At 42.1% G+C, this 72089-nt stretch overlaps 1 protein-coding gene across 2 annotated transcripts; it reads right to left on the reverse strand.

Annotated features, from left to right (window-relative positions):
• Positions 1–31774: 31774 nt before the first annotated feature.
• Positions 31775–47117, reverse strand: FGFR4 (fibroblast growth factor receptor 4). Of its 2 annotated transcripts, none has more exons than XM_075856622.1 (18): positions 46695–47117; positions 45156–45309; positions 42259–42510; positions 41837–41929; positions 41086–41252; positions 40482–40605; positions 39690–39880; positions 38060–38198; positions 37485–37678; positions 37144–37289; positions 36917–37038; positions 36152–36262; positions 35832–36022; positions 35548–35670; positions 35398–35468; positions 33619–33756; positions 33275–33380; positions 31775–32648 (listed from the first exon to the last, which is right to left on the reverse strand). In XM_075856622.1, exons 2-18 carry the CDS (start codon positions 45247–45249, stop codon positions 32487–32489), a joined length of 2424 nt encoding a protein of 807 aa, XP_075712737.1. In that variant the 5' UTR covers positions 45250–45309; positions 46695–47117; the 3' UTR covers positions 31775–32486. The 2 variants fall into 2 exon arrangements, with proteins under 2 accessions (XP_075712737.1, XP_075712736.1); XM_075856621.1 differs by having other exon boundaries at positions 42259–42513.
• Positions 47118–72089: the final 24972 nt, after the last annotated feature.

Genomic DNA, 72089 nt, shown 5'->3' on the forward strand with positions numbered 1-72089 from the left:
CAATTACTTTTTAGTACCATGCCCCACAAAAATGTATATATTTTTTCTCTTTTTGAGATCTTGATATTAATAAACTTGATAAAAACATAAAGTGGTGTGCTTGGAGTGACTAGTATCAATATTGTCGTTTGTTTTACCAACTAGACCTGACCATGTTATATGAATACATAACTTTTAGACAAGAAGGATGATGTCACCATTAAAATTTCAGATTTAAATGAACATTGTAGCATTATAAAAAAAATAATAGTAAAGTTATTGATACCAGAGTGTATAAAACTAATTTGTGTAAAACTAATGTATCAACTACAAAGTGTCAATATAATTCACATGTCTATGGTAGGAAACAAAAAAAGTGCTAGAAAAAGTAATGTTTACTAACCTTGTGTCGCTCAAAGGGTGAAGAGTCAAGTAAAGGTCATCACAAAGTGATGGTCACAGAAAAGCTTGTAGTGTAACGTTATCATGATGTATACTGGGAGGTCTGAAAAAAGGGGTTTTACACAGGACGAGGCTTAATATAACGCTCGTTGCCGATAATTGCCCTGTGTAAACAGGGGAACGATTAGGAGATGAACGAGAAAACGCTCAATTATCTGCTGGACGTATCATTTTAAAAAAAGTAAAGGATTATCATTGTCGGCAGCACGTCTCCCTGCTGCCAACATGATAATAATGTATGGGGACGAGTGATCGGAGTAACGACCTCTCGTCCCCATCCATAGCTCTGTGTGACAGAAGCAAGCGAGCGCCGATCAACGATGTCTCGTTGATCGGCGCTCGCTGCACTGGCCGAGTGTCGGCTCATGTAAAAGGGCCTTAAATGTTCAACAAACTTCTGACATGTCATAGTAACATGTCAGAAGTTTTGATTGGTGGGGTCCCGAGCACTGAGACCCCCACCAATCGCTAAAACGAAGCGGCATAAGCGCTCGTGTGAGTGCTCAGCCGCTTTGTTTCTGTTAGGCTTTTTCCAGAAGGCCGATGTAACGGAGTACGGGCTCATAGACTTTCTGTTGAGCCCATACTCCAATACATTGATTTCCGGAAAAAGCCGAACAGATATGAAGCGGCTGAGTGCTCACACGAGCACTTCTGCAGCTTCGTTTTAGCGATTGGTGGGGGTCTCAGTGCTCGGACCCCCACCAATACAAACTTCTGACATGTCACTATGACATGTCAGAAATTTGTTCAACGTTTAGTTACCCTTTTATTCTTTATAATTCTGTACGTATTCATCCAGAATTGTTTTTAGGCCTCATTCACACAGGCGTATATCACGTCCGTGTGCTGTCTGCTAAAATAACGTTATGAAACTCACTGCATGTCCTATTCTGGTCCATTTTTTATGACATTTTTGCCCATTGAAGTCAATGGGTCTGTGAAAATAGCGAACAGCACAGTGACGACAAGCGTGTGCTATTCGTGTTTCACGCATCAGTTGCTAAAGAAATCGGACAAGAAAAACAAATGTAAAACCAGGAAGTGAGAAATGCGGAAAAGAAAAACAGATGCCACACGGAAACCACACTGACACCATATGGACAATCATATGCATGAAACGCAGTCCGTTATTTATGCACGCAAATCGGACACTCTCGTGTCAATGAGGCCTATGAGTGTGGCCGCATGCTGGAAACTCATGAGAGATGAAGGGAAAGGACTTTTAAGCCTTTTTCACATGAGCGTATTGGTAAATGTCCATAGTACTGATCCGTAATACGGACGATATTGCATCAGTATGTCGTCAGTATTTCATCAGTATTACAGATCCGTATTACTGAAGTGCTGTCTTCTAGGAAAAAAAATTGAACTACATAAAAAGACAGCCGCTTTAAAAAAATGGTTGCTATACAGACCAAATACATCCATATTTTAATCACTCTCCATAAATTTCAAAGGGCGTTGTAGTACATGCTGCGCTTTTAAACTACGCACGTATTATATAGGCCCATGTAAATAGCCTCATTGAATAACAGCTCTGTATTACGGTCTGCAAAACTCAGTTGGAATATGGATGTAAAATACTCTCATCTGAAAGAGGCCTAAAGGGGGTTTTACAATAGAACGCTCGTTGCTGATAATTGCCCTGTGTAAACAGGCAGCGATCAGCAGATGAACGAGCAAACGCTTGTTCATCTGCTGATCGTATAGTTTTAAAAAAGTTAAATATTATCTTTGTCGGCAGCACATCTCCCTTTGTAAACAGGAAGACGCGCTGCCAATGTGATAATAATTTATGGAGTAACGACCGCTCGTCCCCATCAATAGCTCCGTGTGACAGAAGCAAACGATCGCTGATCAACGATGTCTCGTTGGTTTGCGCTAGCTGCATCGGCTGATTATCGGTAATAGTGCCTTAAGAATGAAATTCAAAAGGTCTTTTTCCATGAAAAATTGTGTGGACACCTTCATTATACTGGATATAATCTAGACCTAGACAAAGAGCCCGTAGTTTCCAGACTTCAATCATGTGAAATTATATTTATTAATTAAAGTATTTATAAATTAAAACTGCCACACCACAAAAATGTATACTACCCCAGATAAGTATACAATACAAAATAGTGCTGCATTGCACGTGATAGGCCGCTTTCAGACGAGCATAATATGGATACTTTTTGCACTCGTATTACTAATGTATTGCTATGCTTCTATGATCCTCTAACTCCGGTTCTCATGAACTGTGATAGGTCCAGGTGTTGCATTCGTAATACAGGCGCAAAAAAAGCAGCCGTATTACGTTAATCTGAAAGCAGCCTAAGGGCATGTGCACACGTAGTGTTTTCAGGCGTATTTTGGGGCGTTTAAGCCTCGAAAAACGCCTAAAAAAACCAGAAGCAGAACGCCTACAAAAATCTGCCCATTGATTTCAATGGGAAATACAGCGTTTTGTTCTGGTGGGGCATTTTTTTATGTCTCATTTTCAAAAACCGCTGTGTAAAAAGACGCCCACGAAAAAGAAGTGCATGTCACTTCTTGAGCCATTTTTGGAGCCGTTTTTCATTGACTCTATAGAAAAACAGCTCCAATAACGACCGTAAAAAAATGCAGTGAAAAACGCGAGTTGCTTAAAAAACTTATGAAAATCAGGAGCTGTTTTCTCTTGAAAACCGCTCTGTATTTTCAGACGTTTTTTAGTAAGCGTGTGAACATATCCTTAGTTACTCAAGGTTACTCATATAAATTTCTATTCAATTCTTATCATTTTAAAGGGACCTTTGATTTGGAGTTGTCCAGGGTTAGGGTATGCTCACACGCAGTAGAAAACAGCTCCTGATTTTCAGACGTTTTTGTAACTACTCGCGTTTTTTGCGGCGTATTTTACGGACATTATTGGAGCTGTTTTTCAATGGAGTCAATGAAAAACGGCTCCAAACACGTTCCAAGAAGTGACATGCACTTCTTTTTCACGGGCGTCTTTTTACACGCCGTCTTTTGACAGCGACGCGTAAAATAACACCTCGTGGGAACAGAACATCGTAAAACCCATTGAAAGCAATTGGCAGATGTTTGTAGGCGTAATGGAGCCGTTTTTTCAGAGATAATTTGAGGCGTAAAACGCCCGAATTACGTCTGAAACAGTGCGTGTGAACATACCCTTAAAAGAAGAAGCTTCACTCCTGTGCATAGGCTGTGTCCCATTTACTTGAATGCAGCTGAGCTGCATACCAGGAGTGGTGCTGTTTCCAAAAAAAAATAAAATGTTTTCCTATAAACCGACATGGATCTATAGAAACATGGTTTATTGGTATACTTTTCATATCCTTTAACCCCTTAATGACCGAGCCTGAAAAGGTCTTATTGACCAGCTACATTTTTCAGTTTTTACCTCTCTGCCTTTCAGCAGCCATAACTTTTTTTTTTTTCATTGACATAGCCGTATGAGGCCCCATGCGCACGACTGTATTTTTTTCCCTCCTGTAAATGTTTTTTTTTGTAAATTCTATGTTTATGATTTTTAAACAACAACAACAACATATAAAGACAACGAAAATGTACTCACCGTAGGCAGCACAACACATATGGGTTTTAGTCCCCTAGGTACAATTAAGCAGAGACAGGTTAATTAGCCATAAGCAATTAAGGACTTCCCCTATAAGTATGTACCGGTAACTGGGCCCCAGCATATTTTTACGAAGCAATAGTCATAAGTTCTGCCAGGGAGGGAAGCTTGTGCTGCCTACGGACTCCAGAAAATTGACAAAGGTTGACGTGGATGCCCACGTAGCAGCTCTGCAGATTTGATCCAGGGGAATATGCCCGACTTCTGCCCATGAGGTAGCTGTAGAGCAGGTGAAATGTGCCCTAATCTGCAAAGGAGATTAAAGGTCACTGAGATGATAGCATTTTTCAATAGTTGACCTAATCCACCTGGCTATGGTGGCTTTACTTGCTTTTTGCCCCTTATTAGGACCGGCATGTTGAAGGAACAGATTTTCTGCTTTTCTAAAAGCCTTTGTCCTTTGAATATAGGTGAGAACTTCTATTCTCATGTCCAGTGTATGCCAATTTTCCTGATCTTCACCTTGGGGATGAGGGAAAAGAACTGGCAATAATATCTCTTGATTTATATTCCCAAAGGAAGGAACTTTAGGCAAGAACCCAGGCATGGTACGTAGTAGAAGACAATCTCCCAGGTCCCTCAAATAGGGTTCTTTGAAGGAGAGGGCCTGAAGCTCACTTATGCTTCTAGCCTACGTGATTGCCACCAGGAAGAAGGCCTTGAAGGAGAGAAATCTGATGGACGACTCTTGCATGGGTTCAAACGGTGGCTTTGTTAGAGCCGACACCACTATTGAAAGGTCCCAGGAAGGAGAGGGTACCTGAGAGACTGGGCTAAGGTTTCTTAAAGCCTTGAAGAAGGTCTTCACCAACTGTTTGTTGGAGTAACGATTTTGCAATTGGGCATTGATTGCCGAGAACTGCACCTTAAGGGTATTTAGCTTCAGCCCTTTATTGAAGCCCTCCTGAAGAAATTGCAGGATAGTATTCAGAGAAACTGTGTTTGCTGAATTCTTAGAGCACCAGGAGGTAAACAGGGTCCAAACTCTGTTGTATACTTTGACCATTGAGGGGCGTCTAGCTGACAGCAAAGTGTTAATGACTTCAGATGAGAGACCCATTTCTGTCAGATTCTCCCGGTCAATCTCCAGGCTGTGATATGTAGACCGTGAGGGTTCGGGTGATACACCACTTTCTGGTGTATAGAAGGTCCAGTGACACAGGTAGTTTCAAGAACCTGCCTTACGAGAGAGACAAGGCTAGGGAGAACCAGGACTGTAATGGCTTCCGCTTTTTCGCCCCAAACATTTCTCAATACTCTGGGTATTAAGGGGAGGGGAAGAAAGATGTAGATTAATTTTTCTCTCCAACTGACAGACAGGCCATCAAATGCTACTGCATGGCGGGTGTGGTATAGAAAACAGAAGCCGAGGACTTTGTTGTTGTCTTCCGATGCCATCACATCCAAGTCTGGCATTCCCCATGCGGTAGCAGAGCTGTTGAAAACCTGAGGGTTGAGACTCTACTCCCCAGGATGGAGGATATTGCAGCTGAGGAAATCTGCAGTGTGGTTCAAGGAGCCCTAGATGTGAACTGCTGAAATTCGTAACGAATGTTGTTCTGCCCAACTCATAAGTCGTCCGCATTCAGTCGACATTGAGGCACTCCTCGTTCGTTCGTTCGTTCGTTCGTTCGTTCGTTCGTTCGTTCGTTCCTTCTTGCTTGTTTATATAGAAAACAGTTGCTAGGTTGTCCGACTGGACTAGTATCTGGGTATTTCCCAGATGAGATTGAAAGGACATTAGCGACAATCTCACTGCTTTGAGTTCCTTTATGTTGGAGGATAGTGACATTTCCTTCTGACTCCATCTGTTCTGAACCCATAGGTGATCTACATGGGCACCCCAGCCCCAGAAGGAGGCATCCGTTGTGAGGACTTTCTGTGGTGGGGGAACAAGGGATTTGCCAGACCGGAGAGTGTCTGGGATTAACCACCAGTTGAGGTCTTGAAGGATGAAGTTTGAGACTTTGAAGAGAGCATTCAGATTTCTGAAATTTTTGTCCCAGGATCTAAGGATGTCGAGCTGTAATGATCTCATGTGGGCTTTGGCCCAGGGGACCGCATCTATGGATGAGGTCATTAGACCTAGGATTTTCATGGCTCCTCGAACGGATATATTCGGATGGCAAATAAGGCGTTCCATTGAACCCGAATTGCAGTAATCCTCTCTGGAGACAACTTGACTGTCATCGACCGGGAATTCACCATGAATCCTAAGAATTTCAGATTTTGTGATGGTGAGAGCTGTGACTTTCTGAAGTTCACCTGGTACCCGTGAAAGTGAAGAAACTCCAATGTGGTTTGGAGATGCTCCTGGAGAAGGGATTTTGATGGCACTTTTATTAGCCAGTCGTCCAAGTAAGGGACCACACAAATCCCTTTCAGCCTTAGCTCTGCGGTTAGGACCACTACGATTTTCGTGAACACACGGGGTGCCGACGAAATCCCAAAGGGTAGGCAGGTAAACTGGAAGTGCTGTATTCCGCCCTGCCTCTGGACTGCCAGTCGGAGGAACTTTTTGTGCATGGCCAGAATAGGGACATGCAAATATGCGTCCGTAAGGTCGATTGTTGCCAGAACATCGTTCCTTTCCAGAAGGTTCATCACCGACCGCATAGTCTCCATCTTGAAGGTTCTCCTCACCAGATATTGATTGAGGAAGGTCAGGCCTATTACCAGTCTCCAACTGCCATTTGATTTGGGCACCGGGAACACTCTGAAGTAAACTCCTTGCCCTCTTTCTGAGACTGGAACATCTTCCAGGGCTGCTTTCTGGAGAAAGACCTGTAGAAGTTGATGGACTATCGGATTGTGATGCCTGTTGAGGACAAAATGGTCTGGGGGGAGATTTCTGAACTCCATCGAGTACTCTCTCCTGATGGTCGTCATCACCCAGTCGTCGGATGATGTCACCGGCCACCGAGAAGAGAATCTCTGAAGCCTTGCTCCTACTTGTAGGATTGGCTCTGCGTCATAAACGGTTTGGGTTTTGACCGGGGTTTTTCTTCTGAAAGGAGGAAGGGTTTTCCCGCTTAGTTTTAAATTGAACTTTGGGGACCTTCTTCTCTGATCCCGAAAGTAACGCCTGGTATCCTTCCTTTTAGGTTCAGGAAACCTAGCCCCTTTGCCTTCCCCTAAGGAATTCTAGTTATCCATTAGTTGGGGACCAAACAGAGATTCCGGTTGGAAAGGGAGGCCACAAAAATTATTTTTGGAGAGATTATTCCCTGTCCATAATTTAAGCCAATGAGCCCTCCTGGCCGCATTCGAAAGGGACAAGGCCTTAGATGCACATCTGATGTTATCCAGCTGGGATTCACAGAGGAACTCCGAAGCTGACTTCATTACTGGGAGGGACTGGAGAATTTCTGTCCTTGGGATTCCATCCTCTAGATCCCTTGATAGGTGGCTTAGCCAGACCCGGAGTGCTCTAGTCACCGGTACTGAAGACGAGGAGGCTTTGTACGAGCCCACTGCTGAGGTATACACCTTCAGAAGTGAATCCGCTTTGCGGTCCATAGGGTCTTTCAGCAGGGCTGATTCATAGGATGGAAAAACGTCTTTCTTTGCCAGTTTAACCACTGGCAAATCCAGTTTTGGTACATTCCCCCAATCTTTTGAGCCAGTTTTATCCAGCCTGTAGAGGTTTTTAAACCGTGAGCCCAGTTCTGACTTCCTCTCAGGCTTATCCCAATCCCATTTCATCCATTCCGTTAGGACAGGATGGCTGGGAAAAATTTTCCCCTTGGTAATGGGAAAATAGAACAGTCTGTCCTTTTTACGTTTATGCTCAACCTCTTTCCCCGTCTCCAATGTATTCTTCACCATTCTGAGGAGATTATGGAGCTTATCCTTACTCAGAATATAACATTCTTCAGGGTCATCAGAGTCTGGGGAGTTAGAGACCACCTATGAATCTGAACCTCCTGCTGAGGAGGAATCCTTCTGGTATTGAGGAGGTGGAGAGGAAGAGCGTCTGGCCCTTTTAGCATGGTGTGATGATTTGACATCTTCAAAAACTACAGATAACTTTTGTTTGAACCATTGCATAAATCCCCTAGAATCCTCCCTGGGAGGGGAGGCGACTGGGGTGGAGCATGATACACATAGATCTGACACATTGTCATCAAGCAGAGGATGGAGGCATTCCCTGCAAAGCCTGTGCATGGATTTGTGGGTCCTTTTCCTACCTTCTCTTCTGGCAGACATCTAGAGAAGAGGCAGAAACAAACGCATGGTAGGAAATGTGCATAGCCATCAGCATAGAGACACATCAGGACCCATAAATGTAAATAGCCGTACTGACCTTAGAAAGCAGAGGGCTGTCCAGAGGCAGAGCGCGCAATCTTTCAAACAAGACACCGGCATTATGAGCCCGCTGTGCTAGCGCGTCACATCTGGGGGGCTGGGACAAGCTGACATCACTTCTACCCCCATCCATGTCTCTTTAACGCCGAGCAGCAATTCCGGGTACCGGGAGAGCGAGGGCGGTCGGTTTGGAAATCTACCTCGGACCTAGACGAACAGGGGATGCTCCAACAGGGGGTCCTCCTCCCCTTTTACTGTTACCAGGATAAGGTAAGTTGCCCGTCGCCGTGCACCAAGAAAATGGCCGCCATCTTGGTACACCTTCGTGACTGAGGGACAGAGACGCAGCCCTATATACAGCCTGGAATAAATATTTTCCTCAGTGGTTGGATAGGGAACTGTCTCCAAACTGATCCTAGAGAGAAAGAAAAAATACGCTGGGGCACGGTTACCGGTACATACTTATAGGGGAAGTCCTTAATTGCTTAATGCTTATTGCTAATTAACCTGTCTCTGCTTAATTGTACCTAGAGGCAAAAAATCCATATGTGTTGTGCTAACAAGGACGATCAGGAAAATGCAAGTTCCATCGGACAGAGTTATAGGCAAGTGCAAACAAAAATAACAGTCTTTCATATCCAATGACCAATAAATGGGAAAGTCCCAAAAAATAATAAGACCTGCATATACCAAGGAGTTCACATATAACACATAAAATACAAAACAGTGACATATAACATCAAAAAATTACAATCTTTTGTAATCTCTCAGAAATAAAAGAAAACAATATTACGAATTTTACCAATATTATCAGTCTCCAAAGTAAATTCTGGTACATCTCCATCATCTTGGTAGAAAATCTCTCCAAGGTTGCCAAGTACGAAGAAAAGAATCTCTCCTGAAAGTATTCCATCCCACTAATTCCTCCAACCTATGTATTTGATGCATCTTGGCCCACCAGTGCCCAATCGACGGAGGGTCAGTATCAACACTAACATCTTTAATGGCCCTTTCAACCTCAGTCCAAAAGTTTGCAATCCTAGAACAGGACCACCAAATATGTGAAAGTGACCCTGCAGCTTGGCCACATCTCCAACATAAATTTGTGGGTACAAGGTGCAAGTTATGTAGATACACCGGGGTGTGATACAATCGTGTAACTAGTTTATATGAATTTTCCTGGTATCTCACATAGCGTGAAAAACCATAACTATGAGACAACACAAGCGATACCTCCTTCTCAGACAATATAACATCTAATTCCCTCTCCCAATCCACCAAGAAAGGGGGTTTTAATGTGGGTAAGATAAAGAAGAAGACCCTTATATATGGTGGATAATGGTTTAGAAGGCATTGACTGCAAAAGCGTATAGTTTTCTAACCAAGTCGGATCTGGGCATTGGGAGAGCTTAGTGGAGTAAAACTTGCAACATGTCGAATTAAAATCATGTGTATGGAGGAAAGTCAAAGAGGTAGCATACAGACTGGTATCAGGTAGCAGCGCCAGCAGAGAATTCAAATCTGGGGTGGTTGGACATTTAACAACCTCATTAATTTTCAAAACATTAAGTAAATACCATAACGAGGAGTTAATATCTGTAGTCCCATCAGTATATACAGTATATACACTACCGTTCAAAAGTTTGGGGTCACCCAGACAATTTTGTGTTTTCCATGAAAACTCACACTTATATCAAATGACTTGCAAAATGACTAGAAAATATTGTCAAGACATTGACAAGGTTAGAAATAATGATTTTTATTTCAAATAATAATTTTCTCCTTCAAACTTTGCTTTCGTCAAAGAATGCTCCATTTGCAGCAATTACAGCATTGCAGACCTTTGGCATTCTAGCTGTTAATTTGCTGAGGTAATCGGGAGAAATTTCACCCCATGCTTCCAGAAGCCCCTCCCACAAGTTGGATTGGCTTGAAGGGCACTTCTTGCGTACCATACCGTCAAACTGCTCCCACAACAGCTCTATGGGGTTGAGATCTGGTGACTGCACTGGCCACTCCATTACAGATAGAATACCAGCTGCCTGCTTCTTCCCTAAATAGTTCTTGCATAATTTGGAGGTGTGCTTTGGGTCATTGTCCTGTTGTAGGATGAAATTGGCTCCAATCAAGCGCTGTCCACAGGGCATGGCATGGCGTTGCAATATGGAGCGATAGCCTTCCTTATTCAAAATCCCTTTTACCTGGTACAAATCTCCCACTTTACCAGCACCAAAGCAACCCCAGACCATCACATTACCTCCACCATGCTTGACATATGGCGTCAGGCACTCTTCCAGCATCTTTTCAGTTGTTCTGCGTCTCACACAAATGTTCTTCTGTGTGATCTAAACACCTCAAACTTCGATTGGTCTGTCCATAACACTTTTTTCCAATCCTCCTCTGTCCAATGTCTGTGTGCTTTTGCCCATATTAATCTTTTCCTTTTATTAGCCAGTCTCAGATATGGCTTTTTCTTTGCCACTCTGCCCTGAAGGCCAGCATCCTGGAGTCGCCTCTTCACTGTAGACGTTGACACTGGCATTTTGCGGGTACTATTTAATGAAGCTGCCAGTTGAGGACCTGTGAGGCGTCTATTTCTCAAACTAGAGACTCTAATGTACTTGTCTTGTTCCTCAGTTGTGCAGGGGGCCTCCCACATCTCTTTCTACTTTGGTTAGAGCCTGTTTGTGCTGTCCTCTGAAGGGAGTAGTACACACCGTTGTAGGAAAGCTTCTGTTTCTTGGCAATTTCTCGCAAGGTATAGCCTTAATTTCTAAGAACAAGAATAGACTGTCGAGTTTCACATGAAAGCTCTCTTTTTCTAGCCATTTTGAGAGTTTAATCGAATGCACAAATGTAATGCTCCAGATTCTCAACTAGCTCAAAGGAAGGTCAGTTTTATAGCTCCTCTAAACAGCAAAACTGTTTACAGCGGTGCTAACATAATTGCACAAGGGTTTTCAAGTGTTTTCTAATCATCCATTAGCCTTCTAACACAGTTAGCAAACACAATGTACCATTGAACACTGGAGTGATGGTTGCTGGAAATGGGCCTCTATACACCTATGTAGATATTGCAGTAAAAACCAGACATTTGCAGCTAGAATAGTCATTTAGCACATTAACAATGTATAGAGTGTATTTCTGATTAATTTAATGTTATCTTCATTGAAAAAAACGGTGCTTTTCTTGCAAAAATAAGAAAATTTCTAAGTGACCCTAAACTTTTGAACGGTAGTGTATATATAGGAAGCACCCCCAATTGGGCCAAAGAAGAGATTTGCCCCATGGCCAAAGGTCAGAGCCGGCGACTTCTGACACATTTTGAGCATACCCCTAGTTAAATTGCTGACCAGTATCCCCTTCAGGGGAGAGGATGTTTAACCCATAACAAAGGTAGCAGCTCTTCCGAGAGGACCTCCCGCTCAATATCTAGGTATATTGATTTAAGTGAAGGATTAGCCAACTGCGCCCAACGTAATAGTTGAATAGCTTCATAATAAGTTCTCAAATCTGGCAATGCTATACCCCCTTCTCATTTTTAAGTGTAAGAAATCTATATGCTATCCTGAAATGTTTCCCATTTCATAAGAATCGAATAAAAAGTTACATTTAAAATTAAAAAAGAAACTGGATGGGAGATCAATTGGTAGACTCTGCAAAATATACAGGATCCGAGGGAGCACATAAGTAGCCAACAAGTTCTTCCTGCCTATCCAGGATAAATAGGGAATTTTGAGTTGGGAAAGGAACTTTTTAATTTTCGACAAAAGGGGGGCAAAATTCAGGGAATAAAGTTTAGTGGATCATCACCCCCAAGTACTTGATGGAAGTAGGGGGCCATTTAAAAGGAGCAATGGTTTTAAGTCTCAAGAGTTGATCCTCACAGAGGACAACGCCTAGGGATTCCGACTTTTCATAATTAATTTTAAAATTAGCGATCAGCCCAAACCGATTAAATATATCTAATATCAAAGGAAATGCCTCAACAGGGTTTGTGATTATCAGTAACAAATCGTCTGCGAAAACCGCCAATTTATGCGTATGAGTACCAACTTGCAGACCCCATATGCCCTCAGTTTGTCTGAACTTAGAGAGAAGAGTTTCCATCATAAGAACAAACAAAGATGGTGACAAGGAGCAACCTTGTCTGGTCCCGTTAAATGTAGCAAAGGGCTCCGACAAGGTACCATTAATTTAAAGTCTGTCTGAGGGTGATCTATAAAGGGAGAAAATAGTCTCAATAAAAGGAGGAGGGAAGTTAAATTTAAGTAAAGTGGCCTTCATGTACTCCCAACAGACCCTGTCAAAGGCCTTCTCTGCATCAGTACCCAAAAAAGCATCGACCATTTTTGCTTCTTGACATGGTAGATAGAATGTAAGATTCTACGAATACTGGGTCTACCCTCTCTGCCCTTCACAAAACCCACCTGCTCATCTCCCACCAGTTGGGCAAAAAAGGTTGGATACGATTGGCCAAAAGTTTAGCCCACAATTTTAAATCACAGTCTAAGAGCGAAATAGGTCTATGACTCCCACACTGCTCAAGATTCTTACCCTCCTTAGGAAGTATGGTGATAAAAGCTTCTAAAGATTGGTTGGGAAGGGGGGATCCTGAGCACAAGGAATTACAGACCTCTGTGAATTTAGGAATTAAGAGATGTCTACATTTTTTATAGACGGAAATGGGTAGGCCATCTGGTCCCAGACTTTTACCCGATGGACTAGAGTCTAATGTCTTTTCCACTTCCTCTACCGTGAACGAGGACATAAGCTGGGAATGATCTAGACCGGATAATTTAGGTTTGAAAATGGAGGATAGGAAGTCCTCCACCCTCTCTCTCCTGTCCTGAGGTGAAATAGAGATCCCTTGGAAGAGCCATCCAAATTATATAGGGATGAGTAGAAAGCATGAAAAGCTTTAGCTATGAGGGGAGTAGAGGTGACCCTAAGTCCCTGAGCATTTTTTATGGTTTCTATGAATGTCCTAGACTGTCTTTGTTGGATCAATCGAGTCATCGATTTGGATCCCTTGTCCCCATGAAGATAAGTCTGACTATAGGCATTTTTAAAGTCCTTAGCAGCCTTAAAGTTAAGAAGATCTTTAAGCTCTTGACGGAGGGAACAAAATTCTCTGTACTCCGAAATGGAGCCTGTCCTTTTATGAGAAGTTTCAATGTTAGATATGTTGGAAAGCAAACTATTCATTTTAACTGAGCTCTGACGTTTAAGCCTAGAGGCTAGCACAATAAATTCTCCTCAGACAAAAGCTTTATGAGTTTCCCAGGGAATAGGTCTAGAGATCTCAAGAGAGTCATTAAGCTGAAAAAACTCCTCCAATTTAGAAGCAATCGCATTGCTATGTTCCACTTGCGCAATTCTAGTGTCATTCAATCTCCAGACCCATTCTCTACAAGGAAAAGCGTTTGAAATCTAGAACTAGAGAAACTGGCGCATGATCCGATACTGTAATATTTCCAATCTCGACATGTTGCAAATTAGACAGCAGAGACCCAGGGATAAACAAGTAATCAAGTCTATGATAAGTAGCATGGGGAGGAGAATAAAAGGTGAAATCCTTGACCGCAGGGTGTTTAACCCTCCAAGCGTCCACCAACCCCATACAAGACAATAAGAATTTAAGTTTACGGACAGCCATTGTAGAAACTGACGTATTAGAGGAGGTGGAGTCCAGCGGGTGATCAATGGATAAGTTAAGATCTCCTCCAAAAATAACATGGCCATCTCTAAAGGAATTAAGTGAATTAAGAGTAGATCTCAACCATGTGAACTGACCTACATTAGGAACATACAACATTGCAAGCGTGAATTTCATGCAGGAGATGTGGCCTTTTAAGAAAATATATCGCCCCAAAGAGTCAATCAGTGTATCTACTACCCGAAAAGGAACATCTTTATGTATAGCAACTGATACCCCCCCCCCCCCGTGATTTAGAAGAATATGTGCTATGGAACCACTGTGAATAGTGTTGAGCATGAAGCTTGGGGATATGATGAGGTCAAAAGTGGGTTTCCTGTAAAAACAGGATATCAGGCTTAAGCAATCTAAGTGACCCCCAAGCCCTAGATCTCTTCCTAGGGAAGTTCAAACCCTTCACATTGAAGGAACAAAACGTAAGTTTACCCATATGAAAAACATTTGCAGGTAGTATCGAAAAACAAAACGGAGACCTTAAGTAGAAAGCACAAAAATATAAACAAAAAGAGACAAAACATGTAAAAGGATAAACCAAATAAAATTTAAAAGAAACCTCCTATGTAGCCCGCACAAAGGAGGTGGGAGCCTATAATAGGCATACACCCAACATAACTTCTGCCAGGTGGGGGGAAGGGAGTAAAAAGTTGCCATTGCATGGCATAGACTCACTAAATTCATGAATAAGAGGGAATAATGCAATAGACCTTATAAACAACACCATAAGCAAACATTGTCATAAAAAATTGCCATAAATTCAAGAAACATGTGGTAGTCATCATACATGTGATAAATCGGTTGTGGTTGGGAGGAAAGGAAGGAAAGGGACAGAGGAGAGAAGAGGAAAACCAGTTAGATGTATCACATATACACATATATGTCTAAAACGTAAGACCAAGCATATACGAATTCTAGAGCACTGTAAAGATGACCATAACCTGAGCTCACATATTTAAACAGTTAAAGGAAAAGAAAAGAAATCGGAAATGAAAATATATAGTATGGTAATTCCCACACACGGTACAAAAGCACCCCTAAATCAATAACTCCATTGACTCGAGCACTCCAAAGGCTGTAAGCCTGGTGAGTCTAAGAAGGGCATATTCTGATGGAATCTCCTTCTACTCTTAGGAGATTTAGCTTTTGAAGTCAACTGCCAAGCATTCAATCGAGGAGGCGGAGATAGATCCAATGCCACTGGCATCCAAGAAGGAACATCAATCGATGGTATGTCCAATTTGCGCCATGCAGTTTCCAAATCTTCAGGGTTATGAATTGTGATCTGTTTACCATCTTTAAGGGTTGCCAACCCAAAGGGGAACAGCCAGCGGACCGGCACTTTGCGAGCCCGCAGGGCATTCGTAACCGGTCTTAGGATTTGTCGCTTCGCCAGCGTGCTAGCAGCGAGATCCTGAAATAGCAATATTTTGACCCCTTCATGAGTAATTTCTTGTGACTCCCGAGCTGCTTTCAAAATGGCGGCTGTATGCACAAAACTTAATATCCCGCATATAACATCTCTGGGGGGTTCATTCGTGGCCGGTTTTGGCCGCAAAGCTCTATGAACCCTCTCAATAGTAATAGAGGAGGCCTGCTCATCCCTTATCAGAGAGGCAAAAATCTGAGTAACAGTACCTTGCAGGGAGTCATATACCACCGACTCCGGAATTCCACGCAGATGAATATTTTTCCGTCTATTTAGATTCTCCTTATCCTCCAAATGCGTATAAAATTTATTTAAGTGCGTCTGGTGCACAATCATCTCCGCGTGCATGGAGGAACTGTGGAGAAGAGTAGTAGCATAAGATTCCTCCAGGGCCATCACTCTATGTCCAATCTGATGAATATCCGTTTTGATGTCAGGCAGCTCTTTCATGAAGCTTGTAGAAGTGTCTTTTTCGGATAAGCCCTGGAGATAGGGCCTGCCTCGTGGTCTCCAGCAGAGTCAGATGGGACATAGGAACTATCGGAGTCCTCAGCATATCTATCTTCTCGTTGGCCCGGAGGCGCCATCTTGGATTTTCCCGCCGACTAAGACGGCCGCTTACCAAAGAATTTATCAATCTCCGGTTGAGGTTTCAGCTGCCCCAGACTGCCGTGAGAGTCCTTGATCTTCTCCTTCCCCGTTTTAACCATTGCTGGTCAATTTATCAGGTGTAAATCTGTGGGTTCAGTGAGTGCGTGGAGGAGCATCGGGATTACACAGCCATCTCTTAGCGCGGCAAACTCCGCCCCCTGTCATACGTTTTTAACCCTTATTTACGGACCCGTGCCCGTAAATACGGGTCCATTGTCATCCGTATTCCACCACTACTGCATGCAAAATACAGTATAAATATGGACAAGGACATGTCTCTGTGTGTACAGCTGCACTAACAAGAACTCTAATTCAGGACCTTCAAAGTCCCGAAATTAAATATATAGATATATTTTAGGGGACTCTCATAATTTAATTCCCTAGACCTACGCTAATATAGGATCTAAGCTTGATTTTCCATTGAAAATGTGATATCTTGCGGCTCATTAATACTGAAGAATCCTGAGGACTGCATTTAACATGCTCAATTTTAAAAAAATTATTACAGAATACGAATAGATATTCAATGCTAAATTACTTTTAAGAATGACCAGGGCTGTACCTTGAAATTATGGCCAGTAAGCTTCTATGGGGGAGAAACATGGCAACATTACCAAAAGTGTTCACTATTGCTGGCATACACGATTTGAATCCACATGACAAATGGAACATCTTGTGCGACTGGGGGTTGTGCATCTAATTAAACTTTTGTGTAGGGTTAATTTAGATAGGACTGTTTTTTTAGTCCAATTGTATTGTCACTCAATAAGGTGCCGCAGTCTAATAGAGCGCTCCCTGCTGAAAATTAAAAGGTCAAAAGGTAGAACATCTGCATGTGTGTTACAGTTCCCACTGTACTGGAAAAGAAGCTACGTTTTCAAATAGACTTTTGGGCTGGTAAATTTATTGTGTAAACTAGAAAAATACATTGAACAGTTTTTGAAATGTTATGTTACAAAATTAACGTACATGTGAAATATGCCGAAAATGTACTCACCAAAAATTTTATTTCCTGGAGTCCGTAGGCAGCACAACACATATGGGTTTTAGTCCCCTAGGTACAATTAAGCAGAGACAGGTTAATTAGCAATAAGCAATTAAACAATTAAGGACTTCCCCTATAAGTATGTACCGGTAACCGGGCCCCAACGTATTTTTACGAAGCAATAGCCATAAGTTCTGCCAGGGGGGAAGCTTGTGCTGCCTACCGACTCCAGGAAATAAAAATTTCGATGAGTAAATCTTCGTTTTCCTAATCGTCCTTGGCAGCACAACACATATGGGACTTGCCAAGCAATAGCTATATGGGCAAGATAGCAGACACCATTTCAAGCACTCTTTTGCCAAATAGAGAACCCTCTGATGCCAGTGAGTCGAGCCTGTAGTGCTTGACAAAGGTTGACGTGGATGCCCACGTAACAGCTCTGCAGATTTGATCCAGGGGAATATGCCCGACTTCTGCCCATGAGGTAGCTGTAAAGCTTGTGGAATGTGCCCTGATCTGCAGAGGAGATTAAAGGTCACTGAGATGATAACATTTTTCAATGGTTGACCTAATCCACCTGGCTAGGGTGGCTTTACATGCTTTTTGTCCCTTATTAGAACCGGCATGTTGAAGGAACAGATTTTCTGCTTTCCTAAAAGCCTTTGTCCTTTGAATATAAGTGAAAGCTGCTCTTCTCACATCCAGTGTATGCCAATTTTCCTGATCTTCACCCTGGGGATGAGGGAAAAGAACTGAAAATAATATCTCTTGGTTTATATTCCTTTAGGAAGGAACTTTAGGCAAGAACCCAGGCATGGTACGCAGTAGAAGACAATCTCCCAGGTCTCTCAAATAAGGTTCTTTGAAGGAGAGGGCCTGAAGCTCACTTATGCGCTTGGCCGACGTGATTGCCACCAGGAAGAAGGCCTTGAAGGAGAGAAATCTGATGGACGACTCTTGCATGGGTTCAAACGGTGGCTTTGTTAGAGCCAACACCACTATTGAAAGGTCCCAGGAAGGAGAGGGTACCTGAGAGAATGGGCTAAGGTTTCTTAAAGCCTTGAAGAAGGTCTTCACCAACTGTTGGTTGGAGGAGCGATTTTGCAATTGAGCATTAATTGCCGTAAACTGCACCTTAAGGGTATTTAGCGTCAACCCTTTATTGAAGCCCTCCTGTAGAAATTGCAGGATAGCATTCAGGGAAACTGTGTTTGCAAAATTCTTAGAGCACCAGGAGGTAAACAGGGTCCAAACTCTGTTGTATACTTTGACCATTGAGGGGCGTCTTGCAGATAGCAAAGTATTAATAACCTGAGATGAGAGCCCCATTTCTGTCAGACTCTCCCGGTCAGTCTCCAGGCCGTGAGATGTAGACTGCGAGGGTACGGGCGATACACCCCTTTCTGGGACAGGAGGTCCAGTGACACTGGTAGTTTTAGGAACCTGCCCTTCGAGAGAGACAATGCTAGGGAGAACCAGGCCCTGCGGGGCCAAAATCGCAGGATTGCAATGGCTTCCGCTTTCTCGTCCCAAACTTTTTTCAATACTCTGGGTATTAAGGGGAGGGGAGGAAAAATGTAGATTAATTTTCCTCCCCAACTGACAGACAGGCCATCTAATGCTACTGCATGGCGGGTGTGGTATAGAGAACAGAAGCTGAGGACTTTGTTGTTCTCTTCTGATGCCATCACATCCAAGTCTGGCATTCCCCATGTGGCAGCTAAGCTGCTGAAAACTTGAGGATTGAGACTCCACTCCCCCGGATGGAGGATATTGCGGCTGAGGAAGTCTACAGTGTGCTTCAAGGAGCCCTTGATGTGAACTGCTGAAATTCCCAACGAATGTTGTTCTGCCCAACTTATAAGTTCGTCTGCACTCGGCTGACATTGAGGCACTCCTCGTTCCTCCCTACTTGTTTATATAGAACACAGTTGCAAGGTTGTCTGACTGGATCAGGATTTGGGTATTCCTCAGATGGGATTGAAAGGACATTAGCGACAATCTCACTGCTCTGAGTTCCTTCATGATGGAGGATAGTGACACTTCCCTCTGACTCCATCTGTTCTGAACCCATAGGTGATCTACATGGGCACCCCAGGAGGAGGCATCCGTTGTGAGGACTTTCTGTGATGGGGGAACAAGAGACTTGCCAGACCGGAGAGTGTCCGGGATTAACCACAAGCTGAAGACACTAAAACCGATAGGTCTGAACTAAATAAATGAGACCATCATTTAAATCTATCTTTAATAAACATGTCCAAATAGTAAAATAAAAACTTTCTATATATATTAATTTATTGGAAATATATGTGTATACATCCAAAAATACTCACTGTTGTTGCTACGGGCTGCTCTTTTCCTCAGCATATTTTTTGGACACAACGGTCTTTTCATTTCTAGTGGAGTGCTCTGTTTAGATGACTCACATCCATAAGCATCATGTTACTATGACAACAATGTACGATGTTAACTGAACATTTTTAAATAACAAACAACAAACAATAAACAAAGAACAACTAACAAAATATGTATAAAAACACCCCACATTCGTTCTGAATTGAAGGAATAAAGAGATGCATATATGTATATATACATATTTTTCAAAATATCATATATATATTTTTTTATCAAGAAAACAATTTTATTGCTTTTTATATGCTTTTTCAAGAAACCATATGTGTGTATATATAAATATATGCTTTGAATTTTTGAAATTCATATTTATATCCCTTATTAACTATCTCCAATTTGTAACACCCTATTAGCATCCTTTTTAGGGTATGTTCACACGCACTAATTACGGACGTAATTCGGGGGTGTTTGCCCTGAATTACGTCCGAAAATAGCGCCTCAATAGCACTGACAAACATCTGCCCATTGAAAGCAATGGGCAGACGTTTGTCTGTTCACACGAGGCGTAATTTACGCGCTGCTGTCAAAAGACGGCGCGTAAATAGACGCCCGCGTCAAAGAAGTGACCTGTCACTTCTTTGGCCGTAATTGGAGCCGTTATTCATTGACTCCAATGAATAGCAGCGCTAATTACGGCCGTAATGGACGCGGCGTTCAAGCGCCTGCACATGCCGTTACGGCTGAAATTACAGGGATGTATTCAGGCTGAAACATCCCCGTAATTTCAGCCGTTACGGACGCCCTCGTGTGAACATACCCTTAATGGTCATATTGAGCGTCATGTTTCCATGTCAATAATGTACATGGCTGAGAGCTTCGCATTAAGAATGTGTACAACTAGACTAATTAAATACACATAAAAACATTTCACATTTGTTCTGAATTGGAGAGTATATATATATATATATATATATATATATATATATATTATATATATATATATATATAATATACATATATATATATATATATATATATATATATATATATATATATATATATATATATATATATATATATATATATATATATACATATATATATAATTCCAATCATTTTATATCTGTTCTAACTATCTTCGATTCGTAGTATCTTATTAACATCCTTTTTAATGGTCTTCTATATTACTGGAAAAATTGTGTGTTTTAAGTGTATAATCTTTACATTTCTTTGCCGTAACCTGCTTTTTCATTTGACCTATAACCTAACTCGGTAGTCATTCCGACTACCGACCTCAAAAACCGGCTATATAACCGCAGAGACTATCAATAGACTAATAACTTATACTAGACCTGACGAAGAGGCCGGTGCGGCTTCGAAACACATATATTGCTGTTGTTTTATGTACAAAATAAAAGTTAGTTTCGACACGGCTGCGCCCTTGGATCTTCCGTCCTTTTACCCCTTTTATCTCCTGGATCTACCTGTACACAGCGGAGTTTGTTTCAAAATCTCTGGATCGGATATTGTGCTGCAACGATCTTATACAAGTGTTACTTGGACACGTATCTTTGGATGTTATGCTCCTAGCATAACACTATCAGGTCAGCACAATTGACCATCTCTTTTTTCCTCTTATCACACAGGTTCATGCACGATATGTTTTTATCTTTTTCTACAGCGTAACCACCAGCTGAGGTATTGAAGGGTGAAGTTGGAGACTTTGAAGAGGGCGTCCAGACTTCTGACATTTTTGTCCCAGACTCTGAGGATGTCGAGCTGTAATGATCTGACATACAGGTATGCGTCCGTGAGGTCTTCTCTGATCCCGAAAGTAATGCCTGGTATCCTTCCTTTTAGGTTCAGGAACCCTAGCCCCTTTGCCTTCCCCTAAGTAATTCAAAATATCCATTAGTTGGGGACCAAACAGAGATGCTGGCTGAAAAGGGAGGCTACAAAAATTATTTTTGGAGAGATTATCCCCAGACCATAACTTAAGCCAATGAGCCCTTCTGGCCGCAATCGATAGGGACAAGGCCCTAGATGCACACTTGATGTTATCCAGCTGGGAGTTGCAGAGGAACTCCAAAGCTGACTTCATTATTGGGAGAGACTGGAGAATTTCTGCCCTTGGGACTCCATCCTCTAGATCCCTTGACAGGTGGCTTAGCCAGACCCGGTGCTCTAGCCACCGGTACTGAAGATGAGGAGGCTTTGCACGAGCCCACTGCTGAGGTATACACCTTCTTCAGAAGGGAATCCGCTTTGCGATCCATGGGGTCTTTTAGCAGGGCTGATTAATGGGGTGGAAAAAACGCTTTCTTTGCCAACTTAACCACTGGCAAGTCCAGTTTTGGTATGTTCTCCCAATCTTTGGAGTCAGTTTTATCCAGTCTGTATAGGTTTTTGAACCGAGAACCCAGTTCTGACTTCCTCTCAGGCTTATCCCAATCCCATTTCATCCATTCAGTTTGGACCGGATGGCTGTGAAAATTTTCCCCTTGGTATGGGAAAATAAAACAGTCTGTCCTTTTTAGGCTTATGCTCAACCTCTTTCCCCCGTCTCCAATGTATCCTTCACCACTTTGAGGAGATCATGGAGCCTATCCTTACTTAGGATATAACAGTCTTCAGGGTCGTCAGAATCTGGAGTGTCAGAGACCACCTCTGAATCTGAACCTCCTACTGACGAGGAATCCTCCTTGTATTGCGGCGGTGGAGAGGAAGAGCGCCTGGCCCTGTTAGCATGGTGTGATGGGGGGGAGCATGAGATACATAGATCTAACACAGTGTCCCAGGCAGAGGCTGGAGGAATTCCCTGCAAAGACTATTCCTGGATTTCTGGGTCCTTTTCCTACCTTCTCTTTTGGCAGACATCTAGAGAAGAGGCAGAAAGAAACGCATGGTAGGAAAATGTGCATAGCCATCAGCATCAAGACACATCAGGACCAATCAATGTAAACAGCCTTACTAACCTTAGCAAGCAGAGGGTTGTCCAGAGGCAGAGCGTGCCATGTTTGAATTAGACCCCAAAATTATGAGCCTGCTGCATCAGATCCGGGGGCGGGGCCAATGATGACATCACTTCTGCCCCGTCCATGCCTCTTTAACGCTGAGCAGCACTTCCGGGTACTGGAAGAGCGGGGACGGTCAGTCTGGAAATCCACCTCGGATCTAGACAAATGGGGGATGCTCCAACAGGGGATCCTCCTCCCCTGCTACCATTATCAGGATCAGGTAAGGTGCCCCGTCGTCGTGTACCAAGACGTTGACCGACATCTTGGTACACCTTCGCGGCTGAGGGACAGAGGCGCAGCCCTGTATGCAGCCCGGTATAATCTTTTCCTCTGTTAGAAGGATAGGGTACTGTCTCCGTACTGACCTAAGAGAGAAAGAGAAAAAAAAATATGCTGGGGCGCGGTTGCCGGTACATACTTATAGGGGGAAATCCTTCATTGTTTAATGCTTATTGAGCATTAACCTGTCTCTGCTTGATTTTACCTAGGGGACTAAAACCCATATGAATTGGGCTGCCAAGGACGACCAGGAAGGCAAAAATTTGAGCACAAATCTATGCATGCTTATTTCGGACTTGGATTAAAATTTCAGTCTGTTAGGCTATGTTCACATCTGCATCAGGGCACCATTCCGTCTGAGCTTTCCGTCGGAACTGAGCCCTGACAGACAAACAAACCAAAGGTTTCAGTTTCCATCACCATTGATTTCAATGGTGACTGATCCGGCGCCAATGGTTTGTTAGTCTCCGTTGTGCGAGGGTTCTGTCGTTTTGACGGGATGAACACCATAGTAGAATACGGTATTCATCCCATCAAAACAACAGAACACTTGCACAACGGAGACAAACTGAAACCATTTGCACCGGATCAGTCACCATTGAAATCAATTGATGGAAACAGAAACCTTTGGTTTCAGTTTTTGTCAGTGAGGGCTCCATTCCGACAGAACGGAGCCCTGACGCAGATGTGAACAAAGCCTTAGAATGTTTAAAATGGGACAAAATTTATTAAGAGGCTTTCCTATTTCACTTAGACTGGCGTAAGATACACCAATCTTTGTAAAAGTGGGCCACGTTTGGAAAATCCTAACCTGTACAGGTAAATTTTTGTATGGAGGACACAGTGAATTTACCCATGAGCAGTTGTCGTTTCTAGAAAACCTATAGTCTTTGATCTATGGCAGGGGTGGGGAAGTTCCGGCCCACGGGCCCTGCGAGATAATTTGGTCTGGCCCGACCTCACTCAATTTCTATTAAAGGAAAGGTGTCACGAGAAAAAAAAAATTGATATCAATTTGCATTTAGTGTTTTATTATAAAATCTTTTATTTATGTGTGTGTTTGTTTTTTACTTTTTTCTAACTTTTACTTCACTATGGGGCTGCCATTTTGTTTTTCATCTCTGTATGTGTCGATTAACGACACATAGAGATGGAATACGGCAGCTACAGTGCATAGGAGACAATTAACGGGAGCCGTTCCATTGACTTTGCTCTATGGCTCTGTCCTGCGCAGACGCAGGTCAGAGTCACACAGAGCAGAGCAGCTGTTTGCAGGGAGAGAGCAGGCGCCATCTTGAAGACCAGCTGCACTGCAGGTAAGATGTGTGTCTCTGCATGTCCCACTCTCTACCTCACAGACCCCCGCTCTCGTGACCCCCGACGGGCCCCCCCCCCAAACGGCCGCCCTCCCTCCCTTGTGTGAAGGACACACGATGAAACTGTACTGGGAAAGCCCTGAACGGTAAATCTCTCTAGTTGTGCTGAGTCTGTTTGGGGATGTGACTAATGAACCTCTCAGTCTCAGCACAACTAGAGAGATTTATCGTTCAGGGGTCTGGGAAAGCTGGGTGACCACCATTACCCCTCCTACTGGAGTGTGAGAGGTTCATTAGTCACATCCCCAAACACACTCCACAAGGAGGAGTAATGGTGGTCACCCAGCTTTCCCAGACCCCTGAATGATAAATCTCTCTAGTTGTGCTGAGACTGAGAGGTTCATTAGTCACATCCCCAAACAGTCTCAGCACAACTAGAGAAATTTACCGTTCAGGGGTCTGGGAAAGCTGGGTGACCACCATTACCCCTCCCACTGGAGTGTGAGAGGTTCATTAGTCACATCCTTAAACACTCCAGTATGAGGGGTAATGGTGGTCACCCAGCTTTCCCAGACGCAGATATAACCAGGAAAGGGCTGGATGGACGGGCGGAGGGTGCACAGGGTTTTTGGTGATCCCCCTGTCATGTGATCGGACCTAGGTTACCGGTTCATCAGACGGGGTTCATGTGACTATAACTCTGTCCATAACAAGAGACAGTGCACTCAGGACAAGCCCTGCCCTCATGCCGTAGTTGTGGTTCTGTCTGCGGTGATGGCGGTGGGTGGCTCTGACACCCGCCTCCCCCGTTGCGTCATCTCAGGACAGAAGGGGTGTCCGGATTGGAGACACAGCGCCGCACCTGTCCTCAGGTTTTGTCTGATGTTAGGCTGGGTTCACACGACCTATTTTCAGGCGTAAACGAGGCGTTTTACGCCTCGATTTACGCTTGAAAAGACGGCTCCAATACGTCAGCAAACATCTGGCCATTCATTTGAATGGGTTTGCCGACGTACTGTGCCGACGACGCGTAAAATAACAGCCTCGGCAAAGAAGTGCAGGACACTTCTTGGGACGTAATTTGAGCCGTTTTTCATTGAATTCAATGAAGAACAGCTCCAAATTACGGCCCTAATTGATGCCTCGCAAAACGCGAGTACGAGCAATTACGTCTGAAATGACGGAGCTGTTTTCTCCTGAAAACAGCTCCGTCATTTCAGACGTAAATGCAGTTAGCGTGTTCACATACCCTAAGGGTATGTTCACACACAATGTTTTCAGCTGAAAAATCGGAAGCAGAACGCCTACAAGCATCTGGCCATTGGTTTCAATGGGAAATACGGCGTTCTGTTCCGACAGGGCGTTTTTCACGTGGTAGTTTTCCAAAAACAGCACGTAAAAAGACGCCCGACCAAAATGAAGTGCACATCACTTCTTGGGAAGTTTTTGGAGCCGTTTTTCATTGACTTTATAGAAAAACAGCTCCAAAAACGGCCGTTAAAAAACGCGAGTTTGATTAAAAAATGGCTGAAAATCAGGAGCGGTTTTCCCTTTGTTTAGTAAGCGTGTGAACATACACTTCGCCTTTTGGTGTGTCCTAGAACTTCTTCCAGCTGCAGCATCACACCCAATATGGCTGCCGGACACTGCTTAGCAATTTGAAGACACCTTTAGGGTATGTTCACACGGCCTATTTACGGACGTAATTCGGGCGTTTTTGCCCCGAATTACGTCTGAAAATAGCGCCTCAATAGCGCTGACAAACATCTGCCCATTGAAAGCAATGGGCAGACGTTTGTCTGTTCACACGAGGCGTATATTTACGCACCGCTGTCAAATGACGGCGCGTAACTAGACGCCCGCGTCAAAGAAGTGACCTGTCACTTCTTTGGCCGTAATTGGAGCCGTTATTCATTGACTCCAATGAATAGCAGCGCTAATTACGCCCGTAATTGACGGGACGTTCAAGCGCCTGCACATGCCAGTACGGCTGAAATTACGGGGATGTTTTCAGGCTGAAACATCCCCGTAATTTCAGCCGTAACGGACGCCCTCGTGTGAACATACCCTTACCTGGCTTGTGAGAGGGGGGGAGGGGGTGAGGTTCCCTCCCACATTTTCAGCAGCTGAGAGTCAGGTTGCTTTGCCTTATTCACCTTGCTGTAATTCTGGGAAGTGCTCCCCCTGGTGGCCAACATTGGAAAACATGTCAAATTATTATTTAATTTTTAATACTTTCCACCATACGGAAAAAAAAAAAAATACAGAAAAAAACGTAAAAAATCGAAATAAGTAACGACACTTAAAAAAAAAAAAAGGTTTAATTTGCGACACATTTCCTTTAAGTAATTTTGTATGACTACACTTTGTGCTTCAAACTTGGTTGCAATTAAATGCATTGTGCGTTGAGCATAATCTACATGCTCTTATATGTGGGCTAATTTATTTATGACCCGGCCGGGTATGTGATGACCTTTATGTTTGTAAATTCATGTATGTGTTTGTTTTTTGTGTGGTTTCATTTTGTTGTTTATACAAGGGACTGCAATTCGTGCTACCTTGTTTCTTTTAACTAATTTTGCTAATAAATTTGATTTTTTTTCTATAGTTGTGCTGAGCAGAGTGCCTGTTTTTCCAGAGGTTATTTTCACCTTTTCCTTTCTTCTCTTATTTATCTTTTTTTCCCTTTTCTTTGTCTTTTCATCCCTTGAATATACTAGTCTTTCATCCCTGATTGGCACCGTACTGAGCTCATGATGCTTGTGTTATTTGGATCTGGAACTCTTTTATTCCCGACCTCACTCAGACCACGTCATTCGCTACTTGGCTGCGTCCACCCTAGTCACCTCACATTTAGGAGCAGGAGAAGGGCGACGGCGCCAAGTATGGCGGCGGTCTGAGTGCAGTTGGTGCGTGCCGGCACAAGTGTGGACCATTCCGTTCACCTGACCTGAGGTCACTGGTCCACTCCCATCACAGCACGCCCCAACCTCACTGACCGCCACCGTGTCATTCCCTCCTTGGCTCAGTCTGCCCTACTCACATTTAGGAGGGCGGCGATCTGAGCCAAGTTTGGCGGTGGTCTGAGTGAGGCTGGTGCATGCCGGCCCTGGAGTGGACCAGTCTAGTCACCTAATGCGAGGTCAGGTGACTGGACTGGTCCACTCCTGAGCCGGCACGCACTGACCTCACTCAGACCGCCGCATCCTCAATCACTAGTAGTGAATGACAGTACTTGGCTCCATCTGTCCCCCTCCTCACCTAAAACTTAGGAGGCCAAAATGTACCTGTAGTGTAGACATAAGACCGGACCTAATTGCATGAAGCGAGGTCAGGTGACTTAAAAGGTGTTTTTTTTCCCCCTCCATCAAGGACATTTATGATATATCCACATGATATATGTCATAAATGTCAGATAGGTGCGCCTCTCAGGAGGTGGGACCCGCATCTATCTCTAGAACAGGGCCTCCTAAATTCCATTCTACCTTAGTGTTGTGGCTGACTTGTGGTTTCCGACCATGAAGAAGAAAACAGCTTAGCTCGCTAAGCTACGCCGTTTCCGTAAGACCCATAGAACTGAATGGTGGTTACGGAAACCGCATAACTCGCATGCTACACTGCTTCTGGAACGGCCATTCACTATTGGAGTTAGACACAGCGCAGCTACGCTGTTTGTCTTCATAGTCAGAAATCAGCCGGAACAGAGAGGTAGAACAGGGTTTAGGGGGCCCCGTACTAGAGGTAGGTGCGGGTACCACTTCTGAGTGGCGCACCTATGACATATCATGTGGATATATCATAAAATGTCCTCTGGGATCAGCATCTGACATCCACAGGATATGTCAAATGTTCCTGATGGGAAAAACCCCTCAGTAAGGAAGTCGGAAAAAAACTTACTGCTGAGAGTTCTTTTAAAAACTTGCCATTGTAAAGAGTCGACGGATCGACGCAGTAGCAACATCAATACCGGCTAACATCACCCGCCTCACCAAAGAGCAGTTCCTGACATCACATTAGGGGCGAGTTAATTAAAGGTTTGACCAAATATAGCAGGGGAATTTTTAAGTTCATAATTTTGTATGGCCCGCGAATGTTATAAATATCCAAATAGCCCTTGGCAGAAAAAAAGGTTCCCCACCCCAGATCTATGGGGTACATGCAATCCTGTTACAATCTGAAATACTGCACTACCTTGCATTGTACCCCCTACATAATGTACGTAACAGAGGCAACTGACTGTGGTCAGTTTTAGTAGTGTCACTGTGCTACACAAAATATACCTCTATACCGTGTGTATGTTTACGGGGCATATTTTCAGGCTGATTTGGGAGCAGAAAAGACTCGTTTTACTTTAAGCTCCAAAATACACTTGAAATAAACCAAACAGTTTCCCATTGATTTCAATGAGAAATACCCTAAAAATACGCCTCATGTGAACAGCAGTGTATGTTCACACGTACACGTCCGTAACGGCTGAAATCACGGAGCTGTTTCTAGGTGAAAACAGCTCCGCAATTTCAGACGTAATGGCAAGTGCAGCCGCTTTTCGCTGCGTCCATTACGGACGTAATTGGAGCTGTTTTTCCATGAAGTCATGGGAAAACTGCTCCAATTTTGTCTCAAGAAGTGACAGGCACTTCTTTGACGCGGGCGTCTTTTTTTTTACGCGCCGCCTTTTGACAGCGGCCTGTAAAAAAAAAAAAAAGACCGTCGGCACAGAACATCGTAAAGCCCATTCAAATGAATGGGCAGATATTTGCTGCCACTTTGGAGACGTATTTTCGGACATAATTCGGGGCTAAAATGCCCGAATTACGTCCGTAAATAGGGTGTGTGAACCCAGCCTTACACTGCGGAATTAAAAAAAAACGCCTTGTAAGGGTATGTTCACACGATAGCAGGCATTTACGGCTGAAATGACAGCCTGTTTTCAGAAGAAAACAGCTGCGTCGTTTCAGCCGTAAATGCTCCTCGTAATATACGAGGCGTCTGTGACGCTCGTATATCTTGAGCTGCTCTTCATTGAGTTCAATGAACAGCTCAAATTACGTTGCAAAGAAGTGCCCTGCACTTCTTTGCCGAGGCAGTCAATTTACGCGTCGTCGTTTGACAGCTGTCAAACGACGACGCGTAAATTACAGGTCGTCTGCACAATACGTCGGCAAACCCATTCAAATGAATGGGCAGATGTTTGCCAACGTATTGTAGCCCTATTTTCAGACGTAAAACGAGGCATAATACGCCTCGTTTACGTCTGAAAATAGGTCGTGTGAACCCAGCCTAAGAAGAAGCCTCGTAAAAATTGGAATGTCGCTTGAGGCTTTTTTTTTGAGCGGATTTTCCATAGACTATCAAAAAAAAAAAACACCTCAAATGAAGGTTGAAAAAAAAAAATATAAAAAAAAAAAAAAATTAATAAAAGAATTTTCAGCTTCAAAAAACACCTTGAAATCAGAGGCTGTGCTGTTTTCCCTTGAAAACAGTTCCGGAATGATCAGCCACTTCTTTTTCTACGTGTGAACATAACCCCGTAGCTCAAGCCTCAGCCAATACATACTCAATGAAGCTGCAGAGTAATGGCAGAAGGCCGGTCAAAGAAACCGGCTTTATTTATAAATGAAAAGTCTGTGAAATATATAAAATATACCCTACATGCTGAAAAAAGAATTGATTTTAAGTCGCATGGAGCCATCAGTGGTTTCTCACATACACTAGCACTTTGGGTGCTTTTGAAGACTGGTGTACAACGTGTATGTAATACTTTACAACGCCCAAAAAATATATAACCGCAAGAGATCTTAAAACCCAGAAACTGATGGCAAAACCTCAGCTGTGTTTAAGTTAAATATTCAATTGACAGTATTGTTGTTTGGTAAATCTGTAATCCCCCACAGTGTAATTGCATGTGGTTTGTGATGGGGGAGCAGGTGTGTGTATATGAAGGACTCTTTCATTAAGATGCATGGGAGGAGCAGCATTAGATTGTGTAGCAAGGACTCCCCAGGCTACTAAGACTATACTTCTGGAAACAGAACAAAGTATTGGTGGGGAAGCAGTTGCTTCTCCCTCAGGACAGTGGTCACCCTGCCAGGTAATCAGTCAATGTACTGTATAAAATGCATCATTGCGTTACAATTGATAATGGCCAAAGGGTCTGCAGCCAAGTAACTAAACCCCCACACATGCATGGCTACATGCAGATCAATCACAAGGCCCCTGCTTACTGCAAAGAGGTTTCCAGTCTACAAGTCAATAATTTGCTTCCCCATGGAGACATCCACTCCCAAAAAAAGAAGAAGTCGAATCAATCACATTGTTTTTAGTTCAATAGCAACCTCACCAACTTTAATTTTGCCCTAGGTCAGTGTTCGGCAACGTTATTTTGTACGGCGTAGAAAAAAAAAAAGTTATAAAGTACTGCATGTGCCATGCAACAAGAGTCATATAGCACTAATACCACGTATGTGACAAATTAATCAAACTTACATTACAGTGTGACCCTTGTCCCTGACTTTTTGTATAGATGATCCATCTGTGGTGAATACGAGGCTATTGAGCTGAACACAGGTCTCAGAGTGGTCTGCAGTAAGCCTGCTTCGTGAGTGGCTATGGATGGTATTCATGTGCGAGAAGATCTTCTCACAGGCATTTAAAAAAATAAATAAGTTACAGCCGCTCACTTGTTGCTTGCAAGCGTTATGTGGCCTATAATGGATGAGAGGACATGACGTATTAGGGGCAACAGCTGTTCATAGAATTGCACTGTGTGCAAGAGACTTGCACCTACATCCCAGCTAAACGCTGTCCCCTTGGCTTAGACGGCTCAAGCATGCGCAGGAGTCATTGAAATCTTTAGTGAAATCTCGTGCAGGCACTTTGCATTCTCTGGCCCTGAAGACCGTGATGTCGGTGCATACTAGAGCCATTAATCGAGGGGGCGGCGTAGGGCTAGATTTAGGCTGGAGAGCACTTGCTGGGCTTATGACTCAGTGTGCCAGGTAAACATACCCGATGTGCCACAGATTAACAACTTCATTGTTTATTCCGTAATGAGATGTAATTCCTTTCTTAAATATAATGTTTTTGAATCTGTGAAAACAGACTTAAGAAAAGAAATTGTTTTAAACCGGAGGAATGGAAGAAAGATTTTTGATGAGACCGATTTAGACGATGGCAAAAAAAAAAAAAAAAAAAAAAAAAAAAGGGGGGTTGATCGCTAGAACATGCCACGAATATCTGATACTTGGGGTTCTGACCTCAGTGTCACCCCCCAACAAGGTTTACAATGAATGTGTTAGCCAAGGCTTTTCTCCTTCACAGACACTTCAGGTGCCCCTTGGTTCTAGGCATCATCAGCAGTGGTCCTATCAATCAGACCACCATTGATCAGATATTTCTTTTTCAAGGTATATACTACCAATATGCCATCAAGATCTGTGGTTGTATAAACCCTTTAAAACTGCAATGCCAAATTACTAACATGAGTTGTTCGGTCGATAAAAGAGTGAGTGTAATAATAATTTAAAAAAAAAAAAAAAAAAAAACACTGATAAAGTAAAAGTTCTTACAAGCAACAGTTTGATATAATTTAAGTCTTTATATTAAAAGTAACTTTTTTACAATATATAAAATAAATCATCAACTTGAAAAATATGAAACTTTTGGTAAATTGCAAAAGAGCATATTCTGTTTTAAATATAACTATAGTGTATAAAAGCATTCGGATTGTAAGGATTCTTCAGAGTCCAAAGTACATTAATATAAAAATATCATTAAGATAAATTATATGGCTGCTAGAAGAATATCCATGGCAATTGAAATAAGGCTTCATGACCTCACTTCAAAGAAATGACCTATTATTATACGCATTAAAAACGGGACATAAATATTTCTTTGAAAATGTTTTACAAACTTTAGAACCATAAAACTCCAGGCACTTTATTTAGGGCCAGATTGCAGCTTGGCATTACAAATGCAGAGAATATTAACAGGCAGGTAAAGCTATGTTCCCAGCAGAACAGAGCTTCCCAGTAGCTTTCGGACGTCCCTTAGAACACAACTGGGAAAAGCATCCCTGCTAACAACGGTAGTCCTTCACATCCACAACATGGTGTTTTACTACATATTCCTAGACATGGCTTGATAGAGCCAGTCAGGGGTTCACAGTGCTTAGTATCCTGTATACCGGTGGCTTGAGGGCAGCACCAATTTTTTTTTTCTCCCAAGCCTAACAGAAAAGCAGCACAGGGTTTTACCAGTGTCTACAAAACTAGACATGGTTCACGTCTCTTGAATAAATTAGATTCCAGGGGAGGATATATGCAGCATTTATAATGTCCATATTCCCCATTACGAACACCCATGGCTTTTTCAGGTCCCCATAGGAGAATGAACATTGTGATAATTGAAGACGCAGGAAAGTGTTGGTACAGGATCATGGGTAAAAACAGAGTCATCAGAGGAGGAACATGTGCTTGCAGTGTCTTCACATGAAGGAGAATACTGTTCAAAGGGCATCGATAGGTCCAAGTACTGCACAAAAAAAAATTAATATATACAAGATCAGGAAAAGAAGATCATTCAGTAAACCAGGCTAAATATACATTCCATATAGAATAGTCTAGCGAATATAAAAATACTGGTCAGTTGTGATCTAGTCACCATTCTTTAAAACAGCAGTTTATGTTTGAATTTATAAGGAGGGAAAATAGGTGAGGGCCGGTTCACATCAGCGTTTGCTTTCCGTTCAGGGGTTCTGTCGGGTGAACCCCTCAACGGAAAGTCAAACATAAACATTAGCTTCCGTGTGCATCACCATTGATATCAATGGTGACGGAAACATTGCTAATGGTTTCAGTTTGTCACCGTTCCGCCAGGTTACCCTTTTTGCCGATGGAATCAATAGCGCAGTCGACTCCGCTATGGATTCCGTCGTTAAAACGGAAACCATTAGCAAGGTTTCCGTCACCATTAATAACAATGGTGACTGAAACGGAAGCTGTGGTTTCAGTTTGACTTTCCGTTGCGGGGTTCACCCGACGGAAACCTCAGACGAAACCCCGGAACGGAAAGCCAACGCTGTTGTGAACAGGCCCTAAGAATAAATATTAGAACTTTAACCTATATGTAAACATTTAAAAAAAAAAAATAAATCGTACCTCCTCTGACACAGCTGTAAGAATTCGGTCAAGCTGTTCTACTAACTGTTTGAATGTCGGTCTTTGTGATGGGACAGCATGCCAGCACTCTCTCATCAACGTGTACCTACAAAAGAGGGAAATCATTCGTTAAATATTCACATTGAATGGGCAAGTCACCATCTTGTGCATTGGCTTTTACAGCTTGTTTTGAGAGTAGATTCTCCCATAGTTCACAATTTGAAAATGAACACAAGCCAGAATCCTTAAAAACACAACAATCATAATAGCTAACATACATGGCTCACAATTTCTGTACCTTCTCCCATACAAAATAAAATAGAAAGTTTAAGAAAAATACTTACAGTTCATGAGTACAATTTGATGGCTTATCCATTCTATGTCCTTCTCTTAACAGTTTGAACAGCTCTTCCACTGGAATGCCCGGATACGGAGAACCGCCAAGAGTAAATATCTCCCAAGTCAAAATCCCAAATGACCAACTACAAAAAAACAAACAAAACAGGTCAGATCAGTGAGCAGTCTTGTTGTCATAATCCAAGCTCAACATTTAATTCATGAATCTGGGTCACCAAAAAAAGTGCAACTTTATGGTGCCATAGTTTCCATGTTTTTCTGGCAGAATATAACCAGTGTGTAAAATAGTAACACACACACAGTCTTGAAAATGGGTTGCATGGTCTAAAGCAGGGGTGGGGAACCTTTTTTCTGCCAATGACCATTTGGATATTTATAACATTTGCGGGCCATACGAAATCAACTTAATAGCCCAGATAGAGTAGAATGCACCCCATAGCTACCCTCACACAGTATAATGCCACCCCATAGCTGCCCTCACACAGTATAATGCCCACATAGCGGGCCCATGCAGTATAATGCCCACATAGCGGTCCCATGCAGTATAATGCCCACATAGCGGTCCCATGTAGTATAATGCCCCCTGAGCAGCTACCATATGAGCCCCCACTCTCATAACCAGTACAATGCCCCCATAGGTATGTACCGAATAGAAAAACAGTAACTATTACTTACCTATCCCCGTTCCCACGACGGGTGGATGATCCTTCTCTGCACTATGCTGTGAGTGACTCGGCGAAGACAGTCACTACATCACACCTGCGCAGAGCCGTGCGCGGAACAGTCAGTGCTGGAACAAGGCTCCAGAATTTAACTGAACCATATCTGTGTCCCGAGGACGAAATTCAGTTAGAAGCACGCCCAGCGCTGTGTGGCAACGGGACCCTGCGGATCCCCCATGCTTAGGGGCCTGGTTGCAACTGTGACAGTTAATAAGAACCCCATAGCTACACCACTGCCGGTCTGGAAGTGGACCAGTCCGGTCAACTGACCTCACATCACTGACTCAGGTCAGGTGACCGGACTGATCCAATCTTGGGCCGGCACGCACCGACCTCACTCAAACCACTGCCACACTTGGCTCCTGAATGTGATCGAGTAGGGCAGAATCACGGCGGTAGCGGCGGTCAGGCCGGACCAATTGAGCCCACAGGCCTTATACGGCCCGCCGGCCAGATGTTCCCCACCCCTGGTCTAAAGAATCCATTTTCAAATACCCCATTGGGGATTTTCTGAGTTAATAGAGAGACCATTAGAGCAGAGTGCAGCTACAAAGACTCTCACTCTGGAAGAAACCAGTGTGGCCAAGCATTACACAAAATGCCCATTGATTCGAACGGCAAAAAAAGTGTAATGCTTAATTTCCCCCGAAGTGGTGGTGCGGGAGACTTGAACAATTGTTGCTATGTTCCACCACAGCTGATCACTGGACACCTAACGATCTAATTTTCAGAGTGCCCATCAAATAATAAATAAAAAGTTCTTGAAAGCGAACATTTATTTTTTTATTAAAAGGAGCATTCCTAAATTCAAACAATACATGAAAACAAAAGCTTAATTTTCTAGTTTTCTTAATTATAGACAAAATTCTACCACATATAAACAGCCATTGTGTATGGTTTACTATGACATTTCCTGGATCAAAAAAATGGTTGCATTAACTATACCCCAAGCTTAGGCAGCAGTGGCTATCAAGCTATTTTAGGAGACCACCAAAACTTCAAGTTATTCTTATAAAACACATAAAAGCTCAAGCTGAAACTTACATGTCGCTCTGGTGTGTATAAACCCGGTCAAACAGAGCTTCTGGAGCCATCCACTTCACAGGAAGACGACCCTGTTTAAATAGATAGCATAAATTAGACTTCAGAATATATTTTATAAAACACCATCATCACGTATGGTAAAGAACTTACATTGCTAGTCTTTTTGTAGTAATCAATATCGTGAATGCCTCGAGCAAGACCAAAGTCAGCAATCTTCATGACATTATCCTCCGCTACAAGAACATTTCTGGCTGCCAAATCTCTGTGTATGCACTTCAGGGGAAAAAAATAAAAAAAATAAAATGATGATTGGTAAAGACTAAAAACATGAAATCTCTGGCAAAGTACCCAAGGTAAACAAAATTAAAAAAAACAAAAACAAACACCCAAACTTAAAATTTTATTTTTGATTTCTTCAAAACAACCGAAATTACCTTTTTAGATTCTAAATATTCCATGCCACGGGCAACTTGATAGGCACAGGACACAAGATCTTTAAAGGACAACAGCTCTTCAGGCACCTTGGTAACATCAAAAGCATCTTCTGGTGTAGGAGGGCGCCGAGCGCGCAGAAACTCGCGCAGGTTTCCCTTTGAGGCATACTCCACAACAACAAAAAGAGGACCTGAGCAGAAACAGATTAGTTTACATTACTACAGCCTAAAAACGTTAATATTCACCCATTTATATTAATCTGCAAATCCAGTCCATATGCTATATCAAGAAACTGCTTTGTACATAATGTGTCACTTACCTTCCTGGGTACACACACCAAGCAGGTTAATTATGTTCTTGTGCTTTCCTATAACCTTCATTAACTCCATCTCAGAGATGAGATCAGACAGGTCCTTGTCATTACCATTATCTAAATTAGGCAAAAAAAAAACACAAAGAAAAATAAGTTAGACATTTTGGTCTTATTTCTTACTTAAACCAGTTGTCTTATTAGCCCTTTTAGAATGCAGCCCCTGGGGTGAATAGCCGATTGCCCCGGGCCTCGCTCCCAGCAAACCGCTGATTTTGCAGGAAAAGGGGCAGCCAGGAATTTCCCCTGCAGTGGGAATGTCCCGAGCGGAGGACGCCCTCTATGAAATCCATATGTGCTAATAGGGAATATGGACATGGGCAGTCTTTAAGAGACTGCCTTTAACCAGTTCTACAATAGGTTTCTTGTTTTGCCAAGTGGACAGTTATAAATAGACGACGGGACTACACTTGGCTGCTAAAGAGATACATTAACTCATTTACTAAAATTATTTGGCGGTTTTGAACATTGTATGCAACTGGATTGTAACATGAAAGAATTACACGTTTGGTTTAAATTAAGTGTAGTGATTAAGGGCTCATGCGATGTGCTGATTATTTCTAGCGGGAAAGGACCTGGCCCTTAGGTCACATATGACAAGAAAGCTAGTTGTGGGCTTTGCTTATCTCACAGTACTAGATCCAATACAATCATTGGTTCCCAATATACAGCCGTGTTCACAGAGCCCAACTAGAGCAGCAATTAAGTACTCACCTTTGAGCATTTTTACAGCTACAGTTACAGGTTTTTCAGGACGATCTTTATCAATCCCATAGGCCTCTGCTCTCACTACTTGTCCAAAACAGCCCTCTCCTAGAGGTTTTCCTAAAACAAGCCTGATGGGATGAAAGAAACCGTGAGGAACTAAAAAGTACAATACAATATTTCTAAAGTGCTTTTCTTCACATGGAGTCAAAGCAAATTAAAAAACAAACACAAACCTGTCCCTGGAGAACTCCCACTTGGCATCTAGAGGCAACTCCACTTCCATTACACCAGGAAGCATAGGTGCACAGCTGGAAGACAAGCGAGTGATGCGGATCAAAGGGGCACCGGACTTTCCAGAGGAACTCGACTCCAGGGAAAACTGTTGGGAGGATTTCATCTCATGAGTGGTCTGCACAACTGTTACCCTCAAAGAGGCCCAGTCTTAATTACAAAGGCCATTTTTTTTTTTAGCAAGTTAGAATAGTGAACATATTACAGTTCATAAAATAATGAAAAATCAAAACTTTTAGATCTAAAAAAAAATTGCTTTTATAGCTTTCAAATAATCTCTTACCTGTCGTATGAGGGGGAACTTTGTGAGTTTATGCACAGTCGGCGGCTGTAGGGTTTGCTTGCCGTGTGGCGTTTGCATACGACAAAGAATTACAATGACGACAGCCATTGCCACAGCAAGGAATCCAGAAGTATATATAATTATATCCACATATCTGGACTCTGCAGGCTCTGCCTCCTCTAAGAGGTCTTCATCTGTCGGGGAAGAAAATAGACAGGGTCAGTGTCACATCTGTGACCTTGACCTTCTTTATGGCCTCTGTCTCTCCCCTCTTAGCTATTCCCATCTGTTATCCAAGTCTCACCCACACATTTCCTCCTATTCTAAACAATCACTGTTTTGAGATGGTAGCTAAACACTTTCTACTGACGTGCCTTGGCTATAGCTACAATGGTATATTCAAAGGGTAACTGTAGTTTGCCTCTTCATCAGCGATCGGTGGGGGGGGGGGGGGGGGTCTCAATAAACAGACCACCTCCTATCAAAGCTTCTGACACGCCAACTCTTTCAGTAGATAGAGATATACACACAGATAGATAGAGTATGGCACATGTTCACAGGCATTATATACTCACTAGGCAGAACAATAAGCCAGGCAGATTGATAAGATAGACCGATTGAATTCCCTGCTAGACATGTGTATTCTCCTGCATCTTCCATTGTGACGTTCCGCAAATGAAGCACCTCCACTTCTGAAGTGTTGATATCTGCAGTCTAGAAAAATTTAAAAAGAGATAAAAACATAAGAATAAATGTAAAATCAAGATAGACAAAACATGCAGCACTTTGTTTCTTTATTGTAACATCTTTTAAAAGGGCCACTTCTGAGGGAGGATGTAACAGACAGTAGTATGGGGACAGCCGGTTTCACGCTAAATAGCGCTTCTTCTGAGTCACCTTACTACGGTCTGCTACATCCTCCCTTAGAAGTGGCTCTTTTAAAAGATGTTACAATAAAGAAACAACGTTTCATTGTATGGCGAGTGCCGCATGTTATTTTCGTTTATCTTGATTTTGCATTATCTCTACTACAATACCTGCTGAGCACCACCTAAATTATTGAGGATCTCCTGACATTGATAAACATTAGCGAGAGAGTAATATCCAGTGGTAGAGCAAACCTTTTTCCTACCTTCATGATAAACATAAGAATGGTTTTAAAAGAGGATCTGTCACCAGTTTATCAATGCCCTATCTCCTAACTAATCTAGTAGGCACTTTGCCGATGATAACTAGTGTGATTTGTTTTAAAAAAACACTTGCAAAGTTATGTACATTTTTTCTAAATATTCAAATGTGTCTCCAATAGCCAAATAGGAGGTTACTCTTTTTTTTCCCCACTCTGGGCGGTGTAATGGTTTTCTGTAGGACGCTGTCCAATCGCCATACAGCTTCTTCCCCTTCCCTGCCCAGCAACACCATGTGATTTTATGGTACGCAGCTTCCATTCCAAACTGTTTTCAACTAGTGATATCTCCAGTTCCGTCACAGCTAGAACGGCAATCATGGTGTCATATGAAAAGATTAGAATCACCGCTTTCATATGCCACCAGAACCGCTGTTCTGTCTCTATGTGGCCCAAAGCCCGAGATATGGCATTTTGAAGTGACCCACCCTTCCCCCCAGCTTTAGTCTCACACTGTGTGTGAAGCAGCTTCATGCTGATAGGACAGCGTCAGAGGCAGCTTCACCTCAGACGAATCTCTGCAGTTACCTCCCACTTGTCTAATAAAGGCTCATTTACATATTTAGAAAAGAAGCTCATAACTTAAAATACACGTTTTGGGACACAAGTTTCACTAGCATGATCAGCGTGACAGCGCCTATTATATAAGCTAGGAGATAGGGCATTACTAAACTAGTGACAGATCCGCTTTAAAAAATATATATATTTCCCAGACCAGGTAAGCACTAAACTAAAAATGTCACCTTCATGAAAAGCAACATAAAATGGTAATGCAAACGCAAAGCTCTGGCTTCCCATTCATGGGTTCCCCTGACTGAAAGATCTAACGGAATCCATGAACGGAATCAGATGTCATCGAAGACTTAGATGTTAGTAATCACGTTAGCCTGAACAATTATAATGCTTTATATGAATAAAACAGGAAGACTAGTCATGAAGATACTGCTCAGTACCATCAGATAAACAAACCGACAAAGGTTACAATGATGGGGCAGGAACGAGTCATTAAGAAAACTTACCTTAAGTACTTGTACATATGGCGCGTCATCAGGGCCAAAGCGGCTCCCATTCAGTTCAATGTGTTTGAGCCACTGGATGTGTGGTTGAGCATCGCTATACACCTTACACAGGAACTCCACATCACTGCCCACACGAGTAGTGGTGTTTGCTGGGAGACCGGCTTGCAAGATAGGCCGGTGTGAGGATCGCTCTAAGAAAAAAAAAAAAATAGGCATAACGGAAAGTGAGTGTGGTCTGACATTTACATTATGGTCTTCTATTTACAAACATTTTCGGATCACCCTTACGAAGTAGATTTTAAATTACGGTTCAAGAGAACGGCAGACATTTACTCTTATAAAAAGAGTTTGTAACATGACTCTTGACGTAAAACCACCTACAAAATCTAATGTTAGCATTTAGAGCACATAAAATGAGAAACCTCCATAAAAGACGTACCGCCGGGCAGGCAGTATCTCAGAGCCAGAAGGTAGTTAGCACACAGTTGTAGCAGCTAGTCAGGGGGACTTGCTGGAGAGTGGATAACCCTCATTACGTTTATGACACAAATAGCATCTTATTGACTTTGAAGTTCCAGAAGGTCTAAGAACAGGGCTGGGACACCAACAGTTATTTTTAGGGACCCATGCCAGTCACATTTATATGCCTAATTCTCCATAAACACCATGAAACGACTCCACGTCAAAGCTGTAGAGCAAATACAAAATATCACGCCTCCCACTCAACAAAACCAATACAATCTTAGGACAAAGAAATATTGAGAAAATGTTGAGGTAGACAAATCTACTTACCAAGTACATCTAATATGTATGTATAGCTAATGCTGCCCATCTTGTTCTCCACTACACAAGTGTAGTTGCCACGGTCTGAAGGTACCACGCTCTCCATGACCAGACTCCAATGCTGGTGCCTTAACTAGATGGAAGTTAACAGTATTTTATTTATTATGTGGAAACTTTCTCTAAGGCTATGTGCACACGACCTCTTCTCAGACGTAATGGAGGCGTTTTACGCCTCGAATTACGCCTGCCAAAACGCCCCTAATCTGCCCATTCCTTTCAATGGGAATTACGATGTTCTGTTCCCACGAGCCTTTATTTTATGCTTTGCTGTCAAAAAACGGAGCGTAAAAAGAAGTAGCATGTCACTTCTTGAGGCGTTTTTTGGAGCCGATTTTCCATTGAGCACTATGAAAAACGCCTCAAAAAACATCTGAAAAGAAACCTCAAAAGAAGCTCCAAATTTCATTCTCAGCTTCAAAAACGCCCGAAAATCAGAGGCTGTTTTCTCTGAAACCAGCTCCGTATTTTCAGACGTTTTTTTGTTAAGCGTGTGAACATAGTACTAATACAAACTATTAGGGTATTACTAAGCAGTCATTTTTCAGTGGCTCACCTGAATACCTCCTATACGATGCTCCCCTCTAAATTCTTTTCCATTTTTCAGCCATCGAATGGTTGGGAGAGGGCTACCACCAGCTGCACAGCGAAACTTCACAGTATTTCCAGCAGGTAAAGCATATAACTTTTTCTCCATACGACGTGGATTGGTCCAATATGGCGCTGAAAGACAAAACAGTCATTAGCAACCAAAGCAGGCCACACACTTCGCACGATCATTCGGTCGTCATATTCCTAGTGAACCCCCTTCCCCCCCATAAATATGGCAGAGTGTGCATTCATTTTCAATAAGGAGAAAAGCAGTGATTCTCCTCTGGCAGCCGCTTATCTCCTTACAAACGAGAAGTTCAGACGTGTTAAAATGCGACAGCCGACCCTCCCCCCAACAGACATTAGATGGTAGACCTATCCTGCTGAATATCGCCAGGTTCGGAAGAAATACATCTAATGTGTATGGCTAACAAGTCTATGGAGCGTAATGAAACAAGTAGATTATATAGAGTATTTACAACAGTGAAATGTTGGTTCTGTGCGCACTATTACAACAGTGCTTGGATATCAGGATCTGTTCTGCTTATCTGTATACCCCAGGGCATAGGTCAGAGCCATTTTTTACTCATCTCACAGGCCGTCACAGACAGTCTGTATAGCAGACGTTCTCCACATACCGATGACCAATTAGATAATACTTTATAGCCTTGGTCATTATAACCTCTAATTAGTAATATACACAGGAGAGCACTCACCTTGGTAGATATAAACAGGTTCCTCACTCAGATCACCCTGGAAATCTTCCCTGCGGCCATCCTCATCATCTTCATCCCCAGATGCTGCTGTATCTGTAGAACACAGACAATATGAAGAACTGGCTGCCTCAAAGGCATTGTTCTTCTCATCAGAATAGTAGTAATAATGATAATTATATGTGGCTTTACAGGTCATGAACATCCTGCTAGAACAAATTACGGCTGCCTCAAAGGCACAAATTTGGTGAGAAATAAAAGGCCTGTATACAATACAAAGCTTTGTAAACGGCCTCAGTAACAATTAAAAGTAAAGCCACTGATATACATACAACATATTAGCTTATTAAAAACATAAAGTACCCATGGAGGATAGTGAAATTGACTAAAAACCACCCTAGATCAAAAATCCATAGAACACTCACCAACTACAGATATAGAAAACCGTCGCAGGATCTGGCCAGTGCCACGGACCACGCATAAATACAGCCCAGAGTCTTCATAGGTTAAATCTGTCATTTCCAAAACATAGCCTCCTAGACGAATGTTCCCTCCGGCCCGCAGCCTCTCCTTTTCTCTATACCAATTAATGTTGCTACTAGAATTGGAGTCGCAAGAGAGACGCAAACTGTTTCCAGGATCAAGAAGATGATGTTCTTCAAGCTCAGGCGTGGACTCTGCTGGAAGAGAGCAGAGCGGTTTTTAGCACTTCACGCCGTCATATTATGGATAGTGTTACAGTTCTATGTTGTTAGTTATCCACAAATATCCATCACGTAAAAAGTCAAGTCATAAAAAATGAGCTTCTTGCATATCGGACTAGTAACGAAGATGCTTCTGTCACGTGCCAATAAATAAGGTTACATCTATGGCATATAGAATTCAACAGGGATAAGCCATATGCACATTATTACTTAACCCCTATAGTGCCATTCCCAGAAAACACTTATTTAGCCATTAGATGAACTTTGTTGCTTTTTGGGGTCTCTGTGTGAAGACGACACACTCCAAAGAGGTGCCAATTCTCTCCCCTCAGCCAATTTTATCATCCTGAACTTGTATTTTGACCTAGCGATCACCTTTTGATCTCAAACATCCCCTCTCTTGGCATAACGCTATAGGGCAAGTGGAAAAGACTCATAGCACAATTTTATGTGTGTTTTCTACTCCATTCAACCTCAGTGACAAGCCACCTGTTTCCTTTTTGTTTTCCTATTTCAAACCATCACTGAATATATGGAAGTAGTGAATAAACAAGCAAAAGTATATCTATTACATACAATAACATTCTTGCCCTCAATGGGAAACTTTGATAAAAAGCAGTAATACCCATTGTAATAATTGACAGGAAGTTCCTCAGACTCCGCAATGAATGATTTTTCATAGGTGTGGTCTGCTGGGCGGCTTCCAAATACGCTCAGACCATTACCAGGAGACGAGCACTGGTGAACGTAGACAACACCAGAGTGTTAAACCGACCACAGACGTAAAGATTATGTAACCAACCAAATGATTTGAACAACATTTGCTAAGGATAGTTTTACACAGCCAGATTTCCTGGTCAGTAACGAGCACCAAAAGCGACAATATAGCACGCCGATTTCCGCTCGTTTAGCTCTATTTACATGAAGCAATGGTCGGAGCATATGGGGATGAACAATCGCTAAGGCGCTGTTCACATCTGGCTTCGGAGGCTTCGCTAGGTAGGGGCCTCAGTCACAGATCTGATCCAAAGTGCTGGAAACTATGAACACCATGACAGAACCCATTAAAGTCAATGTGTTTCGTTAGGGCACTGTTGGTGTCGGTCATGTGACGAATCCATCACGGCTGTTATTTTTATTGATCTGCTCCTATGACTGAGAAGAACCATGGAAATAGCAACACAGATGTAAATAGAGCCTAATATCATTCGACCTTATTCATATTGCATCTTGTCGGTAGCACATCCCCCGTTTACATCTTGAGGTGTGCTGTCAACAAGCGACCATTTTTTTGGGTCACTTGTTCGTGGGCTGATTGTTGCCCCGTTTATGAGCGCTTATTCGGCCAATCATCGGTCCTTGTAAAAGGGACTTTGTTCTTTAGTATTAAAAATATTCTGTTCTGAAAAATGGAAAACTGCCACTTTAATACACGGCCGAGAAGTCTTCCGATCAAAGAGTCTGTCACCACATAAGTGGCCTATATTGTACATATGATCGGCACTGTAATGTAGATTACAGCAGTGTTTATTTAAAAAAAACTATCGTTTTTGACACTTATGACCTATTTTAGCTTTATGCTAATGAGTTTCTTAATGGAAAACTGGGCGTTTTACTTTTTGACCAAGTGGGCGTTGTGGAGAGAAGTGTATATGTCGCTGACCAAATCAGCGTCATACACTTGTCCCCATTCATTTAAACAGCACATAGCGATATAGCTAGATCACTATGTGCAGCCACATACACACACACTAAAGTTACTGCAGTGTCCTGAGAGTGAATAGACATCACTTCCAGCCAGGACGTCATGTCTATTCACAATCCTGACACTTCTGTAGCGTCTCTGATATTTACAGCAAGGCAAGCGTAATCTCACGGGATTACGATGTAACCTGTCATTTAAAACGAGGTTACGCTTGCCTTGCTGTAAATATCACAGAGACATTACAGAAATGTCAGAATTGTGAATAGACATGATGTCCTGGCTGGAGGTAATGTATATTCATTGTCAGGACAGTTGAGTAACGTTATAGTGTGTTTATGTGGCTGCACATAGCGATATAGCTATATCGCTATGTGCTGTATAAATGAATGGGGAGAAGTGTATCACGCTGATTGGTCACTGATTGGTCAGCCTCATACACTTCTCTTTACAACGCCCACGTTGGTCAAAGTAAAACACGCCCAGTTGTCCATTAAGAAACTCATTAGCATAAAGCTAAAATAGGTCTAAATAAAAACCACTGCTGTAATCTACATTACAGCGTCGATCATATTATGTAGGAGATAGGGCATTTATAATCTGGTGACAGAGCCTCTTTAAGTTCTCTGTCATCAGCGGCAAACGCTATACTTTGCAGTCTACAAGATAAATACAAGTAGTGGAATGCAAATCTAAGATTTCCCATAATGACCTTTACATCTATATAGTCAGCTTTTCTCTTTTTGTAGAAAAACAGGTGGCGAATATTGACGATATGTCACCAGGACTGCTAAACCCAGGGGCCATGAACAAAGTGGCCACCAGTCCCCAGCTCTGGAGCTCCATTTTATCTAGTTTTGGGAAGATTTTGAAGAATACCAGCCGAGGAGTTTTTTGTTTTTTTCTGTTTAATTACCTTTCAAACGTTCTTGTTCTGGCATTGCTGGTCTGCATGATGTTACAGTGATGAAGAGCAGAAGGCAAACCAGGCACCTTCTTAAACGTTTCATGGCAGGGACCTTGTAAATCGTCTTGACAGGACAGGTAAACTCCAATAAAGTGTGGAAAGGCTGAAAGAACATAAAAAAAAAAAAAAAAAAAAAGTTATCTACATACTGATCAGACAACTCACAAATCAATAAACACACAAGAACATCGCAACATTGTGTCAGTCCTAAACCTAAAATAATTGTTCTATCAAATAACGTTGGTTTATATTAACACACAAACGTTTTATTACATAAAAGCATGTACTTTCCAGCACAGACTTGCTTGACTGAATACCAACATTTATCCCCGTCATTATTAATATTCGATTATAAACACTGATGGGCCATTTTAATCAAATGTATAACATTGGGCTAGCAAACGCCACCCAATAATACATCAGCATGAAAAATTTGTCGTTACATTTACACCAAAGCGCAATCATAGTCACGTGACAAGTCTTTAATCCACCAGTCTATTGAACGTGGATATGGGATTATGCCATACACACAGCTTCCGTTTTCCTTCATTGCGGATTAGAATTGATCACCGATACCGTTGGGCCAGCATATAAATAATCCAGTCAATTGAGAGCAAGAAAATCCAGGAAGACATTAAATTGAGTATTAGGGGGGGGGGGGGGGGGGGGTAATCCCCACTAGTTCCTGCATTCCAAGGGATATCAATGTGTAACTAGCTGCAGGGACCCTGGGCTCCAGCTTAATCTTTGAACACAAAACCACAATGGCCTTTGTGTGCCAAGGCTACCCTGGTTATAGATTTACAGAATAGTTATGGTACCAGAGTGAGAGTTTACACAGAGCAGCGCTGCTATCAGTAGAGATAAGAGAGGAGTAAATAGAAAATCAGACTAGGAAAAAACACACATACATCATAGCATGAGATATTAACAGACCTACACACTACATAAAGCCCAGCACTGGCATGCAACAGGCAGGGGTCACTTCTTCTGGATCCACACTCAGACACCATCACATGGGTTCAGTCAGTTATTACTATAGGGTCAAGTTTCAAAAGTGCTTTCTAAAATGAGAAAGCGTCAACTACTCAGCCAACAACACACAATCTAGAATTAAAACCTACCAAAATTAAAAAGAGCCACTTCAGTATAATAAAAAGCCAACCACATGCAACTGGTACGGGCGATTCTGCCCTGTCATCCATGACTTTACCGCAACGTACTAAAACGTCTATAGTGGAGTAGTCACTTCAGTAGAATAAATAGACCACCACATGACACTTGTTACCTGAGGGTTAAAAATGGTCCGATATCGGACTGGGTCGCCAGATTAAAACATCACGTGTTATTCCAACTCTCCCCATAGATTATGATAGCTGGGAGAAGGTTACATAGTGGAAAGCGCTGCCCAATCTTTCTACATCCCACTGCCAGCCCAGAGCGGGCGGCACATAGCACAATGTGGGAAGCCTGGTACCATCTCCTCACCTGGTAGTTCACTTATTGGGGGTCCCCATTCATGAGAAGTGCCGGGGCAGCCTGTCCAGTGACGAAAAATCCTTCATAGGACAGTCCGCAATACAGCGCCAGTGCGGCAAAATCCTCCTCACGCGCCAAACATCCTGCGACTCCTTTCCAAAACGCAATCCAGTCAGAAGTAGTGTTAGCGCAGTCAGCCGGGCTCCAGCATATATAGACAGCCGTCCTGTGCCAACTCCTATGTGCCCATATAAACTCCCGACCAGCCGTTCCCTCCTCAGCAGAGTGGATATTATAAGCTCCTCCACACTCGTCTCTGCTCCCTGTGGTAACACATCCCCAGCGCTCGGAGCAGTCTCTCAGGTTACACGTACGAAGTGTCCAGTCTCCCCCCACACTAGTAACAATGGACTATAAGGGTGCAATGCTGCAGGGAATCCCACTACAAACACCGCCCCCGGCCCTGCTCCCCCTCCCTCCTCTGGGTTTATTCACTACCCTCCCCCCTTTCTCCTCACCCTTTCACACTCAAATTAGCTAACTTCTCCCCCAGCTTTGTGCGGGAGGATTAAACTGCTTCACTTTGCTGCCCAGCTCAGGGCTTTCTGAATCCCAGCATGGCTCCAGCCTCTATACAATAGTCCTGTACCTAATGATGACATTCCAAGCAGTTCTGTGAGGAACCAGGGTGTCCCATTGTCACAGGCAGTCCTTGCTCACAAACATCTCCAGGCTGTAGTAAGCAGAGGCGCAGATTTATCAATATGTGGGATGTAAAAGTGTCACAAAAAGACGCCATTCCTGCCACCTAAACTGCCCAAAGATTTCCCCCATACCATGAGCAAGAAGATTTTATCATCTTGCAAAAGGCTTGTCAAGAAATGGACGTACGTGAACAGAAATATCCCATATTTCCCATGAGGTGTTTTCTAGAATTATGGGAAATAATACGCCTTAGCGTTACCTCACGTGTCATTTTTCTCGTACTATAGTAAAGAAAGCGTTACAATAGGGACGTTCGCTGGTCATTCACTATTTATGGCGGAGAAGAAAATATAAATAAGTAATCGGACCGATGTGTAGGTTTTCAATGTCGGAAATGATTGCTGTTAGCCCCATAGACAAAACGACTATTGTTAGTCTACGGCTCCTTTAGCAATATGTAATCTGCCACCGCTTCTACGTGTGTCCTCGCCCTTATTACACGTGCAGATAAATTTGTTAAAACGAGCGTCAATCGAAGATTTAGCGAGTAGTTAATGTTCAAAAGACATGCATTTATATGGAACAATAATTGTATGTATTTTTGTAAATTGAATCGCTTGTAAGATCGCTTGCCTTTCCTCCTTTGAGCCTCGGGCAACGCTTCCGCACCTGTCTCGTCCGCTAGCATCTGTCTGTATACAAGTGGGGATATCACGGCGGCAAACTAGAAAGGTGGATTCATACATGGCGTAATTTTACGCCACAGATTTGACTGCAGCAAATCCGCAGCAAAATCTTCTTGTTTTACATGCAGATTTGCCACAGACTGCTGCGGATTTGCCACAGAACTTTGCAGTGCCTATGCTGCAGTCAAAGCCGTGGGCTAAAGGTACGCGCGAAGTACAATTCAATTTGTCACACGTTCCAAAATGATAAAGCGCAAGCATCATTTCAGGTTTTATTGAGCATACGTCAATATCTAGAAAGTGAACAACATCTGTGCATCAAATTTTTGTATTTGGCGCATATCCAGTATGATTTGCACAATATTTGACAAAAAAAAGGCTATCCGCATTATATTGCATGCCGCTCTACTGCGATCACCCAGTGCAATATTGCATGTGTATATTATCACCATTCAGCCCAGGCCTAAACAGGAGTGTTTCTAAGTAGTTACCATAGAAATAAATGGCCTCCAAACGTCCCATTACTTATATAGTGCCAACATATTCTACAGCGCGGTACAAAGATTGTTATCATTCACATGTTGGGAATCATTAGTGTCATGTCCCTGTGTGTATACAGAATGCCCAATTATATACAACAGGAGATTGAGATGTATCAACGCATACCTACGCTGATTTGCCATTCGGACTCCAGGAAAGCTGGATGGACAACCCTATGGGAGCTGTAATGGCAGATATATTAGTTGTCACTCAGCTTTCCCCAAAACAAATATAACAAAAAAAAAAATCTAAATTTAATTTTTAAGTGCCGGGCAGAAGAAGATATTTCAGGGACTGCTGATTTTTGGAGAAAATTATTATTTTTTCAATATTTGTTTTAAAAGTAAATCAACTTTTCTTCGCCTTCAGAGTACAAATCCTAGTGATAAGCCATACTGTATAGCAGGAGTCATCTTTGCTTAGCTGATGTCTGCTGTTCAGCTATTGTGCCTTCATTTATTCAATCACATTCCTTTTTTTGATGTGCATTGAAGTTAATTAGGTGTTTGGCTAAAACAGTCCGAATATGCCTGTGAAAAGATAACACACAATTACTTTTACCCCCCACCGTCTTGTCTGTACACCCTCACCTACCAGATTGAGTTTTCCTGAATCTTAAAAGGGGTTGTGATTAGATAATGAAGCCAGGGTTGATACTACATTTCAGAGACAAAGAGTAACTACACAATATTAGGAGTTGTAATGCTAAAGCTTGTTTATGTTGGTTTAAAGCGCTGGTGCCATTAAAACTATAACCAGGTGTATCAGACTGCATTGACTTAATAGCTGGAGAGGATTTTGACTGGTTACATGTGAGATGCCTTTATCTTGTAAATTAAAGTTAATCTTGGGTTTGAGGCCACTTTAAATCTAAGGGTATGTGCACACGATATCGACCATTACATCTGACTTTACGGAGCTGTTTTCAGGAGAAAACAGCTCCGTCATTTCAGACGTAATTGCTCCTCCTTGCATGGACGGCCGCATTGACGGCCGTAATTTTGAGCTGTTCTTCATTGAATTCAATGAAAAACGGCTCAAATTACGTCCAAAGAAGTGTCCTGCACTTCTTTGACGAGGCAGTCATTTTACGCGTCGTCGTTTGACAGCTGTCAAACGATGACGCGTAATTTACAGGTCGTCGGCACAGTACGTCGGCAAACCCATTCAAATGAATGGGCAGATGTTTGCCAACGTATTGGAGCCGTATTTTCAGGCGTAAATCGAGGCATAATACGCCTCGTTTATGCCTGAAAATAGGTTGTGTGGACCCAGCCAAAAGGGTAACTAAATGTTCAACACACTTCTGACATGTCATAGTGACGTGTCAGAAGTTTTGATTGGTGGGGGTCCGAACACTGAGACCCCCACCAATTGCTAAAACGAAGTGGCAGAAGCGCTCGTGTGAGAGATCAGCCGCTTCATTTCTGTTCGGATTTTTCTGGAAATCAATGTAGTGGTGTAAATCTATGAGCTCGTACTCCGATATATCGGCTTTCTGTAAAAAGCCGTACAGAAACAAAGCGGCTGAGCGCTCACACAAGCGCTGATTCTGATTCGTTTTAGCGATTGGTGGGGGTCTCAATGCTCGGACCCCCACCAAACCAAACTTATGACATGTCACTATGACATGTCAGAAGTTTGTTGAACATTTAGTCACCCTTTAAAGGCTCATGTACATGGCAGAGCCCTATAAATGGAGCCTGTACAGTCTCCGTGCACTGCTCTACAGGCTCCATTGGACTCATCGGAGAAGTTACACAGTCCTATGGACCATACCCCCAAAAAATATCTGCCACAGAATCTGTATGAAATCGGAGGTACACAGAGATGCAGTAGAGGCTTCATGGACATCTATAAAAATCCCTAAGGCTGGATTCACACACAGCGTTTTGCTGTGTTTTTCGTGGCGTTTTCATTGGTGTTTTTCACTGCTGTTTTTTAGGTCAGGGCATATGGATATCATAGAGTGGGTTCCCCCGCTCGGGACCCCCCTCTATGAGCCAGAATGAAGAGCCTGGTGGACTCAAGCCCTCCTTGTATTACAAGGACGGCCATTTATCTACATGGCCGCCAAGTAATACTACATTGAAATGCCTGGCTAACAGAACCCTCCCTGGGCAAAATTATCTGCTTACCGGGGAGGCTGGTCACGAGCGGTATCCGGGGAGATCAGCTGATCGCCCGAGGGGCAGAATTCTGAAAGTGGTTGTCTCTGGTGAGACAGCTCTTTAATAGTACTGTCAAGTAGAGTTAAAACTATATTATAGGAGAATACTAGGAACTCAGTCAAAACCCTAAATTTAGTAGAATTCCATTAGTCTGGCAGATAATGGTATAGAAATTAAAGCAACTGTCCCAAGATTAAAAGTTATCTCCTAACCACAGATGGGTGTCCGACTGCTGGGACACCCACAGATCACGAGAACGGGGGTCCCATTCTTCAGAATGAAACGGCTGGTCGCTCATGTGTACTGCCGCTCCATTCACTGTCTATGGGACTGCCGGAGATAGCCGAGTACAGTGCTTGGCTATCTTCGGCAGTACCATAGATGATGAATGGAGCAGCAGGGCGCAAGCGCAACCTGACGCTCCATTCATTTGGAAGAACGGGACCCCCGTTCTAGTGATTGGTGGGGGTCCCAGCGGTCTGTGTTTTGTATAGAGATAACATTTAATCTTGGGACAACCCCTTTAATTAGAAATAAATTGCAATCCAGAATATCCAGAAAATAGAAACTGACACCAAGAAAATGACTTGTTTCTCACCATCTAAACACTTTCCATGGCTAGATAAAAGGAAGCCTTTGTCTTAAGAGTTAGAAAACTTACACCTGGACCACAAAAAAAACCAATAATCTGTTCAAAGACAAGAATGGTTTTTATTAATAAGGCAGACACAGTGATTCAATCAAACGTCCCTCTCACCCTCAGTCTATTAAATGTAGTCATTCATCCAAGCCTAGTATTGCTGGACTGTGGCATCTCTACTCGTCAAGGTGTTGGCATCGATCTTTATACTTTGCAATATTTCATTTCTTCTATCAAATCATTTCAGTGTAAACTTTTTCATGTTACAAGAGCCTGAACTTGTTAACCAAATAAAGAGATAAGGGATGATCGAGCACAGAAAGGTTTCATATGCACTAAATTTAGAAATTTTGTATATCTATATGTGAAGAATTTAAATGGGACAAGGACATCAAATTTGTTGATGGAATGACCAATATTATTGGATTAGCAACACTTTTCAGGAAGGGTGCGGTGGCACTTGAGATTCCATAACTTTATAAAGCGTATTTTTAAGTAAAAAGTATTTTTGATTATTAAAACGCATGGAAATGTTTGACAGTCAGATGTTGTCATAAGTGGTAAGTGGTGTTATGTAACATTTTCCTTGTACATCATGCAACATTTTCTTGTGACTATATAACATGGCTTAGACAAATCCTCACAATTTTCCCATTTTAAAATATCACATTGAGACAACCCTTTTACTACAGGATAAGCAAAAAGTAATTGTGCACCCATGCTACAGATGACACCTCTATGTGCATAGTGTTATTTTTGTTCGCTATTTAAAGAAGCACTCCGGGCTTTAATGTAGATATGTATATTGACTTATTTATTCATTATTTATTTATTTCAGTTACTTATATAGCGCCAACATATTACGCAGCGCTGTACAGAGGTCCTCTTTTTTACTGTCCCCATTGGGGCTCACAATCTAAATTCCCTATTGGTATGTTTTTCAGGTTTGGGAGGAAACCGGAGTACCTGGAGGAAACCCATGCAAACACGGGGAGAACATACAAACTCCATGCAGATGTTGGATTTGAACCCAGGACCCCAGTGCTGCAAGGCAATTGTGCTAACCACTGAGCCACCGCGCTGCCCACTTGACTTACCTGGTGCTGTATTTCGCAGGCTGACGCTCCGTTCCGGACCACCATGGGGTCAATGCAAGTCTATGAGAGCCTCGAAGTGAGTCTCATAGACTTGCAATGAGAGACTGACATACCGTTTCAACAGCAGACTCTTTAGTATTTTAGTTGTCAGAGTAAAGATCATGTGACCTCCACGGCGGCCCGAAACAGAGTGGCGGCATGTGAAATACAGACCAGGTAGGTCAATACACATGTCCACATTACACTACATTACATTTACAAACGGGGGTGGAAAAGAAAAACCTGGTGTGCTTTTTTAAGGTGCCCCATTGTTTTGTTGATGGGCGGAGGTACCCCCACCGAACACACATTGCTGGCCTATCCTTAGGATAGATAATTAATTTAAAATCTTGAAAACCCCCGCTAAATTAAAGGGCTTGTCCAGGCATGGACAACTGATTACCTATCCACAGGATAGGTCATCAGTATATGATCGGTGTGGGTCTGACACCCAGACCCCGCACCGATCAGCTGCCTCCGGGCGCCAGATGTTATACAGGGTATGTAGTATTCTGAGCCGCAAGCAGATGACTCTGACCACTGCATAGCGACCATTCTGCAGAACAGCCACTCTGCTCCTATTCACTTGAATAGGAGCAGAACTGCAGTACTGCAGCTCGGCCGCTATTTCATGATCAGAGCCATCTGCTTCCGGCATGTACATCCGGTGACTAGAGGAAGCTGCAACAGCTGATCGGTGCGGGGTGTTGGACCCCCACCGATCATATACTGATGACCTATCCTGTAGCTAGGTCATCAGTTGTCTGCCTGGACAACCCCTTGAAATACAAAGCTGATATTTCCTTAATTCTCTTTTCGTATAATTTTATTGTATTTTATATTGTTTATATAAATTTTCCTTTAAAGTTCATAGATTTCTCCTTTAAAGTTCATAGTTGTTTTCAATCTAAAGATATTTTCTCGTCTAGAAATATCTGTGAACTTTAAAGATTAAGAAATAATTCATAGACAGCTTGGTTCTTGACGGATAGTGATCAAATGTTTTGTTTTATTTAAATTTTAACAAAACATCTGCTAATTTTGTCAAGTATGATGTGTCATTTTTTTATGCAAATGATTACAATTATTCTAAGTGTTAGTTGAAACTCACATACTTAATCTGACTAGACCTTGTATTAGCCGTCTTATTGGAGATGCCTTAGTTTTCTTTCACAAACACTTGCGTTTCAATGTTGTATATGGAATTTTTACATGCGTTTTTAGTGGTGTTTTTTTATTCAGTACCATTTTCTACATCCGTGTTGTCTGTTGTTTTAAGGTCCTATAGAGAAACCTATGGAGAAAAAAAAAACTCCTAAAAAAACTACATACCTTAGGCATGCTGCATTTTGATAAAAATTCAATGACCCCCAAAATGCTACAAAACGACAAAAATAAAAATTTTATGTATGTATGTAGGCGTATTTATATTTCGGTATAGTACGCAGCGTCTTTGACAAAAAAAACATACAAAAGACGTTGTGAAAAACGCCACCCTAAACTCATCAAAGCTGTGTGTGAAACCGGCCTAACATTGTCACATTCATTAGGCAAAGCATTGGACTTGGTGGATTCTAGAATTATGGAGTGTGGCACTGTTGGATGTTTTAAGTTTAAAGTCACAAGCTGAAGATTTACATCATTTTGGTTGCTGGCCCATTTACACATGCTAATAATTCACTAGCACTAGCGCCCATACGATTGCTTGTTCGCGATCATTACCTGTGTAAACAAGGCAGAGATCAGCTTGTTCATCAGTGGATCGCATCTTTTAGGTGGCCAAAAAATGGTCGCTTGTTGGCAGCACATCTCCACATGTAAACAGGGGATGTGCTGCCGACAAGATGCAAATGTGTGGGGACGAAGGATCATGTCAACAAAGGTTTGTCCCCAACCTTGCGATCAATGCTCCATTTGAATGGAATAAACAAGCAATGATCTTCATCATCGATCGGCACTTGTTTAAAGGGCAGGATATCTGCCCATGTAAATTGATCTTTAGACTTATGGCATAGATGGACTGTTTAGACCATTAGTGAGTGACAAGCTTTAAAGAGGCTCTGTCACCACAGTATAAGTGGCCTGTCTTCTACATAATGTGATAGGCGCTGTAATGTAGATTACAGCAGTGTTTTTTATTTCGAAAAACGATCAATTTTGACAGAGTTATGACCTATTTTAGATTTATGCTAATGACTTTCTTAATGCCCAAGGTGGTAACTGTCCAAAGTAACGTTGTGGTGCCTTTGGATCGCCTTTGGGAAAAGTGGAATAAGCCTATCTATCGTGTCAGGAGATGGGAGCCAGCGCTCACAGACCCATCACTGCGGCCGTCAGGGAGGTGAGATTGCCTGATGGTCCGCGGCCATGGTCATGACAGTATCCCCCCTCTTACGCCCCCTCCTCTTGGGGCCTGAGCTTACTGTCACGTTGGGTACGTAGACCCACTGGGTCGTACCGCCTTAACGGTATGGCAGCTGGCCAACAGGACATAGGTCAAAGTCTGTAGTTCGTATAGGTGTACCTGTGGTAGCTTCAGACAGTAGCGAGGGAGTCTCGTATGGGACTTTGGCAGCAGACGGACACCAGGCGTGGTGTAACAGGACAGGCGTGGTACACAGCACAGCACGACTCCAACTCAATATGGCACTTGACCAGGATAGCACGGGATACAGGTAGCAGGAACAGGAAACACTGGGAACTGGAAGACACTAGGAGACCATTTGCAGAGACAAACTAGGGTAATGACAACAAAGCTCAGGCAAGGCAGGAAGGAGCTGGGCCCCTCTTATATTCCAGGGTGCTCATTGGCTAATTTGGCACTTAAGGTTGAAGGACCTGTGGGTGACCTCATCGTTCCCACCCAGCTTCTTTCACTGCAGACACACAGCGTGACGTCACCCACGGGTCCTTCCACCTTGGCGTCGGAAGAGAGAAGACACATCGGCTCCAGGCGTCAGAGGGTACAGTTGAATCTGCAGTAGCATCACCATGTGCAGGTAAGCATAGTAAACTCCCTAGAGACGAACATATTACCCTCTCGGACGCCTGGAGCCGATGTATCTTCTCTGTCCGACACCAAGGTTGAAGGACCTGTGGGTGACGTCACGCTGTGTGTCTGCAGTGAAAGAAGCTGGGTGGGAACGATGAGAAGTGTATGACGCTGATTTGTCAGCGTCATACACTTCTATTGACAACGCCCAGTTGGTAAAACCAGTAAACACGCCCAGTTGGTAAAAACACAATACACACCCAGTTGGTAAAACGAGAAAACACGCCCAGTTGTCCATTGAAAAGCTCATTTGCATAAATATAAAATTGCTCATAACTTGGCCAAAAATGATAGTTTTTAAAAAAAAAACAACTTTGCTGTTATCTACATTGCAGCGCCGATCACATTCAATAGGGGATAGGGATTTGATAATCTGGTGACAGAGCCTCTTTAAGACAAAACTTAAGGCAGAATGACCCACAAACAAGCAACAACTGAAGACAGCTGCAGTAAAGGCCGGGCAAAGCAGCACAAAGGAGGAAACCCAGTGTTTGGTGATGTCCATGGGTTCCAGACTTCAGGCAGTCATTGCCAGCAAAGGATTCTCTACAAAGTATTAAAATAAACAACAACATTTTATTTATGGTAATGTTAATTTGTCCAATTACTTTTGAGCTACTGAAATGTGGAGGCTGTGTAGAAAAATAGCTACAATTCCTAAACGTTTCACAGGATATTTTTGTTCAACCCCTTGAATTAAACCTGAAAGTCTACACTTCAGTTGCATCTCAGTTTTTTAATTTCAAATCCACTGTGGTGACATGCAGAGCTCAAAGCATGAAGAGTGTGTCCCTGACATGCAGAGCTCAAAGCATGAAGATTGTGTCCCTGTCCAAATAATTCTGGACCTAACTGCATACCAATGTGTATGCTGTAAGCAATGATAGTAGAATAAATAGTTGTACTGCTCTAGGCTATATTTGGTAAAAGTTGGGGTATCTAGCGCTAAAGGTGATATTACACGGCCCGACACGGGCTGTGTAAACGAGCACCGATCAATGAGACCGCTCGTTGATCGGCGCTCATTTGCTCCTTTCACACGGAGCTAGTATGGGGACTAGCGCTCGTTACTGCGATCCCTTGTCTCCAAACATTTTTATCATGTCGGCAGCACGTCTCCCTCTTTACACAGGGAGATGTGCTGCCGACAACGATAATAGTTCAGGCATTTAAAACGATGCAATCAGCCGATGAACGAGCGTTTGCTCATTTATCGGCTGATCGTTGCCATGTTTACACAGCGTTTTCCCGATAATTGGCTGGTGTAAAAGGGCCTTTACTCTATTAGATATACACTGGTTGGTTAGAATCTTACCGGAAAGCATTTGTTTCCTACAGGTTCCTGAGAGGAAAATCTGAACTTTACATAATAACCAAAAAACTATCCAGTTAAATATAATCCAGTCAATGTAATTATTATTAAATATAACTATTCAGTCAATGTAATTATTATTACATGGTGTCGTCCAGGGTGAAATATAAACTATATAAAAAAGAAAACGAAAGTATTCCTGGACAAAACCAGCAAACACTTAGTTGCAAAAAATATTTATAATTAATTATATACTAAAGATTAATATATTTTTTTCAAATTGTATAGACACCATTTCCCTGGTCAAATACCAACCACAAGTTATAAAAAAAAAAGTGAAATATAAAAAAATAGACCACCTAGATCACCTGGCCAGGTAATTTAATAGTAGAACTGCAGATACATCAAGAACAATGGGACAATATCCTAAAGTATAATACAGTATAAAAGTATAGGATAAGATTATTGCACATTAATAATTTTTTAATTAGTAAATTAGTAATTTTTATATTTCACTTTTTGTATGACTTGTGGTTGATATTTGACCATGGAAATGGTATCTATACAATTTTTTTTTAAAAATATATTGATATTTAGTATATAATTAATTATAAATATTTTTGCATCTCAGTGTGTGATGGTTTTGTCCAGGAATACTTTTTTGTTTTATTTTTTATATAAAAAATCTAACATTGCTTATAATAATTTTCTAATTTTGTATGCTAGAGGGGTTTTCTGGTTTAGAGAACCCCTTTTCAAACACTCTATTAGGAAATACTGAGTTAAAGCAATACTGCGCATTCTCAGCCACCATTTATTTCTATTGGGCTGCCAAAGATAGCGCTCGAAAGCCCCATAGAATCGAAGAGAGCGGTGGCCGAGTATGTGCACAGGGGCTCACAGGGATGGCAAGGTAAGTGGAGCCTGAAAACTAGGAGGATTAGCATACATAAAAATATTTTTTATTAAGTTAATAAATGTCTTAAAAACAAAAGCATGAATATTACACAACATGTAAATATAAATAATGACAGAATATGACAAAAGACAGTGGTGTCAACAATGAAAATAGTACAACGCTATGTTTCATAAGCAGAGGTAAGTGAGCGTTTGGATTTTTGTCCACAGCATGGAAAAAGCCATATTTGAAGCGTAGATGCAGACTGACAGCACAGGTGTTGGCTAATATGGTGAAAAAGTTAGAACATAGGTCTGTATTAAACCAGTAGCCAAAATTGAGTATGCAAAACCAGCCTGGAAATAAATGTCCTATCAAAGCACATGCAAAAGGTATCTTCTCAATCGGTCATAAAGTATTATGTATCTGCTGCAGGATTCAACATAATAGAAGGGAAATGGTATATTGAATTGTAACTTTAAGAGTCACTGATGGTGGAACTTACTTGCTTAATGTATTTCAGAGGTTTTTAGGGAGTGTACTACGCCCAGACGCGAATTTCTCTAGGTATTCCTCAGGGGGTGTGACTAGAAGGATACAGAGGGAGGTAGTTATAGAGGCCGCCAGCCAATAGAAGGAAACAATGGAAGACAGCAGGTGACCAGTAATAGTACTAATTGTATGAGAAACAGAAAAAGAATGACGTAGTGTGCTGATTCTGCCTATACCGCCCATGTGTGAGATGGGTCCCTAACCTGACCATGTGACCCAGATGGAGGAGGATTATCAACAACCGGGTCACGTGATCGGGAGGAGAAAACAAAAACACACATCACCGCAGCCCAGTATTCGTTATGAATAGATGCATCCCCAAGTGTGGTGTTAGTATAAGACACATTTTCTATCAACAAATGGATATGTGTTAAAGACAAAAAACAGAAAGCAGTGTTATCCAGAAATCGTGTGTCACCCATATCTCTAACATATATGAGCGCTCCCCTCAATAGTCCGGCCCCAGAGCCGACCGAGGTTATAAATATTGATTATGGGAAAACCCCATTACTATAGAGTGGTCTCCAATTCAGGATTTTTATTTATTAGACAGAACCAAGTACAGTTACAAAGAGTGGTCTCTTTCTATCAGGGACCTGGCATCTCCATGGATTACACGGACAGACCATTAATTTCAATGGGAGCTATGTCACAGTAGAGGAACTGAACACTTGCTGCTGGGTTCCCCCACAAATTGCTTCTGATCTATTGGGGTCCCAGCAGCGGTACTACCTGCAATCTGCTTATTTTCTGGGATTGTAAAAAGCAGACAACCTCTTTAATAATCAGATACATACAGTGAAGGAAATAAGTATTTGATCCCTTGCTGATTTTGTAAGTTTGCCCACTGTCAAAAATATGAACAGTCTAGAATTTTTAGGCTAGGTTAATTTTACCAGTGAGAGATAGATTATATAAAAAAAAAAAACTGAAAATCACATAGTCAAAATTATATATATTTATTTGCATTGTGCACAGAGAAATAAGTATTTGATCCCCTACCAACCATTAAGAGTTCAGCCTCCTCCAGACCAGTTACATGCTCCAAATCAACTTGGTGCCTGCGTTAAAGACAGCTGTCTTAAATGGTCACCTGTATAAAAGACTCCTGTCCACAGACTTAATTAATCAGTCTGACTCTAACCTCTACAACATGGGCAAGACCAAAGAGCTTTCTAATGATGCCAGGGACAAGATCATAGACCTGCACAAGGCTGGAATGGGCTACAAAACCATAAGTAAGACGCTGGGTGAGAAGGAGACAACTGTTGGTGCAATAGTAAGAAAATGGAAGACATACAAAATGACTGTCAATCGACATCGATCTGTGGCTCCATGCAAAATCTCACCTCGTGGGGTATCCTTGATCCTGAGGAAGGTGAGAGCTCAGCCGAAAACTACACGGGGGGAACTTGTTAATGATCTCAAGGCAGCTGGGACCACAGTCACCAAGAAAACCATTGGTAACACATTACGCCGTAATGGATTAAAATCCTGCAGTGCCCGCAAGTCCCCCTGCTCAAGAAGGCACATGTACAGGCCCGTCTGAAGTTTGCAAATGAACATCTGGATGATTCTGAGAGTGATTGGGAGAAGGTGCTGTGGTCAGATGAGACTAAAATTGAGCTCTTTGGCATTAACTCAACTCGCCGTGTTTGGAGGAAGAGAAATGCTGCCTATGACCCAAAGAACACCGTCCCCACTGTCAAGCATGGAGGTGGGAACATTATGTTTTGGGGGTGTTTCTCTGCTAAGGGCACAGGACTACTTCACCGCATCAATGGGAGAATGGATGGAGCCATGTACCGTCAAATCTTGAGTGACAACCTCCTTCCTTCCACCAGGACATTAAAAATGGCTCGTGGCTGGGTCTTCCAGCACGACAATGACCCGAAACATACAGCCAAGGCAACAAAGGAGTGGCTCAAAAAGAAGCACATTAAGGTCATGGAGTGGCCTAGCCAGTCTCCAGACCTTAATCCCATCGAAAACTTATGGAGGGAGCTGAAGATCCGAGTTGCCAAGCGACAGTCTCGAAATCTTAATGATTTACAGATGATCTGCAAAGAGGAGTGGACCAAAATTCCATCTAACATGTGTGCAAACCTCATCATCAACTACAAAAAACGTCTGACTGCTGTGCTTGCCAACAAGGGTTTTGCCACCAAGTATTAAGTCTTGTTTGCCAAAGGGATCAAATACTTATTTCTCTGTGCAAAATGCAAATAAATATATATAATTTTGACAATGTAATTTTCTGTTTTTTTTTATTTTATATATAATCTATCTCTCACTGGTAAAATTAACCTAGCCTAAAAATTCTAGACTGTTCATGTCTTTGACATTGGGCAAACTTACAAAATCAGCAAGGGATCAAGTACTTATTTCCTTCACTGTACAAGTTAAACAACATTTTAAACAGGAATATTTTACATAGATATTTGATAATCCCCACTATTGTGCTCACTAAGTTCTACATTTTTTAACCTTTTTCATCTTAGGGCTCATTCAGACCAGCGTGTTCGTCATCCGTGTGCTGTGCATTGAAATAACTCAAAACAGATAAAAACAAGGACATTTATGCAACAACACCGAAAAAGGCCATACTTACAAATGGACACAGCCAGGTCTGAAACGCTTTTCAGACCTGGCTGTGTCCATTTGTAAGTATGGCCTTTTTCGGTGTCATTGAAATAACTCACAGAACACGGACCCATTCTTTTCAATGGGGCTATTCACACATGCGTGAGTTGCGTGAAACTCACCGCATGTCCTATATTGGTGCGTTTTTGCAAAAATTATCTCCCATTGAAGTCTATGGGTGCATGAAACTACGGACAGCACTCAGACGACATCTGTGTGCTGTCCGTGTTTCACGCATCAGTTACACAGAAATGCGGAGAGATAAAATAAAAAAAAAGAAGTGCTTGCACGGACATGAAAAACACATGCCACACGCAAAACACACTGATGCCAATACGCAATGCACACTGATGGCACATGGACATGAAATGTAGGAAAAACGCTGCATTTTTTTACGTGCACAAATAGGACACGCTCGTCTGAATGTAGCCTTAGCTTCACTTGCACAGAAGTAGAGAAAGTGCTGGAGAAAAAGCAGAACAGTCATAGAAAAGCATTTTAGTCAATATTTGCTGATAGCACCCTTTCTGTCTGGTAAATATCCCTTATCCATCTTTTACAATCTGTGGCTCTCCATTTCATTTCCTCCCGCCCTGTCTCTGTTCCTTATACTGTGAAACTGGCTGATGTTTTGCTCTCTCAAAGACTCTATTCAACATTTGTTTGCCCACAATTTATATACCAAGATCAGGGATTTTTTTTTTTCCACCAGCCGAGCACAGAGGAAAGAAATTGAATTTCACATAAATTATCCAGGGCCAGGAACACCTCAATCAAACCACACACACGCACATGTACACGGCCTGAAGTAACTGGAATACACAACACTGTGAAGGAAATTTATGTGAAGGGAAGTTTTTATTTATGAATAAACCATTCACAAGACTTGCATTACTTTTCAATGGGCTGTGATACTGTATAAAAAAGTCAGGCAAGAATAAAAAAGGCAACAATCCCCCCTTTCATTGAAGTCTAATAAATCTACGCAATAAACGGACTGACTCTAAGGAACACTTTCTAGAAGGTTTATAAATACACCATAAATACTTATTCGTGTTTTGTAATTTGAAAAATTTCTCAGAATTTACCATATATACTGTATGTCATCTGAACATTTAGATATTTTTTGACAACTAAGAACTAATGAATTAAATATGCTGTTTTATATGTACGGTATTAAAAACAGTATGTCACCATAGAGTAGTTTCATTTTATTTAATTTTTTGTAATGAGAGAGGAGTGCTGGTACTGGCTAAGGTCCAGACAAAAAAAAAATCTATTGGCATGGGATTAAGCATGGCCACGCGTTACACAGTTGTAGGTGCATCTAATGTGTTAAGGCCCTATTACACCGGCCAATTTTGCCAGGAGCAATGAGCGCAGATCAACGAGCCAGCACGTTGATCGGCGCTCGTTTGCTCCTGTCACAAGGAACTCGTACAGGGGTGAGCACTCGTTTCTCTGATCGCTCGTCCCCATACCATATTATCATGTCGGCAGTGCGTCGCAGCCGACAACGATAATATTTAATTTTTTAAAACGGTACGATCAGCAGATGAATGAGAGTTTGCTGGTTCATCTGCTGATCGCTGCCCTGTCTACACAGGGCAATTATCGGCAGTGAGCATTCTATGAACCCTTCTCTACACAATAATTGCCCAGTGTAAAAGGGCCTAGACTGTCCCCCAATCTCTGCTGCAAGTGGAAACAAGAAGTGGACATGTTGAATTTTAAAATACCAGATCCTTTCTCTTCTCCCCCTACCCCCGGGAGATGAGCATCTGGCATCCACTTCCCCCTTCTTCCTATGGCAATAAACATGCACGCTCAGCTGATCTGGATGTGCATGTTTATGGGGGAGTTAGGGGAGATAGTGACAGTTATCTAATGTAAATGGCCATAAGATAGATGTCTCCACGAACAACTTTCTCCCCTGACTGCTTCATAATCATTGATACTAAGATCAGCCTAGAGTGCATGTTTACTTCAATAGGGAGAAGAGGATAAGCCACTGCCAGACACAGGGCAGTGCTTGTATTCCAGGGGTTTTAATATTCTCGACCATTGATTATGTCGACGGCAGGTGTCAGGGTATATAGTTAGACTGCCTCCATACACATTAGGTTCCCTTGACATTTTGTTTTTGTATTCGTTGGAGGTATACGTCAGAAGTATTTCTGAGGTATACCTTTGAATGTATGCCACTGTATAGCCATACAGTGAAATACGTTGGCCATTGGCCACAATGAAAAAACAACGCATACCATGTGGTATACGTATTTTGTGGTGGTCCACTCTATAGGAAATTGCAGTCTGCTGCGTTTTCATATGCAGTTAAAATAAATTATGTATAATACCCGGCGGATACCAAAACGACACTCTTGTAATCTCTGTCTGGTAAATGGGGTCCTACGGCTAAATTTGCTATGTACCGGAAGCTTTTCCATACGCCGAACATGTTCATATAACAATGTGAACAGAGTCTTAGAGTCCTATTAGACGGGCAGATAACCTTTCATGAACTAGCGACGAGGGATGATATAGCAAGTTGTTTGCATTCGAAAGACTGTCTATTACATGTGACAATAATTGCTAAAGATTTTCGCTGTTCAGTTTTTACTGCGATCATTGCTCATTCGACTATACAGCAATTACACACAGACATTGTTGAGCTTATAAATGGAGTGCAAAGGACTCTAATCTGCTAACCACTGGAAGATTTCTGATTAGACGAGGGGATGTGGCAGCGACTAACGATAATCTTCCATTCAGGTAGATATGGCCGATCCATGCAAAACCAACTATTACATGGGGCAATTATCTCTACAATCTTATGGTCTTGTTAAAATCATGGGCGTAAACTCAGTATCTTCTCAAAAGAGGTGAACACTGATATCAAAAAGATTCTCAGGCCATGTCTTAAAGGTAAACTCCAATACACAAATCTCAGTTTCCCCATTGTAAAACATTTGGTAGGAAGTTAATTCAGATTTCCTGATTATATTTTTAGCTGGCTGGTTTTCTAAGCAGTGGCCCAAATATATTTGTGACAAGGCACAGTCTTTTGGGCGATGTGTTGTTATGGAGACCAGCATTGGACTACAGTTTTGGACTAGGGTTCTTTGGACCACCAGAGGAATTGATTCTGATGGCCCACCCTTCATCCATATAGAACATGTTTTATTTCAAACTTTGTTGTCATTATTGCAAGACATATGCCACAAGGTATGTAATCAGTAAGGTCTAATAGATTATTTGTGAATCAAGCTACAACAAAAAAGACTCTATTGGCAAGTGATTTGCTCCAATGTTAGCTCCAAATAGGGTTGTCTTCAGCTGGAACTTTGGGGCCCATTATTGTGTCAGAGCCTTGGCCCACTGAAGGATCCTCTTATACTCTGGTTTTAGGCATCATTTAGACGAGCGCAATATACGCGCGTGCGACGCGCGTGCTTTTCACGCGTGTCGTACGCACCTATATTAGGCTATGGGGCAGTGCAGACAGTCCATGAGTTTTGCGCAGCGTGAGTCCGCTGCGTAAAACTCACGACATGTTCTATATTTCTGCGGTTTTTTTGCACATCACGCACCCATTGAAGTCAATGGGTGCATGAAAACCACTACCGTGCGAACTGCGTGGTTCACGCAACAGCTGTCATTCACTGTTTACAAACGGAGTGTCAAAATGATGGCGGCTGCGAGAAAATCTTGCAGCCGCGCATCATACACTGATGACACATGCAGCTGTTAAGTGCCTTTTGCGCACGCAAAACGCCACGTTTTTTGCGTGCGCAAAACACACACGCTCGTGTAAATCAGGCCTTACAGTCCGCTTCTGATGTAGACGTGGTGTAGTCACTCAAATTGAGAAGGGCTTGTGGTGAATAACCAGCTCCTTTTCTCCCACGGAGAGAAAGATGTCGATAAGGGTATAGTGCTAGATTGTTGATTTATTGTTATTTTTTTTTTCTCTTAATAGATCAGTCCAGTATTGTAGTGGGTTCAAAAGAGGATTGGATTGTTTGCATCTCTGTTGCAGTTACACATTAATTGGGTATTCCCATCTGAGACATTATTTGGCATATCTACAGGATATGCCATAAATGTCTGATAGATGTGGGTCCCAGCTCGTTCCTTTCTTGAGATTAAGGGTCCCCTGACCCCGTCCCCGCCTTGGGAGATGGCCGCTGTAAACAGGGACTGCGTGGAAATGTGGTCGGGCTCCCAGAAACAGTGTAGCTCGCTGTTCTATGCTGTTTCCGTAACTCCCATAGAAGTGAATCGGTGTTCCAGAAACAGTGTAGCTCGCTGTGCTATGCTGTTTCCGTAACTTCCATAGAAGTAAATCGGTGTTCCGGAAACAGTGTAGCTCGCTGTGCTATTCTGTTTCTGTAACTCCCAGTTACTTCTATGCGAATTATGGAAACAGCGTAGCTGAGTGAGCTACGCTGTTTCTGTTAGCCTGGTTGTCTCTCCACACAGTCTCCATCTGCATATGGCTGCCACCTCACCAGGTGGCGGGGATGGAGTCTAAGGACCCCAGTTCCCTAGGTAGGTGGGGTCCCAGAGCCTGTGGAGATGCCATAAATGTCTGAGATGGGAAACCCCTTTAAAACTTTGTGTGTGTGCTTGTTATGTGTGTGGGTTTTGAATTAAAAATATATACAGTATATATACAACCTCTTAACTTTATACATCGTTTCCATTATTAAAATATAACAGCATGGAACTGAGACTGTTATATATAGCCAATTTAGAACCATAATGCACCCTGCAATTATGTATAGCTCACGTACATCTGTCCACACAGTACAGCAACATACTTATTAAGGATGGAAAATACGAGACAACGGCAACCTTTTGCTAAATTACTCATACTATGCATACATCATCTCAGGAGAAAGCAAACATCTGTGGCTGACCAAGGGGAAAATAACTAGGAATTGACAATTAGACTACAGTACATAGAATTATAGTTTCATTATTCCTTTATTGTTTTATTACGTTGGTTAAATTATGTGGATTATCATAGCTTAGGAATAAATGGTCCTTTTCCACATTTGTGACAGAGCATCTCTTACGTATATACCGTATATTTTTTTTATGTCCGCTTCTACTAAACACAGCCAAGAAGGAGTATCATAACTCTACAACTAGAACATGATCAGGTCTTGTTATTATTATTATTATTATTATTTTGAGATTCATTTAACCTTGAATTGAATTTATATATTTTATATACACACACACACACACACACACATATATATGTATATATATATATATATATATATATATTATTTTTTGCTTAGGTTCTCCCATGCAAATAAAATCCCATATATAAAACTACGGTTACCCACACATATATTAAAAACTCGCATATATCTGGGTAAATACAAGACTGATGATCTAAAAACTGTGAAAAATATTATTTTCTGTGTGTGTTTATGGTTGCTTATAGATAAACATAGTATTGAGGTAATGTCTATTTAAACAGAGTCTCCCTAGTTCCTAGCCATATATTCTCTGCAATAATGCAGCAGCATTTAATTGTTTGATTGAATTAAAAGATTGCTCTATTTTTTTCCCACTATTGTCCTTGTGGCAAAAAAAAATTCTGTTGGCCACCTTTGTAACATATACCAGGAAAACATGTCTTGGTCTGGCAGACGGTGATTGATTTCTATGGGACCACCCCTGCCACCTGCAGTGTCTTAGCTATTCATGCTCCTCATTAAATCCTCTCAGGCCTGCGCTGTGTTCAAACAAACTTTACATTCCTAACCTTCTTCTAATGAAAAGAAAACAAAGGGATCACATTATGAAAATATTACACCCCAACACACACTGCCCCCTGTTTTCCTGTCATTAACTTATTCAGTGCCAGACAAATACCATGGGCATTAAATCAGTTCCACATGTATTGAAAACTGGGCTAAGGTATTTTAGAATTTTGAGGGAAGGAACCAGAATTCATTGATTTAATAAAAAAATATATCTCTATTAAAACATTTCACTTGCATTATTTAGAAGCCAAAAAACATTAATATACAATAGAAAATAAAAAAGTAAGTACATGTGACAACTGCTATGAAGTGAACATGTCAATAATCTGCCAGGTCTGTAAATATGGATGAAGTATGAAAAAGCAAGCACAGTTGTTGCTTTCTAAAAGATAAGTCAATTTAAAAATCTAATGGTGTTGCCCACTTATAAAATTGGGTGTCAAGAGCCAGGGTTATTCATCCATATTAAAGAACTCCCCCAAAAATCCTACTTTGCCAATTGACAAAACTATTTGTATGGACAAATTTAAAAGGGTTCAGTTTGTCAGATACGGTTTAGATGGTGAGGATTACATATTTAATGAGACTGGCAGTTAATGGTCGGGAATACTTGGCACACTTTATATATTCTCCATGCACTGGAGATATAAACTACTTTGAATTGCCTTTAATATGATGAAAATTATAAAATCTACAATGGATAAAACATGCTTCTAAATGGATTTTCTTTAATTTTATTTCATGCTGTACAGCACACTTCCATAATGCTTAGAATTTGACAATTTTCCACTAATTTTGATTAGTATCATCTCCATGGGTAAAGATTTTCAGATGGCTACTTTAGGTAGTTGAAATTGCAATCGTAAATCTTTAGGTGTGCCAAAAATTTAGATCATAAGATCAGCAAATCGCTATGTTTAAATGCAATCGCTCGATGGTTTTACAGTTAAAAAGGGTGTTGCCATGCAAAATCATCCAGTTGTGTGCACCCTTTTGACCTTTCTCCACGCCTCTTTGCTATGTGAATACAATTTTAACTTCATCCCATTATTGAATTATTGATGTAGTCAGGAGTTTAGTCGAACAAATGGTCGAATTGATGAGTCGTATGCATTATTGAAGCGTGTGAGTAAAAATCATCCGTAAAAATAAATTCTTGAGTTGCTGTTTTATGTCAGTCCCCAATATCTTAGGCGCACTGCACACGGCTGTGCCCGTAATCACGGTCCTTGATTATGGGACCTTATAAAGTATGGGAGCACGGTCCGTAAAATCCAAAAATAGGACATGTCCTATTTTTTACATATCATTTCTATGGCCCGGACACCTTCCCGTAAATATACGGGTATACGGGACGGTGTCCGTGGGTCATACAAATGAATCTATCAGTATTTTGTTCCGCAATTACGGTCTGTAATTGCGGATCAAAATTGTGTGTGCATGGGGCCTTAAACTGACCATACACATAACATTAAAGTCAACAGAACTCACCACTTTTGGCTCAAATGGCCAACTATCTTTTGTTTATTGGGGCATCCTAAAAAGCAAGAATTTGGTAAAGGGTTACCAGGCATATTAGATTTCAATAGGCTTAATTCAGAGTTGTCTTGCAGCAGTTTATTCCCCTCTACCCATTAAAGTAAACATTATCATTTGGCTGAGGCGCAGGAACTTGTCACTGGTGTTATCATACTATAATTCGGTATGGCACTGTATGGCATCACCATGTAAGGATCACATGTAACAGGCCCTTCACACATGCAGCTTAGCGGTTTCACACTGATCTATAGTGTTTACTTGTTTCAGTTATTCTTATTAGTAATTAGTTGTAAATTGGTAAAAAAAAAATAAACATCTGTGAAAGTGTATTTTTTCCTTAATACTTAAAAAGGAGTAAAACAAGATTAATAAAACACGGCTGATTTCTGCCATAAACAGCGCCACACTTAAAAAAAAAAAGCTGAGCTGTAATTATAGACACAACCCATGGACAAGTGAGGCGCTGTTTATGGAAGAAAGCCGCCATGTTTCTCTAACCTCATACAATCCCTTGCATGCTTTATACATTTGTGTTAGTATTAAATACTGGTGGAAAATTTGCATTCTACAAAAGATGGGGCATTCTATAGTTGGTACATTGACGGCCACAAATCACTTTTTAGTATGTTTAAGAACCAATTAACAAATACTGTGAAATGTTACACGTTACTGTATTTAACACCTGTTTACATCTGTGTACTGTATTAAACTCATCTGGCTCTGAATGGGTTAATTAAGGGATTATTACCTAAACAGTTATCCCAATGTGTACCCTCCCGTTCCTGTTCTTGGAGACTTCTGATTTGCATTATGTGCTAACTTGGCCACATTAAGTTACTGTTTTCCTTCTGCATCTTCTGGTGGGGGGTATAGCTAGAGTAAAGACACTGCTGTTATTTTTACTAATGGACCAAGCTCCATCCAGCTCTATTGAAATTGTAATCAGTCGCAGACAAAAGCAGTAATGAGTTCTAGGTGTGGTAAGGAGATCCAGGTGGGGGAAGGGATACATAGCAGGTTCCACTATTATTTTAGGACAAAGAATGGGGACATTTATCTTCCAAATCTTGTAGCTGCCAAAATGGACACAGCAGCTCCAGATTTTCAAGGTACTTACTATAGGGCGCTGTTCTAATCTGTGTTCATCTAAGTAGTGGTCGCTGATGTACAATGTAGTAACAGGTGCATATAGGTACAGATTAATGCTACAGATCATAAGTACTCGGACTTTGAGGTTTTAGGTACTTAGCATGGAACATATGAAGGAGTATTTGAAATTTGATCTCATTGTCTCAAAACAACCCGATACCAGGAATTTATCAGTTAGTTTTGGAGATGCTATAGAGTTTATGTCATAAGGAAATACTCCAAACAAAACATAAAATGATATGTACAATAAATTTAAGTCTAGCATCCAGAAGGAAGGCTGAACCATCTACTCCACCAAAGAAAATTCCAGTATCAAAAAGCCACAGCAGCACTAGGCTAAAGCCGGCATACACATTAGCTAGCCCAACATCACCTGTTTCCCGTGTAGAAAAACTGGGCTCCCACAAATTGGAATTCAACCTGTCTGATTCTATTGTTTCCCCTGAAATAAGTGCAGGTTTATGTGATAGTGCAGGAACATACAAAGCATTGTTCAGCTGACAAGTGTCCCATATGTATGGACAGTATTATGGAAATTGCGAATTGATTCTAGTCAACACAGCACATATATTGTGAGGGACACATTAAAGAGGACCTGTCACTAGGCCCTACAAAGTGAGTTATTAGTCTCACCTAATAGCCGTTGTGTCTAAGAGTCCAGCGGTGTTTGTCCTGTATTTGTGCGTCCCCCCTGTTGCTGATCTATGGACCCCTCTTTATTTAAAGAGGCTCTGTCACCAGATTTTGCAACCCCTATCTGCTATTGCAGCAGATAGGCGCTGCAATGTAGATTACAGTAACGTTTTTATTTTTAAAAAACGAGCATTTTTGGCCAAGTTATGACCATTTTTGTATTTATGCAAATGAGGCTTGCAAAAGTCCAAGTGGGTGTGTTTAAAAGTAAAAGTCCAAGTGGGCGTGTATTATGTGCGTACATCGGGGCGTTTTTAATACTTTCACTAGCTGGGCGCTCTGAAGAGAAGTAACATCCTCTTCTCTTCAGAACGCCCAGCTTCTGACAGTGCAGATCTGTGACGTCACTCACAGGTCCTGCATCGTGACGGCCACATCGGCACCAGAGGCTACAGTTGATTCTGCAGCAGCATCAGCGTTTGCAGGTAAGATCGACTTACCTGCAAACGCTGATGCTGCTGCAGAATCAACTGTAGCCTCTGGTGCCGATGTGGCCGTCACGATGCAGGACCTGTGAGTGACGTCACAGATCTGCACTGCCAGAAGCTGGGCGTTCTGAAGAGAAGTGGATGTTACTTCTCTTCAGAGCGCCCAGCTAGTAAAAGTATTAAAAACGCCCCGATGTACGCACATAATACACGCCCACTTGGACTTTTACTTTTAAACACACCCACTTGGATTTTTGCAAGCCTCATTTGCATAACTACAAAAATGGTCATAACTTGGCCAAAAATGCTTGTTTTTTAAAAATAAAAACGTTACTGTAATCTACATTGCAGCGCCTATCTGCTGCAATAGCAGATAGGGGTTGCAAAATCTGGTGACAGAGCCTCTTTAAAGATTCTCTGTCACCAGTTTATAACTGCCCTATCTTCTACCTAATCTAATAGGCGTCATACACTTCTCTTCATTCATGCCCAGCTTGTTTCGCGAGATCACTCTGTGACGGGACTTCCTCCCACAGGTCCTTCACCGGAGCCATGGAAAACTGAACAGACATCGCCTCCAGCCGCTACAGATTTGAATAAACGTCCTGGCACGACTGGAGGTGATGTCTGTTGACTCTTCCGTCGCTCCGGTGAAGGACCTGCAGGAGAAAGTCCCATGACAGCGTGATCTCGCAACATCACGCTGTGCTGTGAAACAAGCTGGGCATGAATGAAGAGAAGTGCTGACTGAAGACTGGCTGTGACGCTTACACAGAATACTTGGCAGCATGTGAGCAGGCTCAATGTATAAATGAGAGCACCTATTTGACAGTCGTTGTGATACTCCACATTAATAGCTGCAAACCTGCCAATTATATCTTCCATGGCACAGCGACTTTCATACAGGGCACCCTGCTGCACTATTGCTCTCGCAGATGATCAGTTTGTCACAGTGATACACACTGAGCCTTTGGCGCTGACCTATCAGCGTGAGGCTGTTTCCGAAAAACTGTCTTTAGAAAACAGCCTCACGCTGATAGGACAACGTCAGAGGCTCAGTGGTACCTCCGCCCATTAAGAATCGCTGGCGGCTAAACCCACTTGGCTAGCCAGAGGGTCATTTCCATATCGGTTGCTAAATAAAGAGGGGTCCATAGCTCAGCAACGGGGGGACGCACAAATACAGGACAAACAACTCTGGAGTCTTAGACACATCGTCTATTCGGTGAGACTACTAACTCACTTTGAAGGACCTAGTGACAGGTCCTGCTTAAAGCCTACCGGCCCTTTGAGGAAATGCTGCTGGTATAAAATATCCAGCAGACACTACTTTTACAGTTTACGTAAGTTTGGATTCTCTTTTTCTATACATATATCCATAAAAACTGTATATTTCTGACTAAATACTGTATCTCAACCCCCTTTCTAAACACATCTGATCCGATGACCAGCTGATGAGAACCCCCAGTGGCCA

This window comes from Rhinoderma darwinii, chromosome 3 (genome assembly GCF_050947455.1).
Source record: "Rhinoderma darwinii isolate aRhiDar2 chromosome 3, aRhiDar2.hap1, whole genome shotgun sequence".
NCBI classification, from domain to species: Eukaryota; Metazoa; Chordata; class Amphibia; order Anura; family Rhinodermatidae; genus Rhinoderma; species Rhinoderma darwinii.

Bases quoted from the DNA above. Each gene is read 5' to 3' on its own strand.
- FGFR4 (XM_075856621.1), bottom strand. From the start codon at position 45,249: ATGAAACGTTTAAGAAGGTGCCTGGTTTGCCTTCTGCTCTTCATCACT. The intron at 38,199-39,689 runs GTAAGTTTTCTT...AAATTTTTCTAG, and splicing joins CATATGTACAAGTACTTAAG to ACTGCAGATATCAACACTTC. The intron at 33,757-35,397 runs GTAAGTTTCAGC...GTTTTTTTGTAG, and splicing joins TATACACACCAGAGCGACAT to TTGGTCATTTGGGATTTTGA.